Source organism: Panthera onca, chromosome A3, assembly GCF_046562875.1.
Source record: "Panthera onca isolate mPanOnc1 chromosome A3, mPanOnc1 haplotype 2, whole genome shotgun sequence".
Lineage (NCBI taxonomy): Eukaryota > Metazoa > Chordata > Mammalia > Carnivora > Felidae > Panthera > Panthera onca.
The window spans coordinates 111480489-111550282 of NC_138341.1; the positions used below are offsets into that span (position 1 = coordinate 111480489).

Genomic DNA, 69794 nt, shown 5'->3' on the forward strand with positions numbered 1-69794 from the left:
TTCCAGCGAAAGGTCCCCGGGTAACGGCAGCTCCGGGCCCGGCCGCCCCAGCGCCTCTGCCCCCCCACCCCCACCCCCCACTGTGATATCAGCGGTAACGTGTTCATCTGCATGTGCACGGGGGCCACTCGCTGGCCCCCCTGGGGACCGGGCTGAGCGGAGCCCACAGCCTCTGTCGGGCCACAGCCTGCCTGCCATTAAGCCCTCACCCGGCCTCCTTCTGGAGACAGCTCCGTGGCCCAGATCCATGCGACCACGACCGGCTGCCGCACCAGCTGACCCGGCCCAGAGCGGGCCCGCGGGGGCAGATGGCCCGGGTGGCTGGGAATGGCACCTTCCACCACGAGGGCCCGGCCTCTTGTCCTTGGAGCGGGGGCCGGGAGGACACCAGCAGCCCCAGCAGCTTCCAAGTTGGGCCGGCCGCACCAGGGTGGTGCAGTTTCGGGGCGGAGGGAGATCTCTGCAATCTCTCATCGGGTTTTCTAAGCGCGGCCCCAGAGGAGGCATCAAAGGCTCAGACAGCGGTCACTGGCTCCTTGCCTGTCGTCGGGGGGTGGGGGGGGGGGCACGCATCCATTTTGAGAAAAGGGACGGCTCTGAGCACGGGCTCATGATGAAAGGCAGAGTGACTCAGTGGGAAAAGTCAGCCGGATTGGGTTTGAAGCCCGCTTCCAAACCTGCCAGCTGGGGCATTTTCAGTTCTCCTAAAATGCCCCGCAGGCTCCAGCTTCTGGGCTTTTCCACACGCTCTCCTTTCCTCATCTTTCCTCTCCTCCCTCCCTCCCTTCCTTCCCACCCACACATCCATCCTTCCCTGCACGTATCCAGCCACCCATTCGTCCTCCCTCCCTCCTTCCCATCCATCCAACAAATATTTATGGGGTGCATCACACCGACTAGGCTCAGGGGTTATACTGGTGAGCATAGCCAGCACCCTCTGTGCCCTGAGGCAGCTCCCAGGGCAGTGGAGGAGGGGGATGTTAATCAAGGAATCCCATGGTCACTAGCCAGAAACAGTGACAAGGGTTACAAAGAGAGGTCCTGGACGGGGTCGTTATGGTGTTGTTTTAACAAGGGGACGCTCCCAGGTTGATCATTGGAAGACAATCAGGAAATAGGCCCAGCAGGTGTTCCAAGCATTGGGCGGGCGTAGCATGTGCAAAGGTCCTGTGGTTCATTCCAGGAACCACGAGGAGGCTGGTGTTGCCAGTGCAAGGAGCGATAGGGAAAGTGATGCAAGATGGGCCTGCAGAGTTTGGCAGGGGCCAGTCCTCACGGGGAAGGGTTGCTTCTGCGCAGCCCTGACTCCTTCGGACCCTTTTTATCCGGTGCATTCTTTTTTTTTTTTTTTTAACGTTTATTTATTTTTGAGACAGAGAGAGACAGAGCATGAACAGGGGAGGGGCAGAGAGAGAGGGAGACACAGAATTTGAAACGGGCTCCAGGCTCTGAGCTGTCAGCACAGAGCCCAACACGGGGCTCGAACTCACGGACTGTGAGATCATGACCTGAGCCGAAGTCGGCTACTTAACTGACTGAGCCACCCAGGCGCCCCATATCCGGTGCATTCTTACTCGTCTTTTAGGCCTCAGCTCAGGGTTTCCTCTCGTGAAAGCCTTTATTGCCCTATGCACACTGAGTGAGGCCTGGGAACTTTCTCCCATTAAGAAAAAGCATCTGGTAGTTGGAAATAAGGCAAAGAAGGTGAAACTTCCTTTCCATCCCATACTCGGGCATTGTTTAGAAAGGTCCCTGACCTTTGTGGAATCAGTTGACCCCACAAGGAGCGTAGCTGAGCTGGGCTTTGCTATTCTGTTTTTGGCATCCATCGTGTTTCGTAACTTCTCGAAAATTACACACGGACACCTCGTCCAGATGCTCTGGCCCCCGCACACCCCGTGAGCTCATAAGGGTGTGGCCTAGCTTCCGTCGGCCTGGTTTCCCTGGAGGTTTGCAGGGCTAGGCTCACAGCCGGAGCCGGAGAAATAGTGACTGGCTGCATGAGTGATCTTGTCTCTTCTCCTCTCCGAGCCTCCATTTTCTTATCCGTGAAATGGACCTCATGGCACCCATCTCCAGCGGAAGTAAACGTTCGGTGACTTGAAGAATTCAGGTGCCCGGGTGGGCTCCTGTCTGGCACATGGTGGGCTTCAGTCTCCCTTCTCCCAGGGGCTGGATCTCCAAGGCAGGAAGTGATATTCTGGTGTTGGGGAGCTCACGGTCTGGCTGGCGGGGGCGGGGGGGGGGCAGACAGGAGAGGGGGGGAGCAGGAGGTGTCGTTAAAGAGGTCAGGGGGGCATGAGGAAGAGGCCGGGCTGGGTGTTGGATTCCCCAAAGTTGGTAAGAGGGAGCCACCCCAGGCTAAGGAGGGAGGGAGGGACCTGGTAAGATTATTTCAGCCAGCAGGCGAGACCCACCGTTGTTGAGCTCCTCTGAGAACCTGGCCTTGGCGTGTGGATGTGAATGTATGTGTGAGCGGTGTGTGGGGGGGGAGGGAGGTGAGTGTGGATGTGTGTGTGTTCACTGCTGTCTGCCCCACGCCGTTGCCGAGGTCTTAGATCTATTCTCTATTTAACCTTCGCTAGAACCTGCAGGTGAAGGGTCCATCCCATTTCCCAGGAGAACAAACCGAGGCTCGGAGGTGAAGTCACCGGTTCAAGGTCACAGGCGAGGACTCTGCAGCCGCCCGCGCCTGTGTAGCCCTGGGTGGCGGGAGGAGTGGGGTGGCGTGGGGCGAGGTGGGGAGGCAGCCTCCGTAGGCAGAGCGATGACAGATAAATGGCTTGTCCTGTAAAGGCTGTACTTTTTCTTTTCCTGTTCTGCTTGCTCTGTTGGTCACTGGGGTGCTATCTCTCCATGTTCCCAGAGCCCTCACCGGGGCCAGGCCCCGGGCTGGGCTCCAGGACTGTCAGGTCGGGGCAGGCAACCACAGTTGGGGGGGGGGGGTGAATCCCCAGGGGGACGGGGCACCGGTCTCTTGTGGGGTCTGACTTCTACACGGGGAAATGCAGACACGTTAAACATGCACTTGACGGAGATTAATGTCCACAAGCCCCCACATCACACCACTCGTGTGGAGATACAGGACCTCCCGTCACCCGGAGGGCTCCTCAGACCCCTTCCCATCGCTGCCTCCCTACAAGGATCGTCCCCCACCACCCCCCCTCCGCCCCCCACCCCTGTTTCCAAGGTTTTGCCTGTTTTTGGACATCTGGGGCACATGTCTTTTCAGAAAGCATTTTCTAAATTTTTTTTTTTAATGTTATTCATTTGGAAAGAAAGAGAGAGAGAGAGAGAGTTCACGCATGGGCAAGCAGGGAGGGGCAGAGGGAGAGAGAGAGAATCCCAAGCAGACTAGTGCTGTCAGGGCAGAGCTCGACGTGGAGCTCGACCCCGTGAACTGTGAGATCATGACCTGAGCCGAAATCGAGAGTGGGAGGCCCAGCCGCCCAGGCGCCCCAGTGTTTTCAATTACAAAGTCTCGCGTCGGAAAACAAGCCCAGACCCCTGGTAAACAGAGTGTCGTGGTTAAGGGAGGGCAGGAGAGACCCCACTGGCGGCAGGCTGAGCCCCAGGGAAGCCCAAGGGCATGTCAACGGGCTGCTGACCAGGCAGGCGACGGGGGCCGCCCTGATACTCGATGTTTTGGTGGCAGAGACCACGTGGTGTCTCCTGGCTCCCAGCAGAGCCCAGTGCCTGCCAACACGTCTGTGCCCCCTGCTGTGTCTCCAGCAACCCCCCCCCCCCCCCCCGCCCCGCGCCCCCCGGCCCTGTCGCGCCCGCCCAGTGCCCACGCACACCCACAGTGACGCCACTTCCTGGACGGCGGGTGGCCCCTGGACAAGATGTGCCATCTCTCTGTGCTTCAATGTCTTTATTAAACAGAGGATCATCATAGCACCTACCTTGTAGGTTTGTTAAGAGGACGGAGTGAATCGATTTTAAATAAGTTAATATTTATACAGAGTTGAGGAGGCCGATACGAAAAAAAGCGCTTATGTAAAAATTAAATAAACAAACCTCGGTCCAATTTTGGCTGGTGGGAATATGCTAGAACACGCGGGGTTTTTCACAGTGGGGCGTTAGAATCTCGTGGAGAAGGCAGAGATTTTGCTGATTATCATGTAAAGGGGGGGGGAAGGGGGCCGCAAATGCCCTCTGGGTCCTCGTGTGGTGGGGGTTGGGTTGGAGGGGGCTGGAGGAGGTCGATGGAGTCCTGTGGTTCTCCTTTGCACAACGCGGAACCAGAGGAGGTACCCGATAAATGCCAACTGCTTGACTGATTTCCTGGCGGGCAGGAAGAGGGTCACTTGGCTCCTATCAACTTTCATTCCGCCTGCCAGCCTGCAGCCCTGGAGATTTGGGCCTTGGAGAAGCAAGGCCCAGGTGCTGCATAAAATCCATCCTGCAAGTCTCTTTGCCTGGACACGCAGTCCATGACACCACCCCCCCCCCCCCCCGGCCCTTCCCAGAAAACGGGAGGCATTTCCCCACCCACTAGGCCTGGCATGCCTTGAACACCTCATCCCCACAAGCGGCACATGTATTTTCCAGGTTGGGCCCTGAGGGAGGCTGAGAGCTGAGTTTTCTGCCACAGCCAAGGTCCTGGCCTGCGAGGCAGGTGACTTGTCTACACCCTGCAGGAGGCTCTTTGCCTGAAAGTGTCTTAGGTCCCTGAACACGTGCCTCAGGCCAAGGGCTCGGGGATGATCCCACGTGGGCCTGTGGATCCAAGCGCCAAGTCCCAACTCGACTACAGGTTCATTCGCGTGGGATCTCCAGGTCCCCCGCACTTCCCTAGCCTCAACCTTCCTTCCCTGCAGAATGGGCACAACCCCCTGCTGACGGCTGTAATTGAACGAAGCAGTGCGATGTGATGCGGGAGAGCCAGACTCTCCGGGTTCAAGGCCGGGCTCTGGGACGCTGGGGGAAATGAATTCACCGCTCGGTGACTCGGTTTGTGCATCTGTAAAATAGGGATGATGGGAGTGCCAACCTCCTATGGTGGTCGTGGGGCGGCGGGGGGGGGGGGGACCAAATGAGGCCAACGACTGTGCAGCACTTGGCACGCGACTTCCCATAGTTCACGGTCAATGCCAGTACATGACTGTACCAGTTGAGGACGCAGGGGTTAGAGGCTGGGCACTGAGGTCAGAGGGCCGGAGTCTGCGTCCCAGTGACATCACTCGTTAGCTGTGTGACCCTGGATAGATTAAACCACTTCCTTACCTGTTACGTGAGGTCAGTAATAATACCTAGCTCCGGCTGTGAGGTTTGAAGGGGCCGATCAAGGCAGAGTGCTGACACACGGTAAGCACTACTTATTGTCAATATCATATAGCCATCGTCATATAACTGTCGTTAATATTAATATTCTAATGGAGAGGCAAGGAAGCCAACACTTGGTGAACACCTCTTACGGGGTAGTACTTGACGTGAATCCTCTGGCGAGGATATTCAAGGCCCAGCACTGGGTTTCTGCCTTCGGTCGAGGGGGTACGTTCCCGGCAGGGGGGGTGACCCACTTGTTCAAGACCCCAGAGGTGGGGAGGGGCAGTCGGTCCCAGCTGTGCGATGTCCAGGGCAGGAAGGAAAGACCGACACTTAAGCGAAGGCCTTTCACGTGGCAAGCAGGGGGCTCGGCGCCCCCCGGCCCCCCTTTGATCCGCATGGGAACCCTGGCTGCGGGTAGTACTGTCCCCCTTGGGTCGGTGACAGGCCTGAGTCTCTGGGAGGTGAGCTGTTTCAACTCTGCAAAGTCGCAGAGCGGGGACGCGACCGCGGTGGTCTGTCAGAATTCTGTTTACGCAGGTGTTTGGGGCACAACCTTCCACCGACTCCCTCTGAGCCAGGGGAAACAAAGTCTTTGTGTCCAGAAAACCCCAGAGAGAGGTCCAAACCCTGCAGTCCCCAAGCCCTAGGGGCCGCATGCGATCCTCTCCCAGGCTCCCGAGGATGAGGACGGGTGGCGGGGAGGGGGAGGGGCACACTCCCACAGACAAAGACACTCCACACCCAAACTGGTCGTTGTTACCCAGAAATCTTTATTACAAAAATATTTTGCAAGCCAAAAAGTTTAAGTTGCAACTATATACAAAATGGGGCCTGTTTCCTTCCTAGCAGTCTTAAAATAAACTCCCGAAACCACGCTCCTTCCGTAGTGTTGTTTCAACCTCTTCCTTTTCCTGGGGTTCGATACACAAGGTATGGGAATCTCCAGGCTGCCAGGCCGGAGCTAAAGCTGCACAGCTTCCTTGGCCTCATTCCCTTCCTCCCCTTCCAAAGTTCAAAATAAAATAAAATAAAATGGCACCAAGAAAACACTCTCTTAAAATTCTGTGTGCATATGTGGGTGCGCGTGCACATACATGGGACACACTCAAGCACATGTGCCTTCTCTGGGCCGCAGAGAGGGAGGCTAAGGTTGACAAGCCAACCTTTTGGAACTTGGAAATGGCCCGAGCCAGGTGGCTGGGTCACTGTGCTCCCAGATGCCACAGAGAAACCCTGGCTCATCGGCCAAAACTGTCCACATGGCCCGTTGGCTCACCCGATTCCTGGATGCCATCGTGTGAAATGCCAAATCTCTGTCCCCAAAGAACTGGGTCTGAGCTGAGCTCCCAGGGTTCCATGCGTAGGACCTGCTGATGGGCAGCATGGCTCAGCTTCTTGTTCTGATGGCCTGGAATCCCTGGGGCATCCGATGGATGGCCGGACCCAGGGGGTGACGAAGATTAACCTTTCCGCTCTAAGACTCGGTTGGTTACGTGTGAAGACCGAATCGACAGGGCTCGCAACGTCTGCTGGCCCTGGGCCCAGCCAGGCCCCCGACTGGAAGGGTGGGGATCAGAGGCAACAGGTCACAGCATCTGCCCAACCTCCTGAGACAGAGGGACAGAAGGAGGGTCAGTCTTGGCTTCACAGCTGCCCAGTCCTCCTGGCTGTTTGGGATTTATTCCAGTTTGATCCCCAAAGGGTTTGAGAGCAGAAGTAGAAGATTCCTCCTGCAGGCACCAGCTCAGAGAGCTGGAATGGGGTCGTCGTTAAGGGGCGGGGAAACAGACGGGCATAGCTTCCCTCCCCTGCGTGGCCTTCCAGCGCTGGTAAGATGCCAGGGAGCAGGGGGGCATCTTTTCTCTCCCCTCTTTCTGGATGAGAAAACTGAGGCCTCGGGTCTCGACAAGCTTGCACTGTGAAGGACGCAGCCAGGAGGAGGAGCACTGAGCGGGTCTGGACTTAGCACGATGGGGGCACAGAAGACCGTAGTACCAGCCACGTGGCTCGGCTGAGAACGTGACCTATTTTGCCCTGGAGGGAAGGCTAAGCATCTCCACGGGGCAGCCGCACTGCAACCTTCCTCCCCATCCTCGGGGTCTGGGATGTGGGGGAACCCAGTTTCCGCCGTAAAGAGGGTCCCCCCCGGGACGACCAACTGGTAAACCTTAGACCGCACAAGACCCGACCAGGTACTTCGACACATGACAAAGAGCCAAGAGAACATTGCTGTCGTTTTAAGAAAAAAACCAAAACAAAACGAAACACCACAGATCAAATTTTCTAACACCTCAGGTTCAAGATTGCACATTTCACATTTCTCGATAATTTACAGGCGTCCGCAGCGAGATGTTGCTGAGTTAGTGCTAGCTGGAGGAAGCAAGCTCGGGTCTAGAAAGGAGAGGAGGGGCCGTGTGGAGCGTCACGGTTGGGACGGCGGGTCCTCAAGGAGTCTCGGAGGGCCACCAGGAGGAGGGGGGTTTTGTTACTCAGTCCTTGGTGGTGGCGGTGGCGGCTGTGTGGGGGTTCCTCGGAGGCTCCTCCCCTCCCCCGGGGCTTGCGCCTCATCAATCCCGGGATGGGGAGGCTAGGACTCTTGGCAGCAGTCTCACCGAGTCTTGGGATGAGGGTCCCGGAGGGTTTTTTTCCAGCTTCTCCACGGACGGGGCAGTTCGATCGAAAGGGACAACCTTCCCCAAGCCCCAGGTGGGTGGTGGTAAAAGGAGGTGGGGTTTTCTCCCTCCTCACCCTGGAAGATCAGGCTGCAGAGCACGAAGGGGGGCAATCAGGGTCTCCAAGACCGTGACCGAGACCCGCATGTTGATGGAGACAGGCATGAGGGTTCTTGGACCCTGGTGGTTCTGGCCAGTTCCCAGGTGGGTCCCCCGGCTAGTCTGGCAACATCGGCCTCCGCGTGTGGTGATGTGGGGGGACTGTGGCTGCCCTGGAAATGTCGAAGAGCCACGTGGGTTGGGGAGACAAGAGCCAGCCTCATCCTGGAGTTCCAGGGCCTGCACCATCCCGGCCCTCTGGGAACTGGGCTGGCTGTCCCCATCACGGCTGTCCCACACGGGACAGGAAGGCTCGTGGGGACAGACCCTAGAGACGACCACGGTCCCATTCACTTCCTCTGGACCTGGACGCTGGCATACTCCGAGTAGGATGGCTCGGGCTTGGGGGCTGGCTGCTTGGGGGCCCGGTTGAGGTGGACCATGTCTAGGTCGGCGTAGGTGAGGGTGTCCTCGGGCACGGGCGGCGGGCCGGTCTGAATGCTGGCGTACTCTGTGTGGTTGTTGGGCTCGGCGGCCCGCGGGGCGGCCTTCTTCCCCTTGGGCAGGTTCAAGTCTGCGTATGTGATGTCATTGTTGTCCTGGATCTAAATGTGGTGGAGAGAAGTTCATTCTGGAGCCCCCAGCCACTCCTCCGCCCATCGGTACCGAGGCTGGATGCTTCTGTCTCCCCTTGGGCCCCGCTGGCTCAGCCCTAATTCACGCCCCCCTCTTCTTCAGCCCGGGTTCCCCGCCTCCGGCCTTACCCTTCCGATCCTCACCTGGCCCAAAGGAGCCTCCTACCCGCCAGTGGGGTCACCTCACGGCGCCGCCTCACTGTCCCTCTGCCCGACGTTCCATTCTGTCCTTTCAGGGTTCTTCCCTCTGCCTGCTGCCCATTCCCCTTCTCCTCGTAACGAAACCCCTTCCACCTTGTGCCTTTTAGCACGTGCATCACTTCAACCTAAGACCACCCTCCCCTCAGCTGGCTCTAGGGTTCCTCTCTGTGCTTCCTCAAGCCGTGTCTCTCCATGACAGCACCCACCACCCAGGACCGACTCTGTCTGGGGGTCTGAGTAGGTGCCGACCCCCAGTGGGTGGAGATACTCATCCGTTTACTGGTTTATTCAACACATCTTCACTAGGTTATTTGTTATAATGCAGAACCCAAGGCTGGCATTGAAGAAGCCCCATCGGTGTGGAATGAGCGAACGAACGAAAGAATGGATGGCAATTTCAGCCTCACTCAGGGTGCAGCTGGGGTCTGGGAGACTGGGAACAGGGGCATGTGAGAACGAGAGCCCAGGTTGCAGGTGCAGTAAGGAGCCTGGGGCTTCAATCCTTCTCCTGCTCCGTCTAGCTGAGGGCCTTGGGGCAATCCACTTAAGCCTCTCTGGGCCTCGGTTTCCCCATCTGTAAGGCGGGGCTGGGATAGTGTCTGTTTCCAGGGTCCCTGTGAGGCTCAGACATGATCGCCCAGGTAAAGCGCACAGAACAGAGCCTGGCACACATCGAGGGAACCCGTGTGTCCGATAAATGCTAGCAATCATCAACCGCCTGGCAAATCTGAACATCTCCCGTGTGCTAATCTTATCGCTCGCAACGGCTGCCTTCAAATTACTCATCACGAATTGCAAACTTTGCTTCTTCCGTGCCCAGCACCTATGCTGTAGAAGGAGGCGGGGAAACACCACCACGGCTCCTCGCTGGTGCTCAGTAAGCACCACGGAGCGCAGCTCCCGCAGGCTTACAGGCCCTGTCTCAGCCCGTCGCTAGGAGCCCCCTCCCCCGCTTTACAAGTGAAGAAACTGAAGCCCAGAGAGGTTAAACAATTTGGTTCAAGTCACACAGCTGCAAAGGATCCAGAGTCTGTTGGACCCGACAGCTGTGGTCTCACCGCACGGCCCCCTCTGTCCCGAGCCTTGCACACTCACTCACTTCTCTCTGGGAAACCCACAGCAACAGCATTTAAAGTTCCTCCCTGGCAGGGGTCGGCACCTAGCACTGGGGATTGGAGACACAAGGCTGTAAGAAGCTCCGTGAGGGCCGGGCTGTGGCTGCCTTGGTCACTGCCCAGGGCCTGGCACATAGTAGGTGCTCAGGAAGTCGTGGCCGGCTGCGAATTCTGTGCAGGTTTTAGTGACCACCTCTCACCATCATCCTTTCCCCTGAAAGTTCCTGAGAGAAGTCCAGAGGTAACAATGACTGGGGAGAAGGCCGCACTTTGTAATTACCCCTCGGGCTTGTGCCCGGGGCCGCCGGGGGCGGGGCTGTCCCAGGTCGGGAGAGCAGGCCACAGTTGGGGCTTTACAAAGACCGTGCCTCTCAGCAGCCCGACTCTGTGCAACAGATTGCATCTGAAACGATGACAACACCCCGGGAAATGTCAAGGACAGCTGGTGCTCTCTCCTCGCGGGTTCAGGGCAGGGCCTGTCTCATCACAAGAGACAGAGGAACCCTCGGCCTCCAAGGTCTGACAGCGTCAGCCCGTGAGAAGCAGGGCGAGGTCTCTCGGAATCAGGCCAACCACGCTGCCCGTGAAATCGCCCCGGCAGTGCTGCGGAGAAAGTGCCAGAAAGGGAGCATGTCCTTGCATGAGGCGATCGGTGAACAAACTGTGAGCGGTGCCCCCTGGAGTTGTGTGTTGGGTGCCCTGGGTCAAGGAGGTGGTGACCTTCTCCTGGCTGGGGCAGAGGACAAGGGGGAAAAGAGGACTGTGAGCATCCCCCCACTCTCTCCACCCCACCCCTTCCCCCACTCTGGGGAAAGAGTCTTAATTTAGAACAGAATCTGCAACTCTGGTTGATGCAAGGAGATTGCACCAGTGAGAGTACCAGGAAGGGCATCTCACCAAGGACTGTACCTGGGTTATTTCTCTGGTATTCTTCTCGGGCTCATGCAACCTAAAAAGGAAAGAGACACACAGATAAAAATATCCTCACTATCTCCAGTGCTCATGCAAATTGGTAAGAATAACATTTCGGTTCCATTTCCTATATGGTCGGAGCAAGTCACAACAGAAACACAACGGCTTTATCAAATGTTTGGACAAAGGGGTCAATCTCACTAAAGAGGAACTTTCAGCAAGGCGCTCCCCCCCCCTTTTTTTTTTAAACCCACTCTTCCCCAGCAAGGATCTTCAAAAGTTAATATACCGGGTGCTGGGGAAGGTATGGTGAAACAGACACGTTCACGCATTGCTGACGGGAAGGTTAAACCCACACCCTTTTGGGAAGGCAGCTTGGCAAAATCGAGAGCTTGACTCATAAGTGCACATTTTTTTGGGAGAATTCAAAATATAGAAAAAGCTTGCTGCACAGAGGCATTTGTCACAGAGCAGGATAGGGAGGAAGGTTTCCATGTTAGAGCTCTGCCAGTTGGAACTGGTTAAGGAAATCAGGATAGACTCATAGATAAAAACTTAAAAGGTTTATGAGGAAGGGCTTTTTTTTTTTTTTTTTATTACAAATGATTACATTAAAATGATAAGCAAAAAGGCAACATTCTCTGGAATGATCCCAAGCCTACAAAATTGTGTGGATCACCAGGCAGGAAACGTAGTAAAATGCTAACCGCAGTGGTCTTTGGGAGGGATTTTTTTTTTTTCTTCCATTTCGTTCCCGTATTTTCCACACGTTCTCTATTCTACACATCTAGGTCTCAGCATTAAAAAAAAAAAAAAAAAAGAGAGAGAGAGAGGCAGAACGGTGTCCTGGTTAATCAAAGAAGCTGTTCATGCACTTGATTCTGTAATTGGAGGCCATCGCTTGGCTCACTGCAGGGTCATGGTCAAGGTGGTGAGCAACCCTGAGCCACTGGTTCTGTAGGAGTTGTGTAAATTCTCAGGCCGGCAACTCCAGGGATGTTAGCCTGGATAATGTCAGAAATGAGCAATGGGGCTTGGCAGCAGGGTTATTAATGGATTTGGCATGAGCTCTTGGCTCAGAAAGCAGTTCTGGGGCATGACAAGCCCCACGTGGCCACAGAAACAACCCTCTGGGAGCAGGGACGCTGGCTGCGGAGGAAGATCACGAAGGTCTATCCACACCCCTATTGCTTCCAACCCTTCCAGGAACCCCCGCTGCCTCTGGTTCAAGTAAGACTCATCACCCTGCGCATCAGCCGCGCACGGTCTGGCCTCTGCTGACCTCCCCAGGCCCCTTCACGCTCCTGACCTCAGTGACCCACTTACCCACCCACCAAGTCTCTCCTGAGGGTTATTTGATGAGACGCATTTTGCGTCCACAACGGCCTGGAAAGCTGCCGTCCGCCGCTCTGTCTCTTGGTGAACTTTTGTGCACTCTTCAAGACTCAACTGTGGTGTCGCCTCCTTGGGAAAGCTTCTGTGACAGTGGTGGACTGTCTAGACTGCCCCTCCGTGACAGCCCCAAGCCCCCTTGCCTATTTTCCAATGCGTCTGTCTGCCACCTGCCTGCCACGCTTCCTCAGCACGTGGGTACAAGTGCCCTAAAGTGACCTGGCATGAAGATAGACTGCCCCGGGGCCTTTGCACATGCAGCCCTCCTTGCCTCTTCATTTGCTTCACTGCTTCTCTTCCCTCAGGTGTGGTTTCAAACAGTCCTTTCTCGGGGAAACCTCCACTGAACCCCAAACTCCAGTCTCAGAACACTGGGTTCCTCTCTTTCAGAGCGGACTGGAAGTAATCATCCATTTGGTTGTGTCCGACTGTCCTGTGTCTGAGAATGGCACTGCTGTTACCCACCCCTGTGTGCAGGCTACAGAAGTGGGAGTCAACCCTGATCCTCCTCTGTCCTCCTTTACAACCCATGTTAACCCATCCCAGTGCTTGCTGACGCTGCTTCCAAACTCCCAGCCACTCAGCCTCCCCCACCGTCCTAGCTCCCTCGTTTCCTCGTCATATTCCACTCCAAACCCTCAACCCACTGTCAGCACACAGGGAGATCCATGTCTGTATCCAGGATGGTGCGGCCGCGCGATCGCTGCCCCCACCCCCCACCCCCCCGGAATGTTCTAGCCTCCCATCTCTTCCCCTCACCCACTCCAGGCCAGCTGCTCTGACCTCCTCCGTGTTCCACGAACATTTCCAACTGCTCCTGCCTCGGGGTCTTGGCACTGGCCGTTCCCTCTGCCTGGTCCACTCTTGCCCCAGATATTCCCGCAGCGGGAGCCTCCTCGTCCTTCAGCTACCTTCTGAATGTCACCTCCTTAGACAAGCTTGCCCTGACCGCCCACGGCACCCCACCCCCTGCTCTGCTCCGTGCCCAGCTGTATTTTATTTAGTCAGCGCCCGCATCACATCGTGCATTAACCTCCCCCCCACCTTGCTTTGTGACCTGCCCCCTGATGGACCGTGGGCTCCGCGCTGGAGCCCCCGCACCCGGTGATGGGCTCATACACTGGCAGCGCCCCCAAAGTATTTGTTGAGTGAGTGAATGAATGAATGAATGAACGCGGAATCAAAAGGGCCACGAGACCGGGGCGAGTGTCTGTTTCGCTCTCCTTCACAATCCCCCAGCTTAAGACCTGGCATGGAGCTGGGCTCAATTCAGATGAATAAATGAAAGAATCAGAGAAGCCCTAAATATTCCAAGAATAAACGCACTGAATGTCTGACAAGTGAACAAATGGCCGCCCGAAGGAACCCCAGTGCCCAATTAAGGGAGCGGAGACATAGTTTTCTCTTGTCTGAGCTGGGGGAGACTACAGACAATGTTCTACCTGCACGCTCCCAACCCAGGGAGTGAGAGCTACCCAGGCCCTCACCAGCCCTGCAACCTGAAGGGCCCTTTGAGCTCAAAGCGGCGGCCTCCCCCCGCCCCTCCCTCGGCACCCTCCCCGAGGTGCTCGGTTGTTACCCACGCCAGCGTCCTCTGGAAAGCGTCTGATCCCAGCCAGCCGACTGAAGCCAGCGCTGCATGGAAACTACCATTACCTCTCACCAGCTATCGCTTTGGTTTAGAGAGATGAAAGGGAGAGAGCAATCTGACGGCTCCCTTGGTAGGTTCACGTTGGAAAAATAGAAAACAGGCAGAAAACGGTTGGCTTCTCTGGGGAAGGAGAGCATCAGAGCACCAGCGTTCAGTGTCAGAGGTATCTGGGCCGGCCTCAGAGTTCTGGCACCTGCTAGCTGTGGGACCTCGGGAATGTCCCACGACTTCTCTGAGCCCCGGTTTCTTCCAGCACACACACACACACACACACACACACACACACACGGCCAAGAAGAAGCTTCTAGAACAAGGGTTCTCAAAGTCTGGGTTGGAGGCAGCAACATCAGCACCACTTGGGAACTCGTTAGGAATGGAAATTCTGCATCAGAAAGTCGGGGGCGGGGGCGCCCAGTAATCTGTGTTTGAACAAGCCGTCTAGAAAATTCTGCCACACACTTGAGGTGGAGAAGCTCTGTTCAATTAAAACGGGATGATTGCAAATCAGAGGGGTTTTGCTATAATTAAAATCACCAACGGGCTACTATAGGAAAAGGCATAGATCGGTTCCCGGAACGCAGTCAGTGCTTGATAAATGTTAGCGGCCGAGGCTGTTATTATTATTATTATTGACACCGCCCCTTTCTTTCGGGAACTTATTGTCTAACTGGGGAGATCAGACAAGTAAAAAATAATGGCGACAATAAGGAAAAAAAAAAAGAAAAAAGAGCGATCCGTATCTGAGGCCGCGAAGCACTTGGAGAAGAAGAGTTTTAGGGATCCGGGGGAGGAAGAGATGGGGATTGGGACCACGGTCTGGGGTGGCATTCGTTCAGTCCGCATTCATTTGTTCATTCAACACACCTTAACTGAGCACCTACTCCATTCCAGGCATGGTGTGAAGTTCAGCAGTCACGGGGTGGGTTATAACACGGGGCACGTGCATTGACAGTTTGAATATTCCACCAAGGTGTCAGTGCAGGGGCCCCAGGAGAGCTCGCAGGACGGGCTTCCATCCTGGGGGGGTGGTAATGCCCTCTCCGAACCGGGAGAAAGGGCGGGAGGTAAGCAGATGAAAGGGTGACCTCCCATGTGGCACATCTCCAGGGGGCGCTGTTCACAGAACCCACTGTGACTGCTGCCTCCTGGCACGGTAGAGACCTTGGGTGGTGCCTGAGCACATCTCAGGGAGAGAGGCCAGCACGCAAGGGCTGGAAGGACAGTGAGGACACAGCGTGTGGGAGGCTGTGAAGGGAGTGCAGCCGGTCTGAGTCACCAAGCACGAGGGCTGGGGAGTGGCCAGGAATGAAACTATCCAAGTTAGTAAAGGCCAGACCACGAGGGGCTTGAGGGCCTCAGTAGTGCGGCTGGACTATGTTGAGGGCCGTAGGGAGCCACTGAAGGTTTTTAGGCAAAGGACAGAATTCGAGTCTTGCCCTTGGAAAAGAGTGTACCCGGCATACACACACACACAACGCCCCCATTGCCCCCAACCTTGGCGTTGTCCTGGACTCTATAGTCCATCAGCAAGCCCTCTTGACTCTACCTCCAAAACGTATCCAGGATCTGAGCATTTCTCAGTCATCCCACTGCCACGGTCCAGGCCACCATCACGTGCTTGGACCACTGCAGTAGCCTCCTCCCAGGCCCCTCTACCTCCTCTACCCTCAGCTCCTACAGCTTGTTCCCCATACGGCGGTCAGGTGGTACTTTTAAAACCAAAGTCAGATCAATCTCCCTCCTATGGCTCCTCATCCCACAGGGAGTAAAACCCTAGACCGTTGGCCTCCACCCCAGAACCTCAGTTCCTGCTCTGCATTCAGAAATCCACAAAGCTCTTGAAAGAAAGAAAGAAAGAAAGAAAGAAAGAAAGAAAGAAAGAAAGAAAAAAAGAAAGAAAGAGAGGGAAGGAGGGAGGGAGATAGAAAGAAAGAAAGAAAGAAAGAAAGAAAGAAAGAAAGAAAGAAAAAGAGAGAGAGGGAGGGAGGGAGGGAGGGAAAGAAAGAAAGAAAGAAAGAAAGAAAGAAAGAAAGAAAGAATTGCACAACCTATTTGTTAGCAAAACCTGACCTGAACCAACATGAAGCTATTTATGGCTTTTATTTATTGCCCATGCGGGGCATGCCCATGCAATTTATTTATTGTTTCCATGCAGGTACATTCAAGTGGTAGATTATGGGGATCTCTAGATCTCTCCACTGGGGGTGAATATCGGGGGCTTTCCTTTAGAAGCTGAAAAGTCTGAATTAGTAATAAACCTGGCTGCACGGCCTTGGGCTGAAACCGCAGACCTGAATCTCTCTAGGCTCATCTCTTGCCCTCCCTCGTTCCTTCTGCCCCTTGGCTCCTCTGGCTTTGGCCACACCCACTCTCTGGCCCAGCAGACAGCCCTCCTTCACAGCGTCCTGGCTCAGGTCCCTACTCACATCCTCTTTTCAACAGAGGAGGCCTCCTCCCCGGCCTAAACTAGCTCCCCCCATTCATCTCCATCCCCTTGCTGGGCCTGACTCGTTACCACCTGACATGACATTACACATCGCTTCCTTCTCTCACTGGAGTCTGAGGCCCACGAAGGCCTGGATTCTTGTTCACTGCTGTCTCTCCAGCACCCGGAACAGCTGGCACATAGTAGAGACTCAGCAAAAATCACTGCAAACATGAACCAGCAAACTAATGTACCATCTATGACATAATGTCACACGGTAGCCCCTGACCAGGCCCTGGGCTTCAAGAGGGCAGTACGAGGCTTCTACCCTACGTACCTTGGCATTCCCAGGGTCACCCATGCCAAGGAAGTCAACACACAGTGAACGAATGAAGGCAAGGGCAGAGTATCCAGCTTGGATCTGGGAGCTGTGTGTGTGCGGCAGCTTTCTGCCACCACCCAGATGAAATGTGATGAAGGTCTTGCTGTCTATGGACAGCAGGCAGGAAACCAGAGCCTCTGTGTGTGGAAATCGCCTCATTTGAGACAATCATGAAAAACAGACCTGGCAGAGCAGCTGACAAAGGAGAGAAATGGGAAGGTTGCCTGGCACAGGAGTGAGGGTCAGTGGGTGTGGACTCTGCATTTCAGGTTTTGGGCGTTGTCAACCAACCAACCAGCCAACCAACCACCAAGCAACCAACCCCCAACCAACCAATCAACAACCAACCAGCCAACCAACCACCAACCAACCAACTAATCAACAACCAACCAACCAACCACCAACCAACCAATCACCCACCCATCCACCCACCCACCAACCAACCACCAACCACCCAACCAACCACCACCCAACCAACCAACCAACCACCAACCAACCAATCAACAACCAACCAACCAATCAACAACCAACCAACCAACCACCAACCACCCAACCAACCACCAACCAACCAACCAACCAATCAACCAACCAACCACCAACCAACCAACCAACCAATCAATCAACCAACCAACCAACCACCAACCAACCAACCAACCAATCAGCAACCAACCAACCAACCACCAACCAACCAATCAGCAACCAACCAACCAACCAACCACCAACCAACCACCAACCACCAACCAACCAGCCACCAACCAACCAACCAATCAACAACCAACAAACCAACCACCAACCAACCAACCAACCAATCAACAACCAACCAACCAACCAACCACCAACCAACCAGCCACCAACCAACCAACCAATCAACAACCAACCAACCAACCAACCACTAACCAACCAACCACCAACCACCAACCAACCAGCCACCAACCAACCAACCAATCAACAACCACCCAACCAACCACCAACCAACCAACCAACCAATCAACCAACCAACCACCAACCAACCAACCAACCAATCAATCAACCAACCAACCAACCACCAACCAACCAACCAACCAATCAGCAACCAACCAACCAACCACCAACCAACCAATCAGCAACCAACCAACCAACCACCAACCAACCACCAACCACCAACCAACCAGCCACCAACCAACCAACCAATCAACAACCAACAAACCAACCACCAACCAACCAACCAACCAACCAATCAACAACCAACCAACCAACCAACCACCAACCAACCAGCCACCAACCAACCAACCAATCAACAACCAACCAACCAACCAACCACTAACCAACCAACCACCAACCACCAACCAACCAACCACCAACCAACCAACCAGCCAACCACCAACCAACCAACCACCAACCAAGCAGCAGGCAACCAACCAACAAGCAACCAACCACTGCAGAGGCATCCTAGCCCAGCGGCACACTTACCTCGTAGAAGAAGTGGACCCCTTGGCTGAAAGAGAAAAAAACCAAAAAACAAAAACCAGTTATTTAACCTAGAAACACTGTTCTTACGTAACTCTTTTGGTGGGGGGGACAAAGGTTTGCCTCCAGGGAGGTTGTGAGGAATTGTTGAAATCACCTCCTTTGAACCACAGGAATTCCCCCATGCTCACTCCAGTGGGGTGCTCCATCATCTTCTGTCAGGAGGGCCAGTGGGCTGGGCCTTCCCACTTCCCCACTTCTGGGAGTTACCAAGGTCAGATCTCAAAGCAGCCTTCAGCCCAGGAGGGGCCAACTGCCCTGCTCTGTCTGGGCCTCAGTTCCACTCACCACACACCTTACCTGAGACCCTACAGGAGCCCTACAGGCCCTTCACTGCTGGAGAACAGACTCTAGTCGTCGGGGGGGGGAGCCGGTGTGCATCCCATGTCTCCCCCTGCCCCGACCCCAGCTCACTCACTGTGTGACCCTGGTGGGTCACTTCCCCTCTGTGAGCTTGGATTTCAGCTCTCCAGCTCACAGGGTTGGGCTGGACATCCATTTATTTTCATGTCACCACTTTCCAAAAAAGGATCTTAGGAGGGAAGAAAGGGTCCATCTGGTTCAGAGATTTTAAGCCTATGATATGGGGCATCCCACAGAGAAGCTGCTGGGGTTTGGCCACTATTGGACTCCCATGCCACTGTAAAATTGTAATTAAAAAGCAACCTGCACACCAAACGCGCTCTGCACCGCGCTTTGACAGGCTGGAGGCTGCCACAAGGCGAGAATTCTCCCTGCCGGGTGAATGCCTGGTGCCTGGACAGGCGGTGGAGTTTTAGGTGAGCGGGTACCAGCTGGGAAGGCTGTAGCCCGGCATCCAATGTCCAAATGGACGCCGATGGGTTGCAAAGTGCCGGGACATGGGTCGTCTCAGGGAGTCCAATGACAGGACACTGACCACTCACTTTATACCAAAGAGACTCGGTGTCTCCCTGGAGCCACACAGCTGGTAAGCAGGAGGGCTGAAATCAGGACATTTCATCGCGAGTATTGGGAGGATGGGCAGACTCCTCCAGGGACCAATGAGGGGAAAGGTCATCTCACCGGGGAGGAGACGATGTGTAGAGTGATCCCAAACATGGTCCCTGGGGGACCCGCTGACCAGGTTTGAGTCCTGGCCCCGCCACTGACCAGTTGTGAGGCCCTGGGCAAGTTTTAGAACATCTCCATGCCTCAGTTTCCTCATCGGTAAAAGTGGGTTAGTAACACCACTACAGAAGTCTGTGGTGAGAACAATGCCTGGCACATGAGGAGAACTGAGGGAGTGCTAGTTGTCGCTGTCACCAAGCCTCCGTGTGACAGCTGGGCTCTGCACCCAAAGAGACCCGTCACCCAGGGGCTGGGATTTCGCTAACGGCCACCGCGAATGTTATCCGACCCTCACCGGGCAGTGGACTCTGCTTCGCCACCCTTCCCGTGCGAAGGCTCTCCTTGGACGTTAGGGGAAAACCACCGGGTGGATCACCTGGCAGAAGCCCTTCCAGATTCCAGAGAGGTGGGGCCTGATGCCAGCCTCCCAGATGGGGAGCTAAGGCTCGGCCAGGACTCACAGCCAAATGCTTTCAGCCAGTCCAGGAAGGAGGGAAACTTGGGGGCCGGAGGGGAGGGGGTGCTAGAGGAGAGGTGTGAACAGCACGCCCATCTGAGCCCAGCCTAGGGGTCTGGGTGCAGAGAGGCAGCTCGGGACAGCACTTTGCACCTCACAGTCCGTGGCATATGGTGGGTCACAAGCAGCATTTTAAAGAGAATTTAGTATAGACTAGGACAGAAAAGCAAATATCAGAGTTCCAATTTTATCTATAGGAGTGTGGTACGTACGTGCTGGGTTGAGGCATGAAGTGTATTTCTATAACTTGAAGTCAAGTTAAGTTGCAGAAACGCTGGCTTAAAATGGTCTCCTCCAAAGGAGGCACTGCTCTACCCATTTTACGGATGAGGAAACCGAGGCTCATGGAAGCCAAACTGATCGTTCAGAGCATATAACAAAGGTCTGGAGCCCTGGTTTGTCTGACTCCAAAGTCAGAGGCCTTGTCACAGCAGTAACTACACACATATGCATGCACTCAAACAAGGGCATGGTGTCCTAGATTTGAACTGGTGCCCTCCTGCTGGGGAGCCAGAGGCTGTGTGCCTTGCTGCCGTGAGGACAGCTTTCCAGGAAGGTGGCTCATGTTTCTGGGCTCATGTACAATTCTGACAACATTTACTGAGCACCTGCTGTGTGCCAGGCACTGTCCTCACATTTCATGTGACATCACCCATTTAATCTTTCCAATGGTCTTAGGGAAGGTGCTGGTATGATCCCCACTCCCTCCAGCCTCCTGCCTACGGGCTGGACGTGTCAACCTGGACAGGTAAGAGGAAAGCAGGAGTTTGCCGGGGTTACCGGCAAATACTGTTTCCTCGGGAGCCCCTCTTCACACCCTGGCATCTCCCTGCTCTTCACCTTGGTGGTGGTCCCGTGAGGAGGTGAGGCCTGGAGCAGTGACGGCTGTCTTGCGCCCATGAGGCGAGGCGGAGGGAGGGCCCCCCCCCCCCCCATTCCAGCCTGGTGATGGTGCTGCACCAGCCATGGCACCAGCTACTGCTGGGCTCTTTGTGGAAGAGACTGGACTTCCTCACGGCCTCGCCCTCTGGGAAGGACAGCCCGGGGGGCAAACTCTTGGGGAGGAAGAGGAAAATCCACGCACCTTTCTTCTGTCGGATTCGGAGGAGGTAGAGGGCTGCGATCACGAGAGTCACCAGCAGGGCACAAACCACGCCCACCACAATGAAGATGGTCTGGCTTTCGTTTTTGTCTAGGGACCACACGGAACAGAGGCTTCATGTATACAACTTAGAAACAGCGAAACTTAATACCCACCGCCCCTTTTCACCGCGAGGTAGGCATCATGAACTGAGAACATCTGGCTGTACGTGTTGGGAGCCACGGGGGCACGTTCAGGGGTAGGCACACCCTTCCTGGCGGGGGCCACCGTGGGCAGTGCTAACACCACGCTGATGTGCCAGGAGGGAAGATGTTTGTTGCTGACTGCTATGGAGGAACCCTGGCTTCAGGATGTGGGCAGAAATCTCACTCCCAAGGAACAGAAACATGTTCCCTTTCATCTGGGACGAGCCACAGGGTGGCCACCACGACAGTGGTGAAACTCCGAATCACAACTACTCTACAGAGCTCTCAGGAGCAGTCGACTCATCTGTGCCCGGGACCTGGGCATAGGAGCTCTGAACCCGGGACACCTGTAAGGGAGACTGTGTGGGCGGGGCTGGTGCCAGGGCACAGGTAGGGGATCCTGCACTAGAGCATTGTGGGTAGTCAGGAGCAGGGCTCTGAGCCATGGACACATGGGTGCAAACAGTGCTCCTGGTTGTGTGTCCCTGAGTGAGTCATTCAAACCTCCCTCTACACACTGACTTCCTCTTGTGTTATTGAGGCCAATAGTAACCTCTACCTCATTGGATAGCTCTGAGGATTAACTTACAAAATGAACAATCAACCAACAAACTCACTCTTTCATTTGTTTTAAAAGCATTTCCTGTCTACTCTGTGCCTGGGTGTGTGCGGGTCCTAAAGCTATGAGGCCGAACAAGACAGCCACGGTCCCTAGCAGCTGAGTCTCAAAGCTGAAGGGTCAAGTGCCTCCTCTTGCATACTGCCATAAAGCAAGCAAGGAGGCCCAGAGAGAGGCACTGACTTGTCTGAGGCCACCCAGCACGTTTGCGACAGAGCCAGAGTCGAAATCCACGCGTCCCAGCTCCTAGTATAGTGCTCATCCTATGGAAGCCAGGCATCAGTGACATCAACGGGACACCCTGGAGGGTCCCACGCCTCCTAAAGCTTCCCTGTTCCCTTACAGGATGCAGTGAGGAAAGAAACGGTCTCTACTGTAACCCATGCGAAAGGTCGGCCACGTACAAGGCAGAGCCAGGCGAACGGGCAAGTGATGGAACATTCCACAGTGGCACCAGAACGCCAACTGGGTGCTAATTTGATGACAGAAGAGAGATACCCCGACAACGCGTTGGGAGGGGCTGAGAAAATGAAACCCTGACACCTTTTGCTCCAACACGGGGGTGGCCGTCTTAGAGGGGCATATGCACTTTGGCCTAGAAATGCTTTTTGGGAAATCGTTCCCCAGAAACGGCTGCACACGTCACAGAGCAGGTGCAAGGTCATTCATTACAGCAGTGATTGTACTTGAGATAAGCTGTAAAGATTCTGAGGCCCTCCACCCCATTCCTGGGGTGCAGGCTTGCGAAGGCAGCCAGAGAGATCAAGGTGAAGTGCGAAAGAACAGGAAGAGGAGGTGGCTGGCCTGGCCTGGTGAATTAAGCTCTGGCAGGTGAAGGAGCAGGTGGCAGGAAGCTAGGGACAGTCCAGTCTCCCTCCCTCCCAACTCTCTTTAATGTATGTTTATGTCAAAAGATCTACAGAGACACGAACCAAACTCTTACCAGTGGTCACTCTTGGGAGTGTGGGCTATGGGGGAGGGGCACTCACTTTAAAATTTGACTGTATATCTATAGACTTCTAGATTATTCTATTATAGCCATGAATGACTGCTTTTCACATGAAAAAAGATAGAATTTAAAGTGCCAGGTCAGTTGGCATCTTGACCTCACCCTGGGTCGTATGCGTTTCCTGGTCCTTCTGGTGGGCAGAGACCACAAGGGTATGGTTTTTGGTGACCGCGGGCTGCCCGTCATGCTGCACCTGGCAGGTGAAAACCACATCTTCCCTGTGGGCGGATAAATTCACCAGGAGCCAGCTCGTCCAGTTAAAGGTCCCATCCTTGTTCTCTATGAGGTTCGAGGCCGTCGAGGCCGTTTCTGTTCGGGACACGTTTCCGTTCTCCAACCAGGTCAGCTGGAGGCGCTGGGGGTAGAACTTCTTCACTTGGCAAATGACCTTCACCTGGTCCCCTGTCACGGGTTGCTGGGCAACCTCCAAGGTGGGTGGAACTGAAACAGCACAGAGCAGAAGCTCTGACCTCATGGAACAGACACGTCACCAGGGAGGGGGTCGAGAACTTAGCTCCCCCCACGCAGCAAGGGAATCACCCAGATCAGTGCTAGGCATACAGCTGGTGCTCAAACACTGAGGGTAGTCTTTGCATGTGAATGAAATCCCGTAAGTACAGTGCCCAGTACACAGTAGGTGCTCAAGGTACTTACTGGTAGCTCCTATTAGGGTAATGATGAGTGAAATCGAGACCCCAGCATGCATTTGGAATCCAATAACTAGCAAAATCCATGAAGTCACCGAGCACACAGTGGCTGGATTACAGTAGGTGCTCAATAATTGGAGTGGCTATGGGAAAGTAAATCGAACTACCTAGCACGGTAGGTGTTCACCCGGAACTGCCGTTAAAACAGGAGGAGGTGACGGTACCCCTGGGTGCCCGGTGGTTGGGAGGGTCTGTCAGGAGGCAGGTTCCAGGGGATGGAAGGCTGGGAGCACGGAGTGGGGGAGGGGCAGGCTGGGAGGCTTGGGGGCCGGAGCTGGGCTTGGGCCGGGGGTGACGGGCATCTACCTCGGAGGGTCTCGGACAAGTTGGCGGTCCCACGAAGAGGAGGGCCCCCCTGCAGGGTCACGTGGGCCACCTCGCAGATGACCTGGGAGCGAACGTCCCCCGGGGCCAGCGGCAGCGTGGTTGTGCTGAAGATGCTGTAGGAAGCGCTGTCTCCCTCTGGGTCCACGGTGGTCTGGGAGGCTGCCAGCTCATTCCCGTTTTTGAACCATTTCAGGGTGACGTTTCTGGGGGAGAAGCCGTGGGACTCGCAGGTGAAGCTCACAGTCTGCTCAGGTGTGGCCCTGGCCGTGGGACCCGACACCACGGGGGGAGAGGGTTTGGCTACAAGAGGAGCATTTACGAGTAAGCATGACTCTGGTCATCCTCAGCAACGACAGGTAAGTGACACTGTGCAGAACCCTCATGGATTATTTTCCAGCCCTGCAGGGGTGGAGGGGGCCCCCGAGGAGAGCCGGAACCAGGTGGCCAGCCGCCTGCAGGCCTGGATGTGGCCAAGCCCAGCGCCCCCGGTGAGAGGGGACCGCAGGCCTTTCTCCTACTCGGGTGGGAGTGAGGGGCACGTGAGGCAAATACAGGCAGTTCTGCTTTGAATTTAACACTGAAAATGCTTCTCCAGGACCAAACTCGGATCTGTCTTTATCCCAAACTTAACTTACACCTGGAGCTCTCCCTTCAGGTATTTGTGAATTTACTCTAGTTTTCACTCTTTCCACAAACATTCCGTAGGGTCTCATCTCCAATCCCTGAGTCTGAGAGGGAGGGAACGAGGGGTTGTTTTTCTGAATCTGCGTTCTTCTCTTGGGTCGGTGTTGGGTTGAACACCAAGATCACGGAGTGCTGAGAAAGCCAAAGATGGTTAATTTTTCAATCGTGAATCAATTTCAAGGACAGAGACACCGGTCTATGGAGCAGGCAGAAGCCCCCTTGTGTCCTGGGAACACACACATCAGTGACTCGAGAGGGAGGGCATTTCAGAAGGTCCTATAGGGGGTCTCCAAATTGTTAATTATTACCTAATGCCTTCCGTAACAAACATAGGAAATATTACAAATATTTACATTTGTAAATATTTAACTTGCTTTCGAAAACTCATCAGACATTTTGGGGACACAGAAAGGAGGTGTCACCAAATAAGACATGAAAACACCAGCAGTCCGGATGCCCTACAGGGACAAGGTGATCAGTTACCGGTTGCAGACAGCATTTTGGGCACCTGACACCAGGCTGATTCCTCCCCTCAGCTCCTTAATCCCTCCAGCAGGCCTTGGAGGGGGGCCCAGTATGATCCCATTTATGGGACAAGGTTCAGGGAGGAACGCAGCTAGCCGAGGGCACACAGCAAAGGGCGGGGCTCATCTCCCGGCACACACGAATGATTAGTTTTAGCTTCGCTGTTCTTTCTTCCTACACCTCCGTGTCTGTTTGGGTACCACGCGGATCAAAATACCACCTTGGTAACATGTGAGGATGTATGTAAAACACAGAACCTGGCACACAGTAGGTGCTTAATAAATAACACCTATGATTATTATCGTGAGATCTGGTCGTGCCTACGTCTGAAACGACTTGTTTGTTAGGCAGTAAGAGAGCAGAACAAAAGCTTAGCAGAAACACAAGAAAAGTCCCAAAGCCAGCTCCCTGCAGCTGCCATGCAAAACCCCAAATGAGAAAAGCAGCAGAAACCAACAAATTATGATTCTCTCCCTCTTCTTTTAATAATCCCCTCAGGAAACAAGTTTGGCGAATTGGCTTTCGAAACACAAACGAGATCACAGGCGTTTTCCCGCAGATTAGCTATTTACAGAGAGCTGGGAGCGTTTTGAAAGAGGGAGGACAGATTTTGTCCGTGACATTTTGGTGTGTCGAGGCAGAGAGGGCTCTGGGGCTGAGCAGCGAGGCTTTGCGCGGATTCCGGGACCTGTTCAGACACACGTGTGGTTAAAGATGGGAAGGTCCCCTGGCGGGGCAGCTCGGATCTGAGCAGGGTGTCGCCAGCCCCTCTTTGGGCCGGAGGACAGGAGGCAACTCAGCCCCAGGCATGTTCCTCAGGAGGGTGCCCTGGCCACCCCGATCAGGCTCATTTTCCAAGGAGCTGTCACGCACATGGGTGATTCTGAAGCACCCACCCACTGAGAAGCTCCTCTCCGGCCCCAGCAGCACAGGGAGCCACCCTTATCAGGGGGAGAAGAAATTCAGCGTTTCCTCTGTGACCTCGGGGAGCGTCCAGCTCAGGGCGCTTCTGTGCTGGCAGTGAGCATCCCCCGGAGTCGTTAAATAATTCACCTGCCCAGACTCCTGTCTGACCAATTAAAGCAGAATTTCTAGGGTGGAGTCAGGGTCTGGGGATCTTTTTCAGCATTTCCCAGGTGATCCCAATGAGCAGCCCAGGTTCAAAGGCACCCACCACCGTCCCCACACCCCCCTTACACTCGAGGCCTGGGAGGAACAGGGACCCAGCCAAGGTCCTATTATAGCTACATTCATGGGATACTGACCGCGTGCCAGGCCCTGCTGTTAGCACCTTATCCGCATTCGCTCACTCAGTCCCTGCAGTGGGGTTGTGCTGTCACACAGAGATGAGGACACGGGGCCCGATGTGGGGATGACTCATCAGAGATCACAGAGCTGGAAGGCAGGGCTAGGTGGGAACCCAGGCAGCGGGGCTCGGCCACTTCCGAAGTCGCTGCATGCAGATACCCAAGAATCACCTAACCCCCACATCCGGGGCTCTCTGGACCTCCTCTCCAATCCTGAGACCACTGACCAGCAGCCCGATTATCACCACAGCACAGATGGGACACAGAGGACCTGAGGGACGCCAAGACTGGCCCAGGATCGGACAGCTCTGGGAGGAGCACCCAGGGCTCACTGAGGGTCTGTCTGCTCACACGGATCACTGTGTCCCCCTCATGTCCTGCCGAGGTTGGTCTAATGATCCACTTCCTGCAGGTGAGGAAACGGAGCCCAGCAAAGGGAGCCGGGTCACAACCTTGAGGGGCCACCTCCTCCGTGTCAGGTGACGCAGTCAGAGCGCCTCAAATCCTTCAGCTCTCTTAAAGGGAGTCCACGATTAGGACCATTTTGCAGATGAGGAGACTGAGGCAGAGAGAAATGAGGACAGCTCATTTCTGAGGACAGCTAGAGTCTAGAAAATGAACTCTTGCTCACGGGGCTCCGGACAGTCTCTATGAACTGCCTCCCCGTCACCCGCAGTCTGCAGAGCCAGGAATGGGGTGTCTGGGTGGTGTTGCTGGCATGGCGGGGGCCCCACTGCTCCGCCCAGGCCCCTGCCCCAGGCTGCTCAGCGAAGGAGCCACATCCCACAACAGGGAAAGACTCCTGATGCTCTCACGTGTGTGGGTGCGTGTCCTCCAGGAACAGGCTCAACACTTCATGAGACGTTTGCCTATCTGTCTGATCTGGGGGTGTAATGCTAGCCCCGCCTCCCCCCAAGGACTCTTTCTTGTTCATGCTTACTGCTGACGAACAGAACAAGGCACGATTTTCAAGGAGAGGGTTGTAGCGTTTCGGAACCTTTGGGGGAAATGATAAAAAGGAAAAACGCGGGCTCACTGTTCAAAGGTTCAGGGTAACTTGGTTTTAGGCCACACCTACTATGTGCTAGGCCCTTCCGTGGAAACCGAATCCAAAGCCGGCTCAGGAAGGACTCTGCCTGGAATGAGATGGGTTCTGGAATGCGCTCCTTCCTCACGGGACACGTGAGCATGAGCAAGCCCCTGTCACCTTGTGACCTCAGGCTCTGAATCCGTACATGGGGGATCGGGCGGGATGGGCCCCTCAGGTGCCAACCTCCCAGGATTTTGGATCCTAGGCCTCTGGTAGGAAACCCCCAATGATCACCTTCTGCTTCAAGGAGGCAACTCCTAACATGGACATTCTGAGATGCCCCAGCTCTGCCTGCAGTCTTCAGTGACCGCCTGAGTGGGTCTCTGAATCCGGTGACGGATTTCTGAACAGACCCACAGCAAATCCCCAACCTCTGGCATCTCCTCCAGCCAGGGTGTCAGAGTAAACAGCGAGCCTGTGCCTCTCAGGACTTTCTTTCGGTGTGGCTTCTGAAAATGAAATAAAGAACTGCATTCTCCCCCTCCCTGCCCTGGGTGCACTTGTCGTACCGGAAGGGAACGTAAGCTTCATGAGAGAAAAGCCTTCGCCTGTTTTGTTCCCTGCGACTTCCAAAGCACCCGGAACAGAGAATGCACACAGCAGGTGCTTAGTAAGTGCTCAGTAAAGAGAACCCTGGCCACATCGAGTGGAGGTCTCTCCGGAGGCAGGGGTGTGGTTGGGCCTTGTGACTGGGATAGTCACTCAGACTTTCAGTCCCTCATTGCTGGAGCCAGAGGGCTGGTCAGGATTGGAAAAGGGAAGAGCTGGGAGCCTGCAGACCGCGGTTCCAGATTTTCCCACTGTTTACCAGCCGTGGGGCCTTCAGCAAATAGCACAAGCTCTCCAGGCCTCAACTTTCCTGATCCGTGGAAGGGGCTGATTCAGGGGCACCCATAACAGCACCTGATCCTTATCTGTTGCTCAGACAGTGGAGGGCATTCTTACTGACTTGCCGTCACAACCAGGGGACGGAGCAATACTCACCGCTCACGGTGACCTGGGTGCCTGGTCCAGACTTAAACTCCACATCGGGGTTCCCTTTCTGGAACTTCACACAGTAGTAGGTTCCCGTGTCTTCCGGGGTGATGTTACTGATGCGGATGGAAAAGTCCAGGTTGCTTCTCCTTGTGGCGTCTGAAACATTTGTTACTCGAGGGGAGTGAGGGTCTCCTCTGAAACTGAAGATTAACTCCCGGCCTGGCCCTGTGCCCCTGAACCACTCGACCTTCCCAGAGGGCTGCAGGGAGGTCAGGGTGCAGTGAAGAGTGGCCGTCTGTCCGGCCGCCACAGACACCGACTTCTCGGGCTGGATCACCTGCAGTTCCGCCTCACCTGCCACACCTGGGGGGAGAACAAAACAGCTATTTAGCATCCTTGTGCGATCCTGTCCGTCCGCGCAAGTGTTTATCCACAACAGCTTTCACCGACCGAGTGCACACCGTGAGCTCAGCACGCTGCGTGTACACGGCATGTAGCCCTGGCGACGAGCCTGTGACACGGGACCCTGTTGCAGACGAGGAAACAGCTGGGAGCAGGCTGGAGGTCCTGAGCCCCTCTCCGGAGAAGTCACATCTGAGCTGGGTTCTGAGCTCACCAGGATGAAGGGGCGCCGTGTTCCTGACAGAGGGCACAGCTGGGCAACGGCCCAGAGGTGGGGGGCAGCACGGTGTGCGTGGGGCTCCACGGGGAGCTTAGATTCTCTTTTGGGCCTGGCCCAGGAAGCAGGCCCCGAGCCAGGAAGCCACACTCGGCAGCTGGGGCTCATCCGGGCTGTGAAGCCGTGAGGCCGGAGGACCTGGGTTTGAATCCTGGCTCAGGCCTTACTGCCTTGTGACTACAGCCATCACCTGGGCCACCGAGGAGATCCAAAAGGGATTGACTGCCCAGCTCCTCGTGGATGGGAGTGGCGGCCTTAGTTCGAGCGGGCGCCTTCACGGCTCTCGAGCCTCAGTTTCCTCATCTGCCTAACAGTTACTATGACCCCATCTCGATGGATCCCCGGCAGCACCACACAGTAAGCCTCGGCCAGGGACAGTGTGGACAAGAAGCATCTGGTCTTTGGAGCCACCTGACCTGGTCTGAAATCTGGCTCGCCTTTTACTCACACATGACCCGAGTTTATCCACGGGTTTTGAGTCTCAGTGCCCTAATCTACAAGATGGCTGGGGCACCCCCTAGCCCTCTGCTCTGTTCTGAAAACAGGATGACACAGAGAAGTGACTTAGCACCACGCGGGGCACAGGAAGCTACCGTGTGTCATTCCGTGACAGGTAAGTGAGCAAGGGTCTGTTGTGTGAACTTCACTCCCACCCTGGCTGATGTGTCTCCAGGCCAGACCGTACTGGACGCTGGGGCACACGGGCTGGACGCATGTCAGGCCTCAAGGGCTCCCGGGCTAGGGAGCTGGAAGGCTTCCTCGGGCTCAGTGGGGGCGGGGGGAGGCCCGACTCCTAAACTGGAGAGCAGGGGCGCCTGGGTGGCTCTGTCGGTTGAGTCCCTGACTCTCGATTTCGGCTCAGGTCCTGATCTCCCAGTTCGTGAGTTTGAGCCCCCCAGCAGGCTCTGTGCTAACAGCATGGAGGCTGCTTGGGATTCTCTCTCTCTGCCTCTCTCTCTGCCCCTCCCCTGCTCTTACTCTCTCTCTCTCTCTCTCTCTTTCAAAATAAATAAATAAATTTAAAAACTGGAGAGCAGTGGGGCAGAAGACACGGGGTGGGGGCGTGGTGGTGGGGGACACAGTCTGGAAGTGACAAGGCAGGGTCAAGTGGCTGAGAGAAGTCGCTGAGATACTCAGGTATCTCAGGGGCGGGGGAGAGAGGACACATAATAAGCCCCTGGAGAAACACAGAGCCGGGGAGACAGTGAGGGCAGGGGGATAGACACAGGCCGAGGGAGAGGCAGGCAGGGACAGGGACAGCGAAAGAGGGGGACAGAGTGGGGGAAGGGAGAATAAGAAATGCAGACACGGAGTGGCGGCAGCCTGGTGTAGGTGCTGACGGGCCACGTGTCTCCTCCTGGTCACTCGCCGACCTGCGGTATGACCTTGCCCCGCCCTGACACCTGTCCTGGTGGGGACAGTCTTTGCCTCGTCCCCATCCAAAGGTACGTCTTTGCCTCGTACACCAGACAGGGTGCAGCCGACGCCCTGAGCAGCCCCCTCCGGCTCTGGCTGGGCAGGAGAGAGACCTGGGGGTCTGCCCACCCGCCCGTGGCCTGGTGCCACCCACCGGCAAGGGCAGCGCGCCCAAAGCAGGGAAGGCCCTGGACTCCAGGCTGCCCTCGCTGCTGGCGAGCCCAGGGCCTCCGCACAGGCCTCTCAGCCCCCTGGGCCGGTCGTCCCAGCCCTGACTCCCCAGGCCAGGGGTCACCCGGTTCTCCCAGCAAGTGCTAGAAATGCAGGCTGGGGGAGGGGCGGGGAGCACAGGCGCGGGTTCCCCTCCTCGCCAGCTCAGCACCGCCCTCCCTGGGCCTCCCTTCCATCATCCATAAGGTGGGGTATGAGCATCCACTCCCAGGGCAGGCATGAGGACTGGGGCACGGTGGGACCTGAGTGCCGGCCTCGTAGGTGCTGGGTAAATTTTAGATTCTGTTCCCATCATCCCCACAGACATAACATTTACAGACTCGATTGTGGGGTTTCCCCCCAGCCGGGAGGTAGCATCCACAAGGAACTGCTTCCAACCCCCTGCCTGGAACCGTGTCTGGCATACAGGGGGCCCCCCAATAACCACACATTGAAAGAACACACTCACGAAGGAAGGAGGGATTTCGCTTGCTCGGGTGTCGAATGGAGCTGCCGTGGGCGCATCCAGGAGCCGGTCCGAGCGAAGCCAGGAGCCCGGGACCGCGCCTGGCCCCCGGGGCGCGCAGAATAGCTGCCAGTTATTATTATCCTTATCAATAACACCGTGCAGGGCTGTGAGTCAGCAGCTGGGGAGGGGAGCGGCGCGAGCAGGAGAGGGCTACAGCATCAGGCGCGCAACGTGTTGGAGCAGGGCTATTCTTGGGGTGCAGCCGGAGGCCTGTAATCACACCCCGGGCAGGCGACAATAAAATCTGGAGTTGGGTAGGGCTGGTCCCCCCCAACCCTTTTTTTTTTTTTTTTAGCTTCTCTTGAGCTCTCTACCAACTGCAGCCAGATTTAGGCAGCTTAATTAATTAGCTAGTGTTTATAAAGCGTTTGAAGAATTTTAAAAGTGGGACGTAAGTGCCAAATATTATTTTAATCTGTGTATATGTGTGTTTTTTCCAGCAGAGAGGGTTTTTTTTTTTTTCTCGCTTGCCTGCTTTTCTTCTTCTCTGCAGGTTCTGTTCTGGGAACCGGGCTTGTTAAAAATCACTCCTGCGGTTCTGGGCCTGGGGTCATCGTGCTGGCATCGCGGACAAAACCATTTCCTGCTCTCCCCTGCCCTCCTGGCAGGGAGAACCACCGTCCAGGGCCCTGAACCGTCTCCGGGAGAGGAGGGCAGCTGAACAGGCATTCTCACACGCTGCTGGTGGGGGTGGAAATTGGAACATCCTCTCGGGAAAGCAGTTTGGCAGGAAGTACCAGAGGTGTGAAAGCTGTTCACCAGCCTTTGTGGGGCTGTTCCATGAGGACATAACCCCAAACACGGTGTGGGGTTGCCACACGACGAGCTTGAAAAAGTTGGGGGAAAACCCAAACGGCCAATGAGAGGGGATGGTTAAGTGAATTACGGCCTATCCCCTACACGGAGTTCGCGGACAGAAATAAAAAGCCATCGCCGTGGAAACCGGTAATCTGGACAGTTTTGCATGGCATAATTTTAAATGATATTGTGATTATGCAAATAAAACCTGTTCACTGCAAAGCATTTAGAGACAACAAAAAAGTATGAAAACACAATAATAATCTCCCAGAATACCAGCAAAGGTAACTGCAATACGAGTGAATAAAATAGTTATAAATATGAGTAAATAAAATGATGTGAAATCATAGGCAGATAACTAAGGCTATGAGAAAACATTTTACTTCATTCACTCAAGTGTTCTTATAAAAATGAAAAATCAGAACTATCCTAATGTCCACGAGAAGGAGACCAATCGATCCCGTGACGGTGAATTCACATGATGACCAAGTTTACAGCCGCTATAAATGATGGTGTAGAGGCACCTGGCTGGATCGGTCAGTAGAGAGTGCGACTCTTGATTTCGGGGTCATGAGTTCGAGCCCCCTCTGGGTATAGAGATTACTTTAAAAAAATCTTTAAAAAATGATGGGTTAGGGGCGCCCGGGTGGCTCAGTCAGTGAAGCGTCTGACTCTCAATTTCAGCTCAGGTCATGATCTCCTGCCCTGCATCGGGCTCTGCGCTGACAACACGGAGCCTGCTTGGGATTCTCTCTCCCTCTCTCTCTGCCCCTCCCCCTGCTCATTCTCTCTCTCTCTCTCTCTCTCTCTCAAAATAAATACATAACACATTTTGAAAGATGACGGCGTAGAATTACAATTATCAATGCAAAACTATATTATGAGATCAGAGTCACTCAGGAACATAGTCAGTGAGATCTCAGACTTCCAAGTTTTGAAAGAAAAAATATATATTAAAGGTTAGCAGTGGTTAATTCTGTCGTAGATTTACAAGGGACTTTGCTTTCATGTTTTCTGTTCGCACGACTTGTGCCATAAAAAAGTAGGAAAAACTATGCTTTCAGTACGATTATGACTTTGTAAAATAAAATAAAATAAAATTATTATCTAAATAAACAACAGCAAGGTCCTATATACAAGGCTGTAAAATGCAACTCTCTTTGGATCACGCATCTAAAACTGAAGGCTTTTTCCTTCTATTTTGGGTATGTTACTAGATGAATGTTAAACATTTACAGTATTCTATTTTGTAATAGGAAAAATGTACACGTGTGATACATATGTTGGTCATGTTACGTACACGTTTATTGTTTAGATGAACCTCCCTTCCAAGAACTTTCCTTCCCTTTCCTTTCCTTCCACTGCTACTTTCCCCCAGCATCTGATACAGTGCTTGGCACAGACTAGATGCTCAACTAATTCCTGCAGAGGGGCGCCTGGGTGGCTCAGTCAGTTAAGCGCCCGACTCTTGATTTCAGCTCAGGTCGCGACCTCACAGTTTGTGGGTTCGAGCCCTGTGTCCGGCTCTGCCCTGGTAGCAAAGAGCCGGCTTGGGATTCGACTCTCTCTCCGCCCCTCTCCTGTCCGTGCTCTCTCTCCCTCTCTCAAAATAAATAAGCATTAAAAAAAAATCTGCAGATAGTGACTGACCAATGGAATGTCTAGAGAAAAGGGTCTGCGACGAGAATCTCCATGATGCTGTGGTGAGTTACTTCTGGGAAAGGAGGCCAGCGGTTGGCACATTTCCTTTTTCTCTTCCTAGTCAACAATATATTGAAATCTGCTCCTTTAGCGAACATTTACTCCTCTTGGAAAAAAAATAAAGTTTTCTAGCAGGAGAAGTGTGCACAATGGGTGCTAACGGCCCCGTGTTATAGGAGAGACTCAGTGTCCACAGGACGTGGGGGGGCTCACAGCATAGTGCAGGTCAGCGGTGAATGATTGGAGCCTACTGTGCACCAGGCCCCGAGCAAGGGCTGTGCAACGTCCCTGGGCTCACGGAGTCCGCACACAAGTGGAGAAGATACACTTCAAAGAAATCACTCAAATGATCACATTTGGAATGAGCCCCAGCCCTTCAGACAAGTGATTCCTGCTGGCCTCTCTGACCCCATCTCCCGCCCCCTCCCAGGGACCTGCTGCTCCCGCCGCCCCAGTCTGTCCCCCACAAATAAGTCAGGATGGTATGAGGGAGGCCGTAGGATGGGGGCAGAGACCTGACTGTCGAGCTCGCAAAAATAGATTTGATTCTTTTTTTTTTTTTTTTTTTACGACATTCCTCTATGGCTTTTGAGATCAAGCAAAGATGAAAACAATTTTCATTGGGAGTGAAAAAATAAGAATGGATGCTTTCTAATGGGAAAAACCAAATCAACGTAGAACTGAAACTTGCCTAGGGTTCCTCCCCAGCCTGCCTCATCAGGGCGCGAGAACAGAGCTGGGAGGTGCCTCGCCCAGGGACAGGCTTTGCCCACATGGGTGCTCACTGCCACTCACGTGGCAGCCTGCCCATCCCCGGAAGCAGGTTTCCACAAACTCAAGGAGCCCAGGGGCCTGGGGGGCTACGGCCAGAGCTCTGGCAGGGCCCAGGGCTAAGTACCCCGCTAAGGCCCAAATAACACCCGGCCCCCACAGCGGGGTTGGAGCTCAGCAACCCCCTCCCTGAGCGCGATCATCATCACCCGCCTTGGGGGACGGCTGCCGGTTTATGATGCCACACACACACCTCGCCGGGCGCTGCCTTTGGCATCTTCCGGGTTACGATTTACGGGCCGTGTGTGAGACTGTGCAGTGCGGGCGTGTGGAGGAGTGAAGGAGCAGACTCCGCTGGAGCGTGCACATGTGTGCCCAAGTGTGCCCGGCGAAAGCACACACACTCACACGGATGCGTGTGGGCCCAAGGGGGCGTGTACAAAGGGAGCGTGGGCAGGAGGGAGCCACAGTGCTGCTCAAGAGTGTGTAGAAGCAGGGTGAGGGGGTGTGGACTGTGTGCGGGAAAGTTGCTGAGTCGCAGGTGGCCTGGGTGCGCGTGAGCGTGGCGGCGGCGTGAGAGGGCATGTCTGTGCCCAGGGGGTGTGAGCAGATGTCGGGGGGAGGGGTGTGAGCACGGGGGTGCTGGATGGGTGAGCATGGGGTGAGCATGGGGGTGTGGATGTGCCCGCAGGCAGGGGGGCACAGGACCAGGACGTGTGCATGGGCGTGTGCTTGTGGGTATGCACACTCTTGGGTGGGGGGAGCATGAGCGCGATGGGAGCAGTGTGCATACGAGTGTGAACATGAGTGTGTGCGGTGGCAGAGTGCTAGGAGCAGGGACGGCGGCGTGCGTGGGGACCACTGTGTGTGTAACGCTTGTGTGCCCACGTGCCCAGCTGTGCAGGTGCCGGCGTGAGTTTCCACACGCAAGGCTGCTAAGAGTAGGGGCGGGAGAGCCGCTCCCCTCACCCCTGCCATCAGCTGCTGGTGGGCGACCCGGCGTGGCAGCTGGTCCAGGGTGCTGCCCTTGACCGGGGGCTCGAACCGTGCTGAGCACCCGCTTACTCCGTGCTAGCCCTGAACTCGTGCCCCGGGGCAGGGAGCAGACGCCCCCCCCTCCCCGCCCCCCAGGGCTGATCCACAGGGGGCCTTGCGTGGATGGCTGTGGATCCTGCAGTTAAAGAGGGGAGCTCAGGGCTCGATGCCAGTGTGCTGGGGCTCCGACAGCCGCAGCGAGGCCCTGATTCTCTCTCGAGGTGGCCCGATTCATTCGAGCCCTCTCGAACCTCACTCAGCTGCCAGGCCCAGTCCTAGACGCTACAGGACACCAAGATGGGTCCCTGTCCATGTGGGGCAGAGTCCTGGACATGGGCAGTGACCACCTAGAGAGAGATAAGTGAGTGAAAAAGGGGCTTGGGGACGGGGTCTCGGGACAGGGGTGGGACGTGGGAAGACTGGCTGGAGGTGGTGGCCCCCGGGCCGGGCCGGGAAGGCTGACAGAGGCTGGGGAGAAGGGAAAGCATTCCAGGGAAGGGGATCCGCAGGAGCAAAGGCGCAGAGGAGAGGAAAGGGGTCTGCACAATCGAGGGACCGGAGCGGAGTCCTTGGGACACACTCATTTGACCACGAGCAAGCTGGGATAGGGCTAGCCTGGGACTGGGCTAACCTCGCACCTTAAAGGATGGCTTCAGTCGCCATGTGAACAGCAGACCATCGCCGGGAGCAGTCGACTGGCACTGCTGGGCAAAGCCATCGGACAGACTCCCCAGATGCCGTGGCGGGCACTACCAGCCGCATTAGAGCCAGCATAAACGGGGTGCACGTGGCCTTGTAAATAAAATGGGGGTGGGCCCAGGGTGCCCAGGGTACTCTCTCCTCCACCCCCACTGCAGGCAACTCTGAGCACTGGGCATGGTGCCATATCCCTGCGGGGAGAGGGTAGACCCCAGCAGCCCGCTCCACGGAGCAGGGAAACTCCTGAGGTGCCAACAATGGGCTTGGGTTTGGGCTTGGGCTCCGGGGCCAGAAGACCTGTATGTCTCGTCCCTACAGGGGTGACTTGGCAAAGTCACTCTTCTCCAAGCCTCCCCTTTCTCACCTGTAAAAAAGGGGGTACCACTGTCTCTCTCCCCAAGGCAGATGGTAGTGGTTGGAAAACTGGACTGAGAACGGTCCCCCTTCCCCACCATGTCCTTGCAGCCCATCCACCAGCAGATCGTGCCGATTCTGGCCGATTCGTGCCGATTCGTGCCGATCGTGCCAAGATCTGGCCGGACTCTGATCTCTTCTGGCCACCTTTCTGCACCACCTTCCCTTACCTGGATGCAAACTGACCTTCCTGTAGTCGTATCGCTATGAGACACACGAGAGAACACACGCTCCCCTTGCAGCCAGGGGAGCCTTTAAAAACTAAGCCAGGTAACATCCCTCCTTTGTTCCAAACCCTCCTGCAGCCTTCACAGAATCCTTCTGGTGGCCGCCAGGGCCCTACAGCTGGCTCTCAATCACGTCAGATTCGCCTCAGGGCCTTTGCACTGGTCACTGCCTCTGCCCGGTACTCTCATCCCCTAGATATCTACACTCTGGCTCCTTTGCCTCCTTCAGGCTTACCTGAGAGGGCCTCCCTGGCCACCCTGTATGAAATGCCGCCCCCTTCAAGGTCCCTTGGTCTGTTTTATTTTCCTACATATCACCTACCACCTGACGTATTACACCGTTATTTGTCAATTTCATTAGCTCCGCTTATAAGCTCTTGGAGGGCAGAGCCTCAGTTTTGTGCCCTGCTGTATCCTCCAAGTTTATGCCACTGCCTGGTATTTGTCGCAGGCACGTTCTGGCTTAGATTCCAACTCTGCCACATACGAGACCCCAGGAAGTGTCTTCACCCCTCTGGCCCTGTGGTTTCCCATCTGTAGACGGGGGATGACCATAATAATGACCACACTAGGGTTATTCTAGGAGGAAGCAGGCTACTGCGCGTGAAGAGCTCAGCACTGTGCCCGGCAGAGAAGAAACCGCTCGGTGCTGGCCAGCCGTTACTGTGCAGCCGATATTTCAGGAGGGGGGGGATGATGGGTGATCACAGCTTTAAGCCTGAGAAGCGAAGGACTCTCTCCAGCCCAGACCCGGCTCTGCCTCGACACCCGCATGAAACTACTCCCTGCTGCACCTGTGACCAGGCGGGCCGGGCCTCCTTCTGACTAGGAGGCCGGGGAGGGGGGGGGGGGGCGGTGGGCAGAGGGGGGCGGGGGGGAGGGCCAAAGGTCTCAGCGAGTGTTTGCTGGGTGTAGACGGGACAGGGAGGTGCTGAAGCAATTTGCTTGCAGTGTGGCCCCATTTGCAAAGCAGCAGGGAAGGAACTATCAATACACGTGCTCTGACCCCCCCCTTTGTGTTCACCCGGCCTGGGTGGACCAGATGAGGCTGGGAGAATGACCTAAGGGCCCTCTTCTCACCTTCCCATGTTGCAGCAGGAGAAACTGAAGCCCAAAGGTGGGGCCTGGAAAGGCTGAGAACCCACCCCGCAGGCCCCACTGTTCCTCCAGGCCAGGCCCGGGTGCCCCCCGGCCGCGCTCTCACGGGTGCAAAGTGTGCATGAGGTCAGGTAATGGGAAGCCCTCACTAAACTGTCATGACAGCCCCGGTGAGGCTGTTGTCACCACCCCCCTCCTCCAGGTGAGGAAGCTGAAACCCTGAGAGGCAGAGGAGGGGCAGAGGCAGGACTCAAACAGACAGCTGCTCCCGAAACTTGTGTGCGACCGCTTCTCCCCGCCACGACGGGGTCCCCTCCAGCTCAGGCTTCTGGATTCTCAGGCTGCCAAGGACGCGCACGCGTTTCCCCAGCCGAGATAAAGGCCCCCTTAAAAGCGACACGCATTTATTAAACAACATTTGCCAAGGTTTCAGCACACCCTGCTGCCGACAGCAGACAGCCTCTGGATGAGATTTTTCCCCACGCTGACACTATTCACTGATGCCTTTTATAGCGCTCTTTGCAGCTCACAAAGCACTTTCCACAGCTCTTACTTCCCTTAACCCTCAACAGTCCCCACGCGAGAGGGAACAGTGGCACAGTTGCCATTTTGCGGATGGAGAAACTGAGGCTCAGAACAGGGCAAGGCACTTGCCCCGGAGCACATGCTTCCAGAGTAAGTGGCCTGTGTTTGGATTCGAACTCAGGAATGTGCCCCGGAGCCCATTCTACTGCTAGAGAGGGGCCCGAGGGCATCCATCGGGGGAAAGGGCAAGAGAGGGGGGTCTGGATGGAAGGAGCCCGCAGGACGTGAGCCTCCGTTTCCCAGGAGGAGAAATTGGGGCTGACAGGGGCAGCGTGGTGGGTTTCATTCAGGTCGTCCTGCTGACGAAGGATGCTCTTTCAAGCCCCCAACCATGACATGATGGCCGTGCAGCAGTAACAGTGACAGTAACAACGGCTGGAAAGCGTCAAACACCCGCGTTACCAGGAGCCCTCACTAGGCCTCGCCAAACCGCCACAGGAACCCAGCAAGACAGGGCTGTCCCTACTCCCATTTTACAGACGACAAGACTGAAGCTCAAGGAGCTACGGCCCCTTGGCCCAGGTCCTGGGGCTGTGGATCAGTCGCGCTCCACCGGCACCCTTACCCTCCGCACCAGGCGGCCTCACGTGACGAATGGCTCTTTGGGAGACGCTGGCCCCAGGCTGGGCGCTCCAAATCCCACCCGGCCGCGACACTGAAGGCACTAATTGTGTCGCGTTTCATGGTTTGCCAGCTCATCCATCACGGTGTCCACACCGGGGTGAGCAGTTCAGGATAGCCAGAATTTTCATAAGCACAAATTCTGGGGTCTCTTGGCCACCTCCCTCCACCCCGGCTGCCACTGACATCTTGGACTTCTTGATGTTTTAGGGGGTCCCTGTGACAGCAAGGGGGGGCGGGGGTTTGTGGCGCGGCCAGGGAGCCAGACGCAGAAGCAGAACCGCGTCGTGGTGAGGGCACAACTCCGCTCTCAGACCAGGGTTACGGCCCGGGTGACCTCGTGGCTCGGAGCCTTCTCTCGAAAACAGGGATCTTACTAGCCACCTGTCCTTCCTTCAGCCGTACGTACTAACCTGCCTACCGCTGCCAGCCCCTGTGCTAAGGTCCCAGGAGGCGCAGCAGGGACTAAGACAGACACAGCTTACATCCTAGTCGGGGGAGAGAAGGCTGAAATAATGACACAAATACAGAATGGCTAGGAGGGCTCGGAAACAAACTTGTCACCATGGGAGAGATTACGAAGGGGGGACCGCTTTTAGAATGGGGTGGTTGGGAAGGGCATCTCTGGGGAGACGAGATTATAGCTGCAACCCGAAGGAAGCAAAACCAGGGAAGGTAGTCCAGGAGGACAGAGCTGCGTGTGCAAAGGCCCTGAGGCCGGAAAGAAGGCTGCTGTGGCTGAAGCCCACAGAGAAAGGAGAGTGTGGTAGGAGATGAGGTCACAAGACAGACGGGGCCCAGAAAATGCCCTGCCCCGTGGATCACGGCAAGGGTTTGATTTCGTTCAAAGTTTGGAGCAGCAACAAAGAGGATTTGATTCACCTGGCTGCTCTGGGTGACAAGACTGGAGGGGGCAGGAGTGGAAGCAGGACAGCAGGGATGCAGACTCAAGGGCACCGAGGGCCTGGACTCAAATCCTAGCTCTGCACCGACAAGCTGTGTGACCTTGGGCAAGTCACTTCACGTCTCTGAGTCTCAATTTCTTCATCTGCTCAATAGGTATAATAATAGTTCCCATCTCACGGAACTGTAGTGAGAATTTAATGCGGTGATGCAAAGAGTACTGATCTTATCCCAATGGCCTGACGTGTTCGATGTCAAGGTGGTCGATGAACCAGACCCCATTTGGTCTGGCCCTGACCTCTCCCGATCGCCACACTGCCTGTCTCCCTTCACTCCAGCCTCACTGGCCTCCTTGCTATTCCAGGAACATAGATAACTCATTGCAACCTCAGGGCCTTTGCACTTGCCATTCCTTCTGCGCGGCTCACTCTCCTGATATCCCCATGGCTGCTCCCTCAGTTTTATTCGGGCCTCTGCTCCTGAGAGAGGCCCTCCGTCTGTCCCCACTCGATCTTCTGTTCCCCTGCCCTGCTTTACTTTCTTTACAGCACCTGTCTCTACCTAATGCAGTATTTACTTGGGTCTGTTTTCCTTCCTCACTAGGACGTCAGCTCCATGAGAACAGGTGTTTTTGTCTATCCACGGTTGTATACCCAGCAAGTCGAGCCACCCTGGCACATAGTAGATGCTCCAAAATATTTGTTGAATGAATATTTATAATTAAAAGGGTTGTGACGAGAATAGCGAAGAGTCGCAAAGTGGGTAAGAGTAAACCGGGGCTGGGATCTGGCTTTAACTCTCGCTCGCTACGTGGCCTTGGGAGGAGAACAACTTGGCTTTGGGGAGCCTCGGTTTCCTTATCTGTAAAATGTGGATGAAGGACCCCCACGCCTTTTGGCACGTCGGGAGCGTTAGACAGCGGGGCACGTCAAGAGATGCATGGCAAAGTAGTGATGGCTGAAATGATACCCGATGCCCAGCATTTGTTCCCCCAAACTGCCCCCGGTCCCCCACCCCCAGGAGAGTGAGGGCCAGGTGAGACAGGAATCACAGACCAGCCTTGAAGCCAGGAGGCATCCCTCCTTCCCATTTTGTGTAGGTTTGAAATTTTCCAAATGAAGAAGCTAAGGAAGAGACAGCACGGATTCGAGGCTCCGCTCATCCCTAAGCACATACTGCACTGTTTCCTTCTACCGTTTCTGGAGGACACTGTCGGCTCTCAAGAGCGGCGGCCACAGACACGGGCCTGGCACCGGCCCCCCCACCCCCCACTCTGGCCGGCTCTCCAGGCTGAGGCTCACCGCTCACTCCTGGCTCCCTGTCTCCCTCCTGATCCCCTCCCGGCTCCCGGCGCCAATCTGCGGCCATCTAACACCCTGCGCCCCCAAATGGATGTGCCAGGAAATCTCACAGACACAAAGAGCCGATTTGTATCATGTCTGACTTCCACCTCGGCTGTTTTGCATCTCTCTGGACCGAGGGCCTGGCAAGACACCTGGCCGGGAAAATCCATCTTGCCGGGGGCTCCGTCAGAAGACCTGCCCCAGCAACGCCCAAGTGAACAGGAAAGCAGTTTCAGCTGTGAAAATAGATGCTTCCTTCTCCGGGATGGGACGGAAACCCGTCTTGGGAACACCCGCCACCTCGGCCTCCCGGGAGGATACGCTGATTGACAGAAATACGAGACGAGCACCAAGACGGCAGGATGCCAGCACCCCTGGGCCTCAGTTTCCCCACCGGTCAAACAAGGCGGAGGGACACCCACTTAACAGCAGGGGCTCTGCAGTCAGGCTGCTCTGGGTTGTGATCCCAACTCTGCCACTTACGGTGAGGCCTTGGGCAAGTCACTCGACCTCTCTGCGCCCCGTTTCCCCCTGGGTCGAACCGCTCTGACAACTGTGCACCCCACCCGGGCTAACTGTCCATACCGCTGGGATCAAACGCACCAAGTGCTGAGCCCAGTAAGTGGCTGGAAACAATGGTTCCCATTATTATTACTTTAGTATTTTTCCACGGAATTCGGGATCCCGTCAGATTTCTGGCTTTAACGATGGAAACTTCCAGCTCAGCCCAGTTTTAAAAAGCCTTGGCCTGGAAGAGAGGGCGCTTGGCGTCCCACCCAGGCCTTGCAGTGGCTCTTGCCGTGTGAGCCCACAAGTCCTTTGCTCTCTCTGGGCTGCAGAGGGAGGCGCTCCCGGAGGGCACGAACTGCCCCCCTCCAGGCCTCTGCCGGCTTTCCGGGTCCGGGAATGCACAATTCCAAACCTGTGGATCCGGACAGAGACACCTAGAGGCAGCCCGCGTCCACAGCCTCAGTCCCAGGAATAGACAATTATTAAATCACACTCGCCTGGGTTTCCGCTCAAGTTGTCCATTCCCCAGAACGGCACAAAAGCCGCAGGGAAAAAGAAAAGAACCCCGGACCGAACGGCATTCACTCCCGTGGAAGCTTTTGTTGTTCTGCACCCACCGGGCGCAGGAAGCTGTGCTAGGCACTTGACGAAACTCAGCCCCGCGTTTGCAATGATGAGGAAATCCAAACAGAACAAGACAATGATGGCTACGAGGCTGGCTACCACGCGCTGAGCGCTCCCTGCACGCCAGGCACGGCTTCAAGCATTACCCGTGCACCTACCGACAGAAACAGAGCAGCTCTGTTTTACGGATGCGGGAACGGACACGCAGAGCGCAGTGAATCGCCCAGTACGCGGTGGCGCTGGGATTCACACCCAGGGCTCTGGCTCCAAGCCTGCGACTGCGCACCCGGGCTCCGCTTGCTATGGCTGCAGAACCACCGCGCCAAGCGAGGGTTAGCCACGTATGCAGCAGGTGCCAAAATGAGGAGAAAGCAACAAGTAGCCTCAGTGAGGGGCAGATGGAACCTGGGCCGGGTGGGGGGGGGAGGTCCGGAGAAGGAAGAGCTCCCTCGGATCACGAGGCCAGCACGCACCGAGGGGGAGGAACGGGTTTGGACACATGACGATCAGGAGGTGCAGGGAAGGGCATCTCTGACGGCAGGAACAGCGTAAGCCAAGGCGCAGAGATGAGCGAGTTGAGCTGAGGGCATGGATGGGTACCAAAGCGTTTACCAAACTGGGTTAGGCCGCATGGTAACGAGCGGTACACAAGCCAACCGCCTCGTGTTCATATGTTTGGGGAACGCTGGAGTAAACAGGGTCCAACTTGGGATCCTACAACTCCTCGGGCCTTAGGTGCTAGCTAACGTGCTTGAGGGGCCGGGAAAGCTGCGGTCTGCAGGGAGGAAGCGAGGTTCTCCTGCAGCCCCTCGGGTCAGCGCTTCGGAAAACATGTGGCTGGGAAACCAGGCCTGTCAGGGAGGGAGCCCAGCGCTGTCACACGCTTCTTTTCTTTTAGATTTTTTTTTTTTTTTTTTTTTGGAGAAAACTTGGACCCACTCAACAGTTTTGAGGCGGGAGCGACATGATCTGCATTGTGTTGACAGGCCAGAAATCTGAGCACATTTGAAACAGAGGGAGGGGGTGGGGGAGAACCTTCCATCAGTCCAAGACTCTACAAATAAGAAAATAACCTGTCGCACGGAGCCATTGGAAGCAGGGAGCAAGCGTGTGTGGGCTCCACACAACAGTTTTAGACTCCTTTCCTCTCACACACCCCCTCTCCATCTGCCTCAAAGGGCACCAGGAAAATGCAAGGAGGAAGACTGCAGCTCTGGGGGCTCCGGAGCGTGGCAGCCCAGAGCAGGGGAGGGGGGGGCTCTGGTGGAAGCCGTGTCACTCCCGTGAGCTGTCACTTGCAAAGGGCTGTCGCTTGGTGTTTCCATCCTCAGCCTTCCGAGAAAGCACCGTGACTCAGTGGAGGACTCCTGCCCTAGAAGGAACCCTTCACACGTCCTCTGTCGAAGCCCAGAGGGGGCTCCTCTCCCTCCCCCCAGCCTGGCCTAAGTCGCCCTGATGGAGTCAGTGAGCTTCTTCCCTCAGAGGCTGCCCAGCCAGGAGGACTGGATTCAAACTCCCAGCCCCTTGCAGCTTACTCCGGGGACAAGTTTCTTCTCCAGTCTGGGGCTCGGTTTTGCTCATCTGCAAAAGGGGGCTAGCGGCCAGCCCGTGCTCTGCTTTTGCTGACTGATATGATGGCAGAGACAGGCAGTCGGCACACAGCCTGGATTACAGTTAACTTTCAAAGGCATGGGTTCGCCTCCCTTCTCTCAAATGCGTGGCTCCAATCAGGACTTCATATGTGCTGAATGACGACAGGTACAGGAATGAGTCACACCGTAGGTCTCCAGGGAATTGGTAAAGGAATAATTAACGGGCAGAAAGTACCCAGAGAACACCATGGCTTTAAAGAAACTTCCAACGGCCCGAGCCCATTGGGGCCAAAGTGCCTGCCGCCCCCTTTCTCTTCTTTTGAAAGAGGAAGTGAGATTACCGTCACCATTTAGGAAAGTACACGGGAGACACCAGGATGTCCCCCTCTGCCAAGGAATCAGAAAGTCACCAGAGGGCCCAGCTGTCCCCCAACACCTGAACCCCAACTCGGCCTGGCCTTCTCCAAGGCCAGAGTGAGGGGCGAGTGGGAGCTCGCCCAGGTCTGCCCAGCAGGGGACCCAGAAGTCCCATGACCTCGGTGGGGCCAAGGCAGGGAGCCTGAAGGTTCAGAGTCAGGCTGCCTGGCTGTCCCTGAGCCCCTTGCCCTGCTCCCAGTCCCCAAATCTCCCTCAGCTCAGGTCGTTTCAGGAAACAGGCCTCACGTTGGCTCCAAGAACACAGGTTGGTGACTTCACTGGCGTCTTTTTAGAATTTCCCTCTGGCAGCATTTGCGCTAAAAGCAATCTTTAGAAACTTCTTCTCCTGCCTTCCCCAACCCAGATAATTCACATGACCGGCCCCCTGCAAAGAGTGATCATGTGCAGCCCCAGCAATCATGTGACACCTCCCGGGCTGACAGTGCTGCCTGAGACACTAATAGTCACTCAATCTAACGCCGCCTTCCTATGCCTGACATTTGAGTTTCTCACTCGAACAAATCTATTTTCTTGGAAAATTGGCCAACTGCCTCCTTCCTACCTTCCTGCCCTTCTGTCCTGCCTCTCTTCTGCTTTGTCATAAATTCCATGCTGGGAGAAATCGAGGGAGGGGCCCGAAGCCCCATCCTTTGGGCAGACCAGGTGATTCCGTCCTGGGGCCCAGAGTGTGGCCGGGAGCCCCGTAGGCCACAGAGTGAAGGATGCCGCGAGGCTTCCGCGATGTGACGGCGACACCCCACCCCTTCCCACCACCCTCATCTAAGAAATTTATTCCTACCTCCTAAGATTTATTTATTTCAAAGTTAATCTTGGCCCCTCTGCTGCTCCCACTTTTTCAGGCTATTGATGCTGAATGGATTGGAACGGAAGTTTTATGGCCTAATCTTTGCCATTTTATAGATTGTTTTTATAGGCAAAAAGGGGAGATGTGCTCACAAGAAGGGGGCTGGTGTTCCCAGCCGGCGCCCCAGGAAAGGCAGGCCGCCCATCTGAATGCTTGTTAATCAGCGTCACTGGTCATTTGCCAGAAACCGAACCACAGGGTCCTGGTTGAAGAAGGGTCTGGGATAGACATTTAGAAATTGACTTGGGCCCGGTTCCCTATGTCAGGAAAATGAAGCACTTGTGAGAGACACTTGTGCATGTCCAGGCCAGGCCAGGAAGGACGCGGGGCAGGAACCAGGACTTGTGCAGGGTATAAATGGCCGGCTCCTGCGGGAAGGAGCGGACCGGAAAGACATGAAATGTATCAGGGCTTCCTTCGCCCGGGGCCAGGACCCAAACGTAACAGGAACACCCAGGGTGGGGGGGGGGGGATGCCCATGTGGATTCCTGGGGTTTTGGGGAAACTGCAGGGCAGAGAGAAGCTGCTGTCTCCCCCCCCTTCTCTCTCCACCCACTCTTTGCTAGTTCTCCCTTCCTCACTGCTATCAGATGGTTACCAGTCTCTAGGCAAATGCAAAAGGCGGGTGGTGGGGGGGAGGTGGGTACTGAGCTCATCTTTACCTCCCTCCTCGAGGCGGCTGGTGCAGACCCCTCAGCCTACAACACAGCTCCCAAGGAGCCAAAAAACAAGATCCCCATTCTTCTCCCCAATCCCAACTCCTTTAAAGCCGTTACTCCGCCCCCCGTGCCCTCCCAGGAGACCCAGGGTTTTGCAAAACCCCTTTAAGAAGCAGGACTCCTGAATGGTGACCTCACCCCTTGGCGAACACACACGATAGCCTTCAGAGCCCGCCTGCTGGGGACAGCCAGGTGTTTGATGTAGGCCAACAAAAAGACATGCTCAGAGCCACAGGTAACAGCCCCACAGAGCACCTGAACTGCGGGGAGCTGCCTGGAAGCCTGGGGAAGGCAGGAGGAAGTGGGGGGGGGGCAGAGGACAGCAAGAGGCTTTGGCAAACACAAGGACAATCCGCCGAGCTTTCACATCAGGATCTGTTGATCACAGCAGCTCATCCCAGAGTTACTGCGGCCTCCCTTCCTCTCTCTTTCCCATACACACACCAACACTGTGTTACTCTGTGCACCAGAGGGAGAGCTCACTCTTCCCTAATTGCAACAGCCTGTTTCTGTTCCATCCCAGGCAGTACCTGGGGGACCCCCCCCCCCACCCCGGCTCTGGCGGCGACCCCCTTCTCTCAGACCCTGAAGTCAAACATGTGGAAAGCAGAAGTCCAGGGAAAGAGCTCTTTCTAGAGAAGCCAGGGGCACTTAACTCTAAAAGCCGCTGACAGCCTGCCTCCCCCATCAGATGGGGCAGGGATTGGGTCAGCCAACTCATCTGGGTATGTCCCAGTGCCCAGCACAGAGCCCAGCACAATGCCAGCACGATCAGAGTCCAGGGCGAGTGGGTCCTATCCCTGGCTGTGTGACCTTGGGCAAGTGGCTGGCCCTCTCTGGGCCTCAGTTTCTGCATCTGTAACCCTGCTTCCAGATATGTCTCCCCTTACCACCGCTGGACATTAGCCCAGGGGCTCCCAGTGGCGCTCTGACAGGCCTGGGCCCGCAGTTTGCGGCCGGCAGCGGCGGGGGGCAAGGGTGCTTACCTGTCCAGACGCAGGACGCGGCGAGCAGCAGGCAGAGCAGCGGCCCGAGGCGGCCGGGGGCCGGGCCGGCGGGCTCCATGGGCCGCGGCTGCGGAGCGAGGAGGGAGAGCGGCCGTGAGTGCGCGCTCGGGCGGGCGCAGGCTGGAGCGGGGAAATGACTAAGGCTCCCCCCTCTTCTTCCCCCCCCCCACCACCTCCCCTCCCGGCCGGGCTTCCCCCCCCCCCCTCCCCGGAACAGGCGCCTGGAGCGGCTTAGGAGCCGCCGTCACCGCCGCGATTTTCGGAGAACCCCCCCTCCCCCCCGAGAGATCGAGAGATGGAGAGGGGGAGAGACCCCAAGCGCGCGAGAAATAAAGCCAGGGACGGCCAGGGAGAGGCGGCAGGAGAGAGAAACAGACCCGAGGGAGCCAGGCGGAGAGCCAGAGACGCGGAGAGGCGAGAGAGGGGGAGCGGGGAAGCGGGGAGAGGGGGAGAGAGAAAGAGAGAGAGCGAGCGGGAGAGGAGTGAGCGAGGCGGCGCGCAGATCGCGGCCGCCAGCGCGGGAGAGAGGAGAGGACCGCGCGCGCAGGGGCGAGGGGCAGCCCGCCGAGCCCCGCCGCGCCGCCCCCGCCGCTGCCCACCTGCCCCGCCCGGGCTCCTCGCGGCGCCGGCGGCTCGGCTCTGCTCGCTCCGGGCCCGCAGTCCCGGCCGCTGCCCCCGCCCTCCCGGCAGCCCGCCCCCCCCCCTCCCGCTCGCCCTCCCCGCCTCCCTCCTTCCCGCCCGCCCCGGGAGGCTGCGGGGCTCGGGCCGATCGGCCCCACGTCGCCCGCCAGCCGCGCGCCGGGGGAGGGAGGAGGGGGAGGAGGAGGGCCGCGTCGCCCCCTCGCCCGCGCCGCGGCCCCGGCTGCCCCGCCGGGCCCGCGCGGCAAGCAGCCCGGGGAGCGGTCCCCGCGAGCGCCCCGGGACCGGACGGGCCGCCGGCTGCAACACTGTGCCGGTTCGGGCGCCCGCGCGGCGCCCTCCCGGCTCCCCTGTCCCCGGCCCCCTCTCCGCTCCGTCCGCCCGCCGAGCTCGGACCTGCGCCGCCGGAGACGGCTGGGAGGCGGTGGGAGCGCCGCCGGGGCTGCCCAGAGGCCGGGGCCCCCGCTCCACTTTGCGCAAACTTGTTTTTCTAAGGTCAGCGCCGCGAGCTGGCTACATCGTCCTCTTAAGGTGGACTGGGGAAGTTGCGACCGACCTCCCTCCCCTCGCCTCCGGGACTCCGGCCGCGGTTAGTCCCCGCTTCCCGCCGGCTGGCGAGCGGCTGGAGGCGGCGCGGGAGTGGGGATGGGGGGGGGGGGGGGGCGGGACGGGGAGAGGGTGTCTGCCTTCTGCCCCTCCCCGAGTGGCCCTGCCCCTGTGCCCTAAAGCTCAAGGCCCCTCTGGGGGCGGGAGGGTGGGCGCGCGCGCGCCCGAGGGCCCCGGTTCTTTCAGAGCTGGGCCGAGGTGAAGGAAAAGCAGGAAGTAAGTGAATGTAGGGGGAAGGGGGAGAGGAAGGAGAGAGTGATGGTACAAAAATAGCGTGTGTGTAGGAAGGACTTCAGTACCGCCTGGAAAAGAGGCGCAGGGAAGCAGGGAGGAGAGGGAGCGAGAAGGGGGGCTGTGGCCGAGAAACCGGAGGGGATGCGTCGGGGCCTCCCCGGGGCAGTAGGCTCTCTCGCCAGGTGCCTCCGTGTCAGGCAGGGCCGATTCAGAGGGTGGGGAAGGCCCAGGCAGGGGTGTGGGGGAGAGATGGGACTTGAAGGCCTGGACTCCAGGAAAATGACAGATGGGGGGAAGGTGAGGGGAAAGGAGAGCAGGGGCTAGAGGCCTGGAGACAGAGGACAGAGCCTCCTGGTGAAAAAGCAATTACTCTCTCTCTCTCTTTCTTTCCCCGGCTCTCTGTCTCTGTCTCTCTTTTTCCTTGAGGGAAAGCTGTGTTCCCAACAGCAGCCAGGCCAGCGATAGAGAGCGGGGGTGCCCTGGTCACCTGGCAAAGGTGGGTGGACGAGGGTTCCAAGACCCTCTGCTCACGGAGGGACTGGGGCTTGGAAATAAGGCCCTTCAGAGGACGTGAATGAAGCACGGTGGAAGACTGACCAGCCCTGCAAATAGAGAGGGGGTTGAGACCCACAGAGGGAGCGGACTTGTGCAAGGCCACACGGCGAGGCCTGGGGTAAAAAAACGAGATTTTAATTCCCGGTTCCCAGGCTAAATAAAGACCTTCGCAGGGTGACCCTACCCTCACCCCCAGCCCAGCCTCCTCGTCAAATGCCTGGTCCTGGTGTTGTGCTAAGTAAGGCAGGTGGGCAGGCAGGGTATACCTGTTTAGGGCCTGGACCAGGCCCCCGGGGTTCTGATCCCGCCAGCCATCGCTTGTGACGGTGTGGACTTGAGAAAATACCTTGTCATTTCTGTGGCCCAGCTTCCTCATCGGCAGTGACGCTAACAGGAGAATGGACCTAAAAAGGCTGTTGTGAGGATGAGATGAATTCATTGTGTATAGTACTTCGAAAAGTGTCTAGTGAGTACCCAGTCCTAGATACCATTTGATAAATAAGTAAACTGTTTGGCGACAGTCCTTGGGACCCCACGGGGTTCTGAGCCGTGTCTGAAGTACAAGGGGATTTTCTTTTCTTTGGCGGGGGAGGTACAGCAATGACCCATTCAAGGTCCCTGTCCCCAAGGAATTTACATGCGAGTGTGTGTGTGTGTGGGGGGGGGGTGCGGATAAGTAGACAAGTGGAAATAATTCATGTACAACAGAAGAGTGAGCGTAGAGAGTGAGAAATGAGGGCTCATTCGGATGTCAGGGCCTCTCCGAGAGGCTGGGAGCTGAGCCACCAGATGGGGCAGCAAGGTGAAGATTTGGGGGTTTGCTGTTCCCGGAAGAGGGAACAGCATGTATAAAGGCCCTGAGGCCACTTGGCTGGAAGGGAAAGAGCAAGGATGGGGAAGAGTGGTCCGGCCCGGTGGCCTCGCGGCCCTTGGTAAAAAACCTGCATTTCTTCTGCAGATAGGAAGTCACCAGAGAGTGCAGAGCGGGGAAGCTCCAAGGTCTGATTTATGTGTTTTAAAAGGCCACTCTGGTGGAGAGTGGATGGTGGGGCTTGAGGGAGGGGAGTGTGGAATCGGGACGCCAGTGAGGAGGTGGTGTTGGGGGGCCTCCTCATGTCTGAGGTGGGGGGTAGAGAGTCTCTAACTCCACAGGCCACATCGGGCAGAGACCATGAAGGTGACCAGCTGAGGCTCTTGGAAAAATCCATCACCCAAATCTATCTGGGGTACAAGGCAGAGCAAAAGCTGCTGCTTGAAGGTCAGCGACGAGGCGGTCTCCGGGCCTGGGCTTCCAGAAGGCTCTGCCATCCACCGTTCCCCGGGACACACACGCAGACCTCCCCGGGATTAAGAAACTGCGGATTAAGGAAGGATAATAATTGAACCACCTGCTATTTATGTATAGCACCTTTGGCAAAGACAGTCAACAGGCCTTCCCCACACTGGGGCCCCTTTCATCCCCCCTTCTGCCCCAGGAAGCGGGGAGCGGTGTGGGGCGGGGGGGGTCTGGCCTTGTTCTCCTAATCCAGAGACCACAGAAAAATCACCCTTGACTGACGGTCAGGGCTGGGAGTGGGCAGACCAGTGGGCAGCTGGGTATGCTGGGGTCGGGGGACAGTTTGCCTGAGGTCACCCCGAGCGATTGTGGCAGATCATTGAGGTGAACCAGCCACCTCCACGGGAGGCCTCCTGGGTTGCCCTGGATTCAAATCGAACTTCCTTCCTACGTATGCCATTCATTCACGCACTCGCCAATACTCTTTAAGCATCTATCGTGTGCCAGGCACTGTGCTAGGCTTGGGAATACAGCACTTGGGGGGGGGGGGGACAGACAAAAACCCCTGCCCGCAAGGCAGGGAAGGGGCCCAGGAGTGCCCACGAGAGGAGATGGGTCGGGGAAGGCCTCTGACGACGTGCTACTTGAGGGAAGACTGCAAGATTCGGGAAAGGAAGCCAGAGGCGGCCCCGTCTGTGCTTTGCTTTTCTTTGTCACTCCCCGTGCGCAACCTGTCAGCGATGCCTGTCTCCACCTCCAGAACCAAGCCGCTTCTGAGCGTCTCCACCACCTCCCACCTGGGCACCTTTTTTCCACCCTCGGCCTCCCCTTCTCCCATCGACTCTCCACTCAGCAGCCAGAGGCGTCCGTTCTGGAAGGCAGGTGTCATCCTTTCCCTGCTGTCCAGGACTCGGGAAATGAAATGTGTTTTGTGAGCCTCAGTCTCTTCATCTGTGAAATGGGAGTAACCCGGCCGACCCTGACATGGGGGGCGGCTGTCAGTGTGGCAGGGATGTGAAGGCAGCCATGGTGGGAGCAAATCTGGAGGTTGCCTCTACGGGTTGCGGGGTGGGGGGCGCCCTGTGTGTGCGAGGTTCCCCTGGCGGGCATCGGTCTCACGGAAGCCCCAGCGACTCCACTGCGTTCCCAGAGGCAGAGAGTAAGTGGACCAGGGTCATTCTGCCAGGGCATGCCGGAACCTGCAGGGACCCAGCTCTGCAGGGCAGTGGCCCTGCCTGGGCTCTGCTCCTCTTCCCAGAACCCTGGGCTGGCGTCAGCGGGCAGGCCGGCCAGGCTGCCTTTGTGTGGGGCCCGTTAGGAGGCTGGAGTTGCCAACCACCTAGTTTTCTGGGCAGCAGGAACCATTTGGAGTTAGAGGCCTCAGCCATGGAGCCAGAACAATAAAAATAAAAATAGCGAGGACTCCCGGGCAGCCTGGACCAGGGCACCAACTGCCCCAGAGAGATGTTCTTGAGGAGCTGGCGAGAAAGCATGGTGGGGGCAGGCGGTGGGGTGGGGGTGGGGGGGTCCTTGCCCTGCGTCTGCTCTGCTCCCTGACCTGTATCGTGGGGTATGGCCAAGGCTCCCCGAAGCCATTTTATAGCTGCAGAAACTAAAGCTCAGGGGGATGGAGTGACTTGCCGGGGACACACAGCTAGTGAGCGGCTGAGCCAGTTTAGGATTCGAACTCAGTTCCCCGGATTAATAGCGGTTCCCCTTTGTTCCGCAGCTCCTCTGCTTGCCGGGCCCAGTGCCTGTGACATATTCTGACCACACCTAGGAGAGGTACCAAGCGTTGCCTTTGTTTTGCAGACAGAGGTCTCTGCCCACATCGCAGGTCACCTTGTGGGCCCCCCCTGTGACAACAGCCACCTCTCCAACCCCCAGAGCGCTCCGCCCCTTCCCAGCTTTATTTTGTCTCCCTAGCGTGCCTCCTGACCTGCCAGCGTTGGGGGGTCTTCATTGCATTTTGTCCGTTTTCTCGAGTAGCCACAGGTCAACCTGGCCCACCGTGGTCCAGTGCCTGGCTGATGCACATCCTGGGGTTCAGACGTCAGCGCTGCACGGACAGTGCCTCACTTGCCCAGACTGGCGATTCACGGAAGCGTACCTACTAAAAGGTCTCTTGCAAGGGATGAGTTCATAGAGCAAAAGATATTGCTGGTTGCTGTTGTTTTCTCCCAGCACTGAAGCCCCAGGGCCTTCAACAGTAAACAGTAGGTTGTCAGCAAATGTGTATTCAGTTAAAAAAAAAAGTGAGCTGCCCGAGGGGGCGGGGCGAGAAATCAGCAGAGCCTGGATTTGAAGGGTCTCTCTGAGCCTGCGTGTCAAAGCGCCCCACTTACAATCGCCTCTCCACAGTACCCCACCTTTCCACACGGGAATCAGAGCTGTGGTTTTCCCACTGAGCACCCGGAGGGGTTGTTGATGCAGGAATCCCAGGGCCCCACCCCCAGAGGTCTTAGGTAAGGCCTGAGAATTTGCATTTTGACAAGGCCCCAGGTGGTTCTGGTGCTACTGAATACAGGACAGGAACGTTCCAGAGCCCAGTCCCAGCTTTCCTGTGGGTGGGGTCTGTCTACCCCTCTGTTTCCTGTCCTCCCTGCCCAGGGGAGAGCAGAGGGGGCACGGGCGGTGGCTCAGAGACTGCAGCCAGTGCCCCGAAGCTGAGACTGCAGCCAGTGCCCCGAAGCTGAGGGGCTGTGACAGATCACCCAGCCGGGGCCTGGGGGAGCCATGCTGTAATTAGTGCTTTCCAAGGGAAGTCAGCGACTTAAGTATCTTGGCAGGCAGGCAGGCAGGCAGGCAGCTTGCCTGAGCTCCTTAGGGGTGGGACCACGCTGTCAGGCCCTAAACACTGTCCTCAGGCTCTGGGAATCTGGCTCTGCCAGGAGCCGAGCCCAGCTGTGCAGAGCCAGGCGTTCCTTAACACCCCTGGGTGGGGGTCCCCTGCAGGGTGGTGACGGAAGGGCTGGCATCAGGCCACAAAGCTGATTGCTTTGGCGCGTGTCGGGAGACCTGAGTTCAAGTGCGGACTCTGCCCGACAGTAATACTGACCTAGCTAAAATGCAGGAGCGCCTGCTAAGCCCCCAGGCTTGAAGGACTTCAGCGGATTCTGTCATGCGCCTCACTCTGCCTCACGTGACCGCAATTCTTATCCCCATTTCACAGATGAGAAAACTGAGGCATAGAGAGGTTAAGAGTAAGCTTTTGAGCTGCAGAATTCGACTTTGAACCCAGGGGTGCTCCTCGCCCAGCCCCTGCTCCCCACCTCTGCACATTCTGACTTCTCCTTTACTGAGAGTCTGGGGCCCCACGGTGCTATCTCTGGGTGTCCCTCCCTACCGCAGGGCTGGCTCTGTGATTTCCGGGCCCCTCTGTGGCATCCGGACCTGGGCTCGTTGACTGGCCATAGGCACGCAGGCCTGTGTCTATCTGTCTCTATCTCAAAAAAAAAAAAAAAAAAATTAAAAACAAATTTTTTACATATTTATTTATTTTTGAGATAGAGAAACAGAGAGTGAGATGGAGAGGGGCAGAGAGAGAAGGAAACACAGAATCCGAAGGAGGCTCCAGGCCCCGAGCTGTCAGCACAGAGCCCGCCCCGGGACTCGAACCCACAAACTGCAAGATCATGACCTGAGCCGAAGTCAGACGCTTAACCGACTGAGCCACCCAGGCGGCACCCCCCCCCCCATCATTTTGTATCCCTTCACCCCACTTTCTCTTTCTTGGTAGCATGTAAATACTATATAGTTCTTGGTTGCTGTGGCTTTACCCCTCTCAAGTTGGAGCTCCATGCGGGGCCTTTGAGTCTGTTCTCCGGCACCTGGAGCTGTGCCTACAGGGGGCAGGGACCTCAGTAAATGAGGTCGACGAAGTGAAGGAGGGAGCCGAGCGGCCAGCAGCTCCGTCCATGGGGACGGACAGCCCTGCTTGGCCTGGGATTCCTCGAGGAACAGATGTCCTCATTGAACTTGGGTTTCCTTCCCGGGCAGCGAGGCCGGGACTCCAGTTGGCCCCATTCCTGTTCCAGAAAGGAAGTATCTGTCCCTGGGCAGGAACCGGCCTGGCTCTCAGGAAAACTGAAGCAACATACACCACTTTCTCCACTCAGCTTCTGTGGCCTCGGGGCCGCAGGTGGCCACGTCAGCCTCCACAGGGCCCCGGCCTCTGGAGCAAGGAGGACGGTGGGATGGGAGGCCGTGGGAGCCTCGCGGCCGTGCTGTGTGAAGGGGGCCTCGCCTGCCTGGAACCGGGCCCTCGCCCTCCTGCCCGTTTGTGTGGCCACACAAACAGAGGCTCCGTGAGGGGCAGAGCCAGCCTGGGTGACACGGGATTGGTGACACGGGATTGGTGACACGGGATTGGTGGCAAGCAAGGTGATGAACCAGGCCTTTCCGTACCAAACCCCCGACGTGTCCTCCTCGCCTGCAACCCACCCTCCTCCCTGTCCCACCTCTAAGTGCCTGGCCTCGCACCTGACATCCACCGCCAAAGTGTCCTCTCTCCCTGAGCGTCAGGCCCTGTCCAGTTGAGAAAGTAGCAACTGTCCCCACGGAACAGACAAGACTGGAGCGTCGAGAGGGAAACGCTCCAAGTTAACCTGACCGCCCTCTCAGGCTTTCCGCGCCCCCCGCTGCAGGCCAGCGACTGGGTTTAGTCAACAGGTGTTGCAGGGGTTTGGGCGCAATGGCCCGGAGTTAAGACCTTCTGCGTTCTGGCTAAAGTCTCAAACAGGGAAATTGCCAGAGAGAACTGGGCAATTGGGGAAGAAGTGGGGGCTCCCCGACTGCCTGGAAATGGTGCCCCTTTGCTGAGCAGGGCTGGGGGCCTGGGAGGAGGCCTAGGGGTCAGCATCAGGGTGGCCCCAGGAAGCCAGACCTGAGTGGCAAGGCCTCTGGCCTCACCGCAGACCCCACAGGCCCACAGCCCTGCTGAGCCAGGGAAGATGGCGGGTCTTCATTCAGTCACAGGTATTTCCTGAACACCTGCTGCGGCCCGGGGGGGGAGGGGGTTCCAGTGGGGGTGGAAGATACGCTCATGGCTGAGGAACTGCACCCGCATACTCGGTAGGTAGTGATAGCTGCCGAGGAGGAGAAGTGTGGCCCTGAGTGTCTTGCTCAGGGAATGGAGTTTCCAGAAGAAATCGAGAGACAGAGTCATGCCGGAGTATCGGCAAAAACAACAGCTTTGGGGCTTTTGTTCAGAGCAACATGGGGCCCGGGAGCTACAGGGAAGGCGGTGGAGACTGGAAACCACCTCAATCCCACCTGCTGCTCAGTTTCAAGCCTAAATCTTCCCGGGGTGTCACTTGAGGCTCTGGACAAAATTTCGCAGCCTCTTCCTCCCAGCCTGAGGGCCCCAAACTTGCCACCATCTGTGCCACAGGAACCAGAGAGAGAGAGAGAGAGAGAGAGAGAGAAACAACCCATGATAGCCTCTTTACACGGGGCTATTCTGAAGATTCAAAGAAAGACTGTATATCAAAAGTCTGGCACACAGGAGGCACTCAATAAATGTTCTATCACTTTCCCTCCAGCCCTACCTGTCCTTGTAGGTAGCAATCTATGTGGTTTCGTCTCATTATTTCAGGGTTTTCTGTTTGTGCGTCTGTGTGTTCCGTGAAGCATATCAGTGCTCTAAAAGGATGTGCATGCGCACACACGGGCACACATTGGGGGTGCGTGTTTAAAACGTTTTTACTGACCGGGACCATGATCAAAATGTTGAAGACGGCCGTTTGGAAGTCCAGTGGAATCGATAGAGACTATCAGAGCCGGAAGGGATTTTAAAGGCCATCGGTTGCCCACCCCCCCCCCCCCGCCCCCAGCAGCCGGTCTCCCATCCGATACGCAAACCTCTCTGTTACACCAGCTTTGGCTCTGGCAACGGGGAGCTCATCCCCTTTCCGGGCAGGTGCGTGTTGTACAGGCTCTGGGGATGGTTTCCTGGCCTCAGTGCCCGTGTGTGTTTCAGCTGCTCCCACGCTCCCTGGCACCGGGTCACAGCTCTGGGGTCTCCCAAGGGCCCAATGCCAGGCCGTGCGCATAGTAGGTCTCCAGTAACGTCCCCTGAAGGAGTGCGGTGGCGGAGGGATGAGAGGGGGTTGGGAAGGATGCCTTTCCTGGCAATTCTCCTTTGGAGGGCGCACCCACTAACAACACAGCGCTGTGGCCCTCTGGGGTGGGGGGGGGGTGGGGGTCTCAGTCTAAATAACACACATCTTTGAGTTTGTGTGTGTGTGTGTCTGTCTATATATGTGTGAGCATGCCGTTGTGTTGCTCTGTGTGGCTCGGCCTCTATAGATGTGTGTGTGTTTCCCTGCAAATACCCACATGTGCTGTGCATGTCTTTCTCTAGATCTTCGTGTTTATGTGTATTGGCGGTGGGGGGGGGGGGCTGTCACCGTAGGGTCGTGTGTCCGCCTCTGTTCGTTTGGCTTGTTTGAATGTGTGTGAGTGCACGCGGTCTGCAGATGCCTGTGTGTGATGTGGACGTCTCTCTGGGTCTTTGTGTGTCTGTGGGCTCGTGGGCCTTTCTCTGTGCGTCTCCCCTCCCCTGTTCAGCCCTACTGGGGAGCCAGGAGTGAGTCCCTGCAGCCCGGTCTACGGAAGGCCGTCTGGCTGGCAGACAGCAAGGGCTCCACACCCCTCCTCTCCTGCTCAAGCAGTGGCTGTGCTAATCACTGGGTTATATGCAGATGGCAAATGTGGGCTGCCAGGCTTGGAGGAGGGACTGTGGAGGGGGCGTGCAGATGAGCAGACACGAAGGAGCATGAAGACAATTTAAAGGCAGAAAAGGGAAAACGAGCCTGCTTGGTTTTGGAGTTCGAGGTGCGGGCTTCTCTCCAGAGGCATGAATCCGATGGAGAGGATGTGATGTCTGTGGTAGCTTCCCTCTCATCAAGCCAGAGTCTTACGATCACAGGATTCTAGAAGGCTAGAATTTTAGATCTGCGGGATTCTGGAATCTCAGCCTCCTGCAGCTCCAGCCTCTTCGAACCACGTTCGCAGACTCTAATCTTCCTGGGATCTTAGGATCTTCAAACACAGATCTTCTCTTTCTCCCCATTCTCTTGCTTTTCTTTGTATAGAATCATGGCCAAGGAATGACCTTGAAAGTTCGTCCCGTCCACCCTCTGGCTCTGGGCTGGGCAGCGGAAAGAGAGAGAGAGGCCCATCAGCTGAGACATTCTTGGGCGACGTTGAACTGGAATCTTCCGTTGGCAAGGACTTGTCTCCTGAATGATCTGGGCTCTCATATTACCGCTGTCACCTTCCGCTAGGACCGCGTTCTCCTCAGAGACAAAGGCGCCTATGTTCCCAGGATATGTTTTCGGCCATTCAGGAGCTGGCATAATAGCCTGCAGGTGTGAGGAGAGCCAGGGTGGGGCTCCTCTGAGGCCCTTGGCCGTGGGGACTCAGCAGCCCAGCCTGCGGTGGAGGGGGTGGCCAACCAGCCACCTTCCTCTCATGGCTTCTTGGGATGGCAGCCTAAAAGGCTAGTCCTATCGCCGGGAGCCACGGACTGTCTCTGAGGGAGGACACTCTACCGTACTTTGATCTCCTCCAGGACTCACCCAAACTTCTGCGCGTGGCAGCTTTTCAGGCCCTGACTGCTAGCCATCCCATCTCTCCCTCCACGTGTGTCCAGCCACCCTGACCTCCCTCCCCACCTTGAATCTGTTTGACTTCTTCGTGCCTCCAAATCGGCGTGGGGCTTGCTCCTCTCTGCCTCTTCGTCGTGATGCAAACTCTTACCCATCCACGGTAGGGAAGGTCGCACTCAGTTTTCAGTGCCATGAGAGAGAGAGAGAGAGAGAGTTTGACTTACTACTTTATTTCCCAGAACCTACAACAATGTTTGGCACACTGTAGGTATTCGATCAATGTTTGTTGAACGACTAACAGGTCGGATGCATCCTGCAGAATCGCCCTTCTGAAGCCTCTGTTCCTCGCCTCCTTATAGGTGTCTCCCTGGGCCTCCACCCCTCCCCTGGGATTACCCGTGGCCCAGAATTTACCACCCTAGGTCAAAGGTCTTTGCTTACTTTGTCTTCTTTACCAGACCAGGAACCCCTTGAAGTTAATGACCACGTCTGCTCAATCTTTCTGCCGACAGCGTCCAGTTCAGAGCCTGCACCCAGCAGGTGCCCAGTAAACGTGGAGCCGTTGCCAGCAGCCCAGCTTGGTGACTTGAAATCCCCTGTTGGTCCCAACTGTGAGCACTGGTCCAAGCTGTTGGCAACATCTGCTCTAGAGTCTCATTTGCAATTATACGTTCCCAGGCTCTTGCCACTTAATATTTAATAACCAGGCGGCTGGCCTTCTCTGGCAGCCACTTAAGCCCCTGATTGCCTCTTGTGTGAACTTGGCCCTGAGTGAGGCAGGGACCACACTGGGGTTAACTGTGAAGCCTGTATCTTGGGTCTGGGGCCAGCATCAGGCCGGGGCCTTAGGGACAGGAGGAAGGAATGCCTGTTGGCTTGAGGCTCCTGGATGACCTTACCAGGCGAAGCAGGGGTGCGTTTGCTCTAACTGGCTCCACCCCTCCTCCCTGCCCCGTAAGGCTGTGCCTGCTCATGCCCTCGTGAGCCAGGGAGGAGGGCAGAGGAAAAATGTCAACGGGACCTTCCCTGACTCACATCCGAGCTGAGCCAGGAAGAAGAAAGGGGGATTCCGCCTGGGCCATATATCCCAGCAGGAAAGGTGGGTCTATCCTATGCGGCCCAGTCCATTGCATGGGGTGGGGAGGGGGGGGTTGGGCTGTGGCGCCACAGCGTGGGTGTTGGCAGCCATGCTGGCCTCTCCTGGCATAGGGCTGGGGAGTCCTTCCAAGTTGGCTGTGGAAGGAGGTAAGGCAGTGGTAATGTCCTGACCTTCAGCATCGCCTGTACTGCTGCCCCGTGCTGGGAAATCCTGCAGGACCAGGGAGGCTTCTGCAGGATTGCAGGGGGAGGGGGCGGGGAGCCATCGCGGGAAGGTTCAAGAAGAGGGAATAGTAAGTGTGAAGGCTCTGAGGTGGGACCGTTGGGCACCACTGACGCCTCAAGATCAGGAAACAGTCTCGAGAGCCCATTTCTCAGTGGATTCCGGAGGAGAGTGCTGCCAGCGAGCAGCCTGGGAAATCGTAGAATTTGCAGATCGCGGGGTAGGGTGGATTTGATAGCATCAGGGGGCTCGGTTTCTGGGTCTTGCTCTGCCCCTAACAAGCCCAGTGACCCTGGGCCAGTCCCTGCCCAGCGCTTCTGCTGCCACGGCACACGTTGGACGCTTCCAGTGTGGAGAGTCCTCTGTTCTCCCCTCCGAAGTCATCTGGCCCAGCCCGGGGAAGCTGAGACCTGAAACGTCACCCTGCATGATCTGCAGGGCCGGTCCTGGAAGAAGGTCGGACTTGGGGCAAGACGCTGAGCTCTTCTGATGGACGGTATTTATCGAGCAGATATTACGTGCAAGGTGCCACGCTCAATAAACCCTTTACCGACATCGAGTCTCGTTCAGTCCCTGTCACCCTCCCCCACTCTTTCCCTCACACCCTCACCCATTCACAGGGCCTGTGGACAGCACCTTTGAACCCCAGTTCTAGTCCATTTACCTCTTTCCACCTCGCCCACACTGCCCTCCCCAGCCACCACCTGCCCTCACGTGGACGCTGTGCCGGGCCCCCTTTGGCTCTCCTGCTCCCATCCTGGCCCCGGCCGTCCTTCCCCAACCGGCAGCCAGGGATCATCTAAATTGGGTCGTGTCCCTCCCCTGCCTTTGAACCTCCACGACTTCTACACCCAAATCCTACAGCTGACACTGCCCTCTATGCCCGGTCCCTCCGTCCTCCCAGTCCTGAGGCCAGACTGTCTTTGCTGCCCACTTTGCTTCAGCCACACTGGCCTCCTTCCCATCCTTGATGTGCAGGCCGGATCCAACCCGGGGCCTCTGTCCTTGCTGTTCCCTCTTCCTGCACCCCTTCCCGGGACTGCCGCCACGGTGGTATCTGGGAGGTGTTTCTTGATTTTGCCCCCAGCCGCGTCTCCTGCCTTGAGGACAGGGGCTGAGGGTCTAGAAGGAAGCCCAGCTTCACCCACACGCTTCCACCCAGAGGCCACCCCCCTGCAGCTCCCAGAAGTCCCCTCGTCTGGTTGCTGGTCAGTGATCTCAGCCCCCCACTCTCACTGTGGGTTTCCAACACCGGTTCTCTCTCTCCACTGCTACCCGAGTTAATGGAGTAACTGAGGCACTTGACCCATCATCTGATGCAAATACCTTGTGTCACCAGCACCGGCCCTATGCTCTGATCTCCCTGTGGCCTGGCCCACCAGCTTCCTGCTCCAGGCTGCAGCCGAGGCCAGGCCAGGGGACTCTCCCCGCCAATAGTCCCTGCAGTGCGAGGGCCCCGGAAGTCACCCATCCGATTCTAGCCGCCGTAAAGCGAGGCCCACTGTGTGCAGGGCTTGCTCATTTTCAGTCTCCCCAAGACGACATACGATTCTGACCCCCGTTGTGCAGACTTAGAGATAGAAGTCTATGTACACTCAGATGGGGGGGGGGGGTCCAGTGGGGTCCCGACACGCACTCTAGGGCTTGACCCCTTCCCCCATCCCTTCCTTAGGGCTTTATCCACGTGACCCCTTTAGAGCGGATTTCTCTATCAGTTACATCTTAGCATCTCTATTTACAGATGGCGATGAGGGCGGCGGCTGGCTCACAGCCACATAGGTGGCGAGAGGGGCTCTGTGCCCTTGCCGGGGAGCCCGAGAAGGTGGATGTGTGGATGTGGGGGGGGGGGGCGGGGGGCTAAGGGAGTGCCTAAAGCTTGTCCCCCTTGGAAACTGCCATCCTGTGACCCCACCCTAACCGAACATACCTGACTTAGTTTCCATTTAGTGCCTCGAGCATGTCCAGGGCACCTGGAAGTTTCTGGGGTCACCCAGGGATAAGACAGACCTCCTCCAAATGACTGTGTGAATCTCAGACAGGCAGCGGCCTGCGACCCCAGGCTGAGAATGCGGCGGGAAGGGATGAATGGTTGTGGCACTCCACAGGATGGAAGTCTGCTCCAGGTGGGACCCCCAGTGTGGGCAAAGGTTGGGAGATTAGGATGTGAGGGGTGCCCCAAAGGAGCCTCCCCTCCCACTTCTCCCCTCAGTGGGACACCTCACCCACCTCAGACTGAAGGTTGGCCCCTGCTGATGCCTCCCACCCAAGTATCTCCAACTCTTCCCAGATACCCCTCTTGGATGCCCCAAGGGCCCTTAAGAAGGAACTCGCCAACTCCCCACCCACCCCTGGGCCGTGGCTCTTCAATCTGGCCTCCACACAGCATGGGTCAGGCCTTCTGCAAGTCTAGACTGTGTTCTCCACCCTTCGGTGGCTCCTCTGTCGTTCTCGGGGTACAGTCCAACTCCTTGGCCAGGACGGCAAGGTCTTTCCGAGCTACCAAGCTCTCCCCTAACCCCATGCGGCTGTCTCATGGCGTTTCCCTGAATGTGTTTCCAGGTGTTTGTACCTCTTGCCACATCTGCCTGGCAAACTCCTACTCATCTGGCGGAGCCCAGCCCTCAAGGGCTTTTCCAACAAGCTCCTCATTCTGGGTTAGGGGGTCCCGGCCTATGCAGCTGCCTCCCTTAATGAACGTCCCCATGAAGCTTAGAACCTGTGCTTACAAACTTCTTTTCCCACTAGACTGTGGAATCTGGGACAGGGGTGGGGTGGTAGCAGACGGGACCCTGATTTGAGTTTAACACTAAGAGGCACCTGGGCTCAAATCCTGCCCCTGCCATCTTCTAGCTGCACAACCTTGAACGAAGCCTTGCCCCACCCCCCACCGTCCTCCATTTTCCCGCCTGTAAAATGGACAAAATAATCATATCACCTCTTCTTCGGGGCCTTTTCGAGGATGAAATGATCATGGGGCGGTGAGAAGAGGACCTGGCAGGGGGCGCCTGGGTGGCTCAGCTGGTTGAGTGTCCGACTTCCACTCAGGCCATGATCTCACAGTCCGTGAGTTCGAGCCCCACATCGGGCTCGCTGCTGTCAGATTATCAGCACACAAGCAACCCGCGTTGGCTCCTCTGTTCCCCTTTCTCTGCCCCTCCCCCGCTTGTGCTCTCCCCCAAATAAATAAATATTAAAAAAAAAAAAAAAGAGGATCTGGCACATAGTAAATGCTCAATAAATAGTAGTTCTTATCGGCACCTCCAGATCCCACACAGGCAGCTCTTTGAAAGGTCCATTCACCTAACAACTAGAAAGCTAGTTCTGTCTAGGTCAGAATTGGGTCTAAGCCAGTGGTTCTCCAACTCAGACGAGCACCAGAATGGGTGAGGGTGGTGTGAATAAGACAGATTAGTCGGCTCCAGCAGGTGCTGGGTGGGTCTGGGCCTGCGCTTTTTAGTAAGCTCCCTGTATCCCATTCTGATGCCCGTGGTCCAAGGCCAGACTCAGACCCAAGGCTCTGGGGGAGGCGTGGTGAAAAAAAAAAAAAAGACAGCTTTGCCATGGAAACGCGCCTCCAGCGATCAGCTCCCGCCCCAGCAAGGAAGGTTCGGGGTGTGGCAGAGCCATCCAGGCCCTGTCTCTGGAGACAGGAGGCCCGGGTTCGCATCCTGACATCCCTCTTCCGGCCAGGCGGCTTTTCCTCTGTGCGCCCCGTTCCCCTCCCCGAGAAGGGGAGATCCCATAAGCTCCCACCTCCCCACCCCTGGAGGGCTGGGTGAGTCTCCATTCAGAGACGCCCCTGAGAGCAAGACAGGCAGTGCTCAGCAGGCAGGGGTGGATGTTACCTTCGCCCCGCAGCCGTTTGTCTTTGGAGGCCTGCTCTCCCTGAGTGTTTTATTTTCTGGTGATGGATTCCAGCTCATGTTCAGGGCCTGCAGCTGCATACAAATGCGAGGAACCTAGGCGGCCCCGGGATCTGTCCTCGCCTGCTCTCTGCCAAGAACCGGGCTGTGAGTTCCCAGCGGGCCCGGAAGTCCCAGGGCCTCTCATGAGGCCGGGACCACCATGCCCCGTGGCGGCCGGAAGCAGCCAGACTGCCGGGCCCCTTTGAGAGTGGGGTGTCCCTGTGAGAGAGTGCCGGCTGGGAGGTCTTCGGGGACTCGGGAGCCTTGGGACAATCGGTCGCTGTTTGGGGGAGTGAGGTTGGCAGGGCCTTGCCCCTCGGCACTGAGCCCCTGCCAAGCCCCTGCCAAGCCTGGGCCTGGTTTCCCGCTGCCTGCCAGTTCCAGGGCACTTGGGGCGGGGGGCCCCGAGGGACTCACTGCCCCTGCTCCAGAGCCTTGGCTGTGGCGGAGGAGGCCCAAGCAGGCCGGCAGAGCGGCCGACACCCTCTGCCTGGGCCTCGCCGTCTGCAGGGTAAGAGCCAAGTGCTTAGCAGGAGCCCCGCACAGCCACCTCCTCCCAGGGCTGCCGGGGGGGTCGGCACGGGCCACGGGGACACGAGGGCCTGTGTGCTTGGGTGGCCCTCGTCACGTGCCTGCGTTGGAGAGACAACAGCCGACCCGACCAAGGCTCCGGCCTACCGCGGCCTGCGTTCTCATGCGGGGAGATGGGGACAAAGCTGGTGACAGAGCAGGGGAGAAAAATAAGGAGCCCAAAGGGGACACGAGGTCACGGGGGAGCGCTTTTTTTTTTCCCACTTAAAAAAAAAAAGGAGGTAGAGCCGACACAGGAAGTTCCATGAATTTCAGGCGCACAACGTCACGATCCGACAAGTCTATACGGAAGCCTGTGCTCACCCCAGGCATAGCTGCCGTCTGTCACCACAGGACGCTATCACCACACCAGTGGACTATATTCCCTGCGCTGTATTTTCTATCGCAGGGGCCCTTTTTTGCCAGAGCGACGAGCGACAGTCTCTCCAGAAAGGTGACAGTGGACGAGAGAGACTCAAGGGGTGCAGGGGAGAGCAGAAAAGACACGTGGCTCTCCGGAGGAAGAGTGTCCAGGCACAGGGAACAGCACGTGGGAGGCTGTGAGCAAAGAGAGGGCCTGGCCTGTTTGAGAAGAGCCCAGAGGCGGGAGCAGTGGGAGGGGTGGGGGGTGGGGAGGGAGAGGGAAGGTGACCGACGAGGACGAGGAGCCCAGAGGGGTGAAACCCCTCACACCTGCCCTGAGTGCCGGTCCCTCCATCACCCTGCCTTACAGAGGGGGGGAAAATGAGCTCAGATAGACTGGACAACTTGCCCCGGGCCACATAGCTGGGGAACAGAGTCACCCCGGCTGGACGCTCGCTCATTCTGACACAAGCACCTCTTCTTACCGTGTGACCAGGATCCTCTATGGTGACGTACAGGCGGTACCTTGTGAGCGGTCACCCCCGGCTCACTGGCTGCTGGTGACTCAGTCCCTTTTCACAGCCAGGAGGGCTATGTGCTGGGCACCCAGAAGCTGGGCCTTCTCTGAAGGGATCCCCGTCTGGGGATCTGGATTCTGACTAGCCTGGACGCTCTCCCTGCTGTGCGCCCATGACTCAGTGGGCTTTTCTGGGCCTTGGCTTGCTCCTCTGCGCGTGGGGCTAATTCTCTGTATGCGAGAGGCTGGCAAGAGGTGGGTAAGGTCGGGATATGGTGGTGATGGGAAAATATTGACCCCGCCCCCCGCAAGGCCTCTAAAGCTGCGGTCCTTACACTTCAGGGCGGCCTTCTCTGGGCATGTGTGTGTTCAGGAGGATGCATCCCTCCCCAGGATGCTAGTCTGCAGGCCTGGGGGGCTTAAACAGGCTTCCCAGGGCGGGGCTCCGAGGCAGGGGGCTGTAAAGTCTTGCACAAATGGGAGACATCAGTGCCCCCCTCTGGTCCCCTCCCTGGGCTCTCTCTGCTTTTCCTCTGTGGCATCCATCACGCTTGTAATTACTTGTTTAGCATCTGTCTGCTTCTCTGGGCTGCGCGTTCTCGTTCTCGGCTGGCCTTGTTCATGGCTGGGTCCCCAGCACCGAGCAGCCTGCCTGGGGCGTAATAAATGTTTGTTGGGAAAACAAACAAACAGACGCCTGGCTGGCTGAGTGAATGCATGGATGCCCTGTGGAGCTGCAGGAGTCTGCGTCCCCCCTCAAGGACTGGGTTCCAACATGGGCTCTGCTCTGCGGCCACACACTTCTTTTGTGATCTTGGGCAAGTCCCAGGTTTCTCTGAAAAACTGGCTGTGTGGGGAGGGGTGGGTAGAGAGGATCCCAGAGGATTCTGGACAAACGTGTGGGAGCGATTCCAGGGAAAAGGATTGATGTGAGCAAAGGCAAGGGGGCACGATAGCACCCGGCTTATTCGGGGGACAGCCAGATGTCTGGGGGACCAGGGACGGGTGTGGGCATGTGCTGTGTGTGCAGGTGCGCCATGGGTCTTGGTGTGTGTGAGTGTGTGTGCAAGCTAAGGCACAGAGAGGGGTAAAGCCGTTGCCCGATGCCCCTCAGAGGTGGGGGGCCAGGCAGTTCCCACCTTTTCATAGGGAAAGACCAAGTCGAGGGGGTTATGCTGGGGAGCGGGGGAACAGGGCAGGCCTCTTAGGAGAGACTTTCGGGCCAGTGAAGGTCAGGCTGATGAGCTCAGACCTGGGAGTGGAGGCCCGAGGAGCCCAGGGAACCCTGGGGCTTCTTCATTTTCTTCTTGAGGAAGCAAATGCACCATCAGGGAAGTGCCCCGTGGCTGTCGGCCCTGCAGGGCACTGGGCATTTTGTAGATGGAGTAATCACCCAGACCTCAAGCTCACTTCTTCCTCACAGAGGAACCACAGTGAGCCTTTCTCAACTGGGGCTGGGGCTGGGGCTGGTGTCTGGGCAGCTGAGCTCAGTGGCTGGTGTGTGTGTGCGTGCGTGTGTGTGTGTGTGTGTGTGTGTGTGTGTGTATTCCTTCCAGGGTGACTCGGAGTGGACCCCGCGCCTCTACAAGAGGGAATTCTATCATGGAAATTGTTTGGTGGCCCCCCGGGTGGCACAGGGTCGCACGGCAAGCTGGCACAAGAATATTTTGAGCTCGCGGTAATGAAAGCAAACGGCAATTTGGCGTGGCTTCAGGCTTGAAAGCCGCAGCACGGGCGTTCCGTCATTGGCGGCCCGTGATTACCCACTGCTAATGGGGGAGAGAGGGCTCAGAGAGGTTAAGTGACTTGCCCAGCGTCACACGGCTGCTAATGGGAGGGCAAGGTCCAAGGTGCTGAAATTTGGCCTCCCCCCCTCCCCCAAGGCCAGGCTGCTCCCCAGAATGGATCGTCTCTCTGAGCTGTTCCTAAGCGCTGGTTTCCATAGCAGCAAGGCCATTCCTGCACAATGGATCCCCCACCTTCCCTGGGCTTTGCTGCCGAGGGGGCTGCAAGGGTGGGAGATGCTCCGTCTGGGGGGACAGCCAGGGGTGAGGAGGTGAGGATTTGAGTGGTCACTGGGCCCCTGGCCCTTACAGAAGGACCACTCTTTTTCCCCCCCCCCCCCCCGTTCTTCCATTTCAGCTCTGGGGTTGGGTTCGCTTCTAGGTAGAGGGTGAGGAGAGAGGAGAGAGAAAGAAATATGAAAACATCAGAAACAGAGCACGGGAAAGGCAGAGACAAAAGAAATCATACGGAAGCCAAGACAGAGAAAAATGGAGAAACACGAACGGCCTTGCAGACAAATCACGTCATTTCATCTTTACCCCCCTGGGGAGGTGGGTTCTCTTTGCTCCCATTTTACAGATGAGGAAACTGAGGGCAAATGCAGGGCTTCTCGAAGGATAGTCTAAGAACCAGCCTATCTCCCCTGGGTGGTGGCGGGGAGGGTGCTGGGTAAAATGCAGGTTCTCTGACCTTGCCCTGGGCTCATGGAATCAGACTCTCTGGAGTGGGGCCGGGAATCTGCACCTAGGAATTCCCCAGAAAAAAAATTCCTAGAGCGTCGAGTTTGAGAATGTCCACTGTCAGAGGATGTCTGCCCTGCACCCTGCCTGAGCTTATGCAGCACAGACACGCAGAGCCAGGATTTAGGACCCAGGAGGGCGCGAGAAAGAGAGGAAAGTGACAAAGAGAAGCTTTTCTGCCACAGAAGAGAAGACAGAGAGGGAAACAGGCAGAAGGAGACACACGGGGGAGAAGTGCGCAGAACTTTAGGGAAGGAGGGATCTGGCAGGACCGGAGGGAGCTCTGTTGCTTATAGACCATCTCCCTTCTAAACACAGCCCCTCGCTAGAGTCTCATGATGAGATGACACAGGTCCTATTGCTTGCATTTTCTGGATAGGGAAACTGAGGCATCTGAGTAACAGCCAGCTGTCAGGAAGTACCTAGAAGTGCAGGGGTCCTATAGAAGGTCCTCACCCATCGTGTGTTCCTTAGGGGCTCCCTTTGCCCTGAACTGGGGCAAGGGAAGGCGAAAGGCTCCCAGTGAGTCCTGCTCTTCTCTGAGACCAGGGTAAACACAGGATCCCCGACAGAGCAGAGACAGGGACCCCACCCCCGCTGACACCTGCCGCCACAGGCCCCCAGCCCCAGCGAGCCTCACTGGGTCTTATGGAGCGCTCTCAGCCTGGGACTCAACAGAGCTCACACCCCAGTCTGCTCCCAGATGCTGCGGTGGCTCGGATGGCCACCACCGTGTCCACTGGGCCTCTCCTCCAGGTATCCTCTGGGCACCTTAGTGAGGACCCAGGGGAGGCACGGGAGCCCCGGGGATGCCCTCTTCACCCTGCTGGGAGGAATGAGTCCTCCCATTTTATGGATGAGGAGACAGAGGCTCAGAGAAGTAAAGTGACTCGCCCCAGGCCACAAGGTAAATGGCACAAAGCAGGACACGCACACGCCTCTAGCTGTGCTGTGGCTGTGGCCGGTGAGGATTCACTGAGCCCCTGCTCTGTCCCAGGCGTTGGTGATACACGTGAGCCTGTCTCACTGGCTGGGGCCAAGCAGCGGAGGAAGGATGTCCTTCCCAGGCGACGTGAGGGGAGTCGAGGCAGCGGCTGACGTTTCCGAGCCCACGGGGCACGCTCCCCACGACGGTTCACACAGGGACTCAGGGACTCGTTACCGCTGCCCACAGGTGCTGACATCCCTTGGCTGGTGAGAAGCAGCCAACCTTGGTCCAACACCCGTTCAGAAATGTGGACAGTCTTGGGTTGAGTGGGAAGTCGCGGCAGAGGGGGGGCAGGGGCAGCGGGGCGTGACCTTTGTGCAGGGGGTGGGGTGGGGGGGGCTGCGTGACTTTCCTGTCTTCACTCTTCCGACAAAGCTAAAAGCTCGGGTGTCCGTTCACCCTGGGATTGCACCAGGCTGCACTGCCCGCGATTAGATCTCTGGGACTCCACGGACTCGGTGAGGGCGAGTCTGTCGTCATCGCTCCATTTTCTGGATGAGGAACACTGAGGCACAGCGATGCTAACTAGGAGGACTGGAACGTGGTGCATGGCCGCTGAGACCCGTCGCCTGCTCCTGCTTCCTGGTTGTCTGGGAAGGGAAGGATGAGGGCAGGTGAGGAAGGGGGACGCAGACGGGCGAGCAGAGGACAAGCAGGAGTCAAGGCCGAGACCTGGCTGGAGGGGCTGGGGGCCTGGAGTGCGGGCGCTGGGGCTTGCCGGGCGGGGCCTGTGAGCCTTATTCTCCTGCCGACTGGTGACATCTGCTTGTAAGCGAGGTCACACCCTCCTCCGCTCAGAAGCTCCCGGGGCTCCCAGTTGTGTGCAGAGAAAAGCCAAAGTCCTTACAGTGGCCTGGGAGGCCCCGGCCTACTGAGACTACTGCTCCTCTGACCTTGTCTTTCTTGTCCTTCTCCAGTCTCCCCCTCGCTCATCAGGTTCTAGAACATGCCTGCCTGCAAAGCTCTTCCCTGAGATAGCTCTGTGGCCCCCTCACCTGGCCCCACTCTTTTCCGGAGAGGCTTTCCCTGGCCACCCTCCCCGCACCCCGCTCCCCTTCCCCTTTCTTGGTTTAATTATTACGTTCCACGGCCCCTATCATCATCCCATACATCATGTATTTTACTTACTTGTTTAGGTCGTGGCGGCCCTGTGATAACATTGGCTCCGTCAGGACCGGGATGTGGTCTGTTTTGTCCCCTGCTGGGTCCCCAGAGCCTACAACGATGCCCGGCACAGAGTAGGGGCTCAAAAAAAGCAGTTGTTGGATGACTATAAATAGCAAGAATCTCATTCTATCATCATCATCCCTCTGCAAGTGGTTTTTTTCTATGAGGAAACAGACTCAGAGAAGACAAGGAACTTACGCGAGGTCACACAGCAAGTAAGCCGGTGTGGTGGGTCCCCAGCTCCCCCGCGGGAAGGAAGGGTTTGCTGCCCAGCTGAGGGGATGTAGTAAGTAGGGTCTCAAAGATCCCAAAGAAAGAGCCCAACATGCAACGTAGTGCAATCATAGGG

The 69794-nt window shown here is 56.7% G+C and overlaps 1 protein-coding gene across 4 annotated transcripts; it reads right to left on the reverse strand.

The window, feature by feature from the left end:
- Positions 1 to 6024: 6024 nt before the first annotated feature.
- Positions 6025 to 48355, reverse strand: LOC132666100 (tyrosine-protein phosphatase non-receptor type substrate 1). 4 transcript variants are annotated; one of them, XM_078444198.2, is made up of 9 exons: positions 48202 to 48355; positions 47146 to 47233; positions 28410 to 28766; positions 23799 to 24119; positions 22888 to 23226; positions 20955 to 21062; positions 18208 to 18232; positions 10894 to 10945; positions 6025 to 8650 (listed from the first exon to the last, which is right to left on the reverse strand). In XM_078444198.2, the coding sequence occupies exons 2-9, from the start codon at positions 47222 to 47224 to the stop codon at positions 8396 to 8398; spliced, it is 1536 nt and encodes a 511-aa protein (XP_078300324.1). In that variant the 5' UTR covers positions 47225 to 47233; positions 48202 to 48355; the 3' UTR covers positions 6025 to 8395. The 4 variants fall into 4 exon arrangements, with proteins under 4 accessions (XP_078300324.1, XP_078300326.1, XP_078300323.1 ...); XM_078444200.2 differs by lacking the exon at positions 48202 to 48355 and adding an exon at positions 47766 to 47885 and having other exon boundaries at positions 10906 to 10945; XM_078444197.2 differs by lacking the exon at positions 48202 to 48355 and adding an exon at positions 47766 to 47885.
- Positions 48356 to 69794: the final 21439 nt, after the last annotated feature.

What these genes read in the sequence shown, in the direction of transcription:
- LOC132666100 (XM_078444198.2), bottom strand. Translation starts at nt 47,224, where the DNA reads ATGGAGCCCGCCGGCCCGGCCCCCGGCCGCCTCGGGCCGCTGCTCTGC. An exon ending in CTTGTCCGAGACCCTCCGAG is followed by an intron (nt 23,227 to 23,798) that starts GTAGATGCCCGT and finishes GTGCTGTTTCAG; the next exon opens with TTCCACCCACCTTGGAGGTT. An exon ending in GGAAACGCATACGACCCAGG is followed by an intron (nt 21,063 to 22,887) that starts GTGAGGTCAAGA and finishes TGTGGTCCCTAG; the next exon opens with ACAAAAACGAAAGCCAGACC.